General features: G+C 33.7%; 1 protein-coding gene across 1 annotated transcript; it reads right to left on the reverse strand.

Moving 5' to 3' along the window:
• Positions 1-25659: 25659 nt before the first annotated feature.
• PP2A-4 (protein phosphatase 2A-4) lies at positions 25660-43087 on the reverse strand. The gene is made up of 12 exons (XM_089821870.1): positions 42858-43087; positions 36572-36628; positions 34641-34724; positions 32463-32534; positions 31762-31833; positions 31524-31564; positions 28883-28949; positions 28267-28458; positions 27066-27155; positions 26850-26901; positions 26472-26527; positions 25660-26315 (listed from the first exon to the last, which is right to left on the reverse strand). Exons 1-12 carry the CDS (start codon positions 42951-42953, stop codon positions 26250-26252), a joined length of 945 nt encoding a protein of 314 aa, XP_089677996.1. The 5' UTR covers positions 42954-43087; the 3' UTR covers positions 25660-26249.
• Between the last annotated feature and the right edge of the window lie 8482 nt (positions 43088-51569).

The following is a 51569-nucleotide window of genomic DNA, read 5'->3' on the forward strand; positions in this document are numbered from 1 at the left end:
GAGATCAGATTTAGACATTGAAGAGAGAATATCTATAATAAGCTTCATAGAGAAAAAAAGGATCAAGTACTGAGACATTCTAACTAGTGTATCAGGTAAATCTCTTAACATAGTAGTTTTAACAGACCTTGTTAAATTTCCTAACAGAGTGCTTACTTCATTATAAGTTTAAAATCTTTTAATCAAGGTAGACTTAACAGTCTTGTAATACTTTTAATTGAGAAGGCCCCTCATAGGGTAAATCATCAGAAGTGATCAAATTGTAGCTCTAATAGGAAAAGTTTTTTGTTGCAGCAATAAAGATTTGTGGGTGTCATCCCCACCCCAATTTTACCTTCGCCTTGGAGGGTTTCTGGGTTATCAAAATCTTTGTGTTGTGTGTTTCTATTTTGATGGATGACATGCATAGTTAGATTTATTTCAGTTTTACAATTCATGATTATATGGTATGAGATCTAAGATATGAGATAAATTATGAGTGAATTCAGTTAATCTATTTTTTGTTTAAGGAGCTAAATTTTTTAAGATTGTGATTCACCCCCACCCACCTCCCTCTCAGTTTCTTGTTTCCCAATAAGACATACAACAAAAAGAACCATTCACCTTAATAAATTATTGGAGACAAAAGCGTTGGAGTACAAACAAGAAGTAAGTTAAGAGACAGTACTTGTTTGATAGTTGATTTTGAACCAAGAATGTAATTAAGGCTACATTGGAAAATGAGAATAGGATAAATGCTATGAATGAAGAAAATTATTAGATTGAAAAGAACAATACATGGATGTTAGTACCAAGACATGTAGACAAGACTGTGATAGGAACAAAATAGATTTTCAAAAATAAGATGAATGAAAATGGAGAAGTGGCAAGAAACAAGGTAAGACTAGTTTGCAAAGGTTATGCTCAAGGAGAAGGAATAGACTATGGTGAGAATTTTGCACCTATAGCTGATTAGAAGGTGTAAGAACAATGGTGGCCTATGCTACCTACAAGAAATTCAAGGTTTATCAAATGGATGTCAAATCTACATTTTTGAATGGATTGCTTAAAGAAGAAGTCTATATTGAACAACCAAAAGGATTCTTTGAACCTAATCATAGGAACATGGTTTGCAAGTTGAACAAGGAATTGTATGGACTGAAACAAGCACTAAGAGAATGGTATTAAAGGTTACTTTCTTATTTAGTAAAGATTGGATTCACTAGAACAAGTAAAAATTGTAATCTTTATTTGGAATGTGAATATGATGATATGATGTTGATTGTTGGAATATTTGTGGATGACATTACATTTGGATGAAATGACATGCTATGTAAGATATTTTCTAATCAAATGAATAAGGAATTTGAGATGTCAATGTTTGGTGAGATCAAATTTTTCATTGGTTTACAAGTCCATCAAACAAGGAAACATATATATGTGACTCAATCTAAGTATGTGAAGAAAATATTGAAGACATTTGGAATAGATGACTCTAACCCATTTGATACACCTATGGTGATTGGAGTGAAATTATCAAAGGAAGATACTACTATAGAGATAAATAAAAAACAATATAGATCAATGATTGGTAAATTATAGTATGTTGTGCATAGTAGACCAAATATTACACATGTTGGAATTTTTGAAAGGTTTTCATTTACTTCTAAGGAAACACACATGACTTTTGTGAAGAGGATATTTAGATATCTAAAAGGAACTAAATATTTTGGCATGTGGTGTAAGAAAGATGATGACTTTAACCTCAAAGTCTACATAGATGTTGATTGGGTTGGTAATGTTGACAATAGATTGAAAAGATCATTATTTAGGGAGACTGTTGAAACTAAAATGAAAGAGGAAGATTATTGAAGAAGACTATGTGTTTCAATCATTATTTTGTCACTAATGTCAAATCTGTTATTTTCTGGTAAGACAATTGCTTATAAGATTCAAGCACTATCACTTATTTGATTGATGAAGAAGATTTGATCAAAATATGTAACAATAGCACCTAGAGGAAAGGTTGAGTTATGATTATGTAATGAAGTACAAGAACTAGTTAAGACATTGATGACATGATGTATTGGTAATCTACTTGAGGTTACAAAGACTGGTTACACTAAGAGAGTTTAGAAAAACTAGTTACACAAAGTTTGTCTGTCAAGCTTGACCGAGTGGATAGTAGGTGTTCAGAAAAGTCAGTGCAAGCCAAGCAGAAAATTAGTTGGAACCAAGTAAATGCTTACTCTAATGTATGTTGAGCAAAAAAGTGGATGCCGAGTAAAGTTTAGTTGATGCCAAGCAGCAATAAACTTTAGTTCATGCCAAGTAATTTCACAGTGGATGTTGAGCAACATAGTATGTGTTGAGCATCAGAAGCTTGATAATGCTGAGCTATTGCATTATTTAAAAGATTGTGGATTCGATGAATCTGAGCTGACAAGTTTATTTTCTTAGATTGTGTGAACCAAGTGGAAGATAAGGTTGATGGGCTGATGGCACAGAATTTGAGGTAAACCATTTTTAGGCAAATTCAAAGTGGATTCTAGGAGAAGTTTCTAGAAGAGATATGAGATATGGGGTAGATACATTGTATCCTACCTAATCCATCCAAACCCTAAATTGGATGATGGAGAATGAGCAAAAAAATATCTTAATTTCCTATTTATAGGAATGACTGGTCATGAAGAAAGGTTTTCATATGCAAGAACCTAAGGGAGACAAGGAGTCAAGGGTTTTTCTTCTTCAAGTGACATAAGAGAAGAGTCTGCAATGGCATGTTAAGCAAGAAGGCTTAAGGAGATGAATTCTTGAAAGGTGAACAAGCTATCAGAGCTGCAAAGTATGAATGCCAAGAAGAATTGAGGACTGAACAGATATCTATAATCTACAAATGAAGTTGTAAGTTATATCAAATCAAAGCCTTACTACTACTCTCTAACAATTGTATTAGTCTAGGGTAAATCCTTTGGATTAAGGTTGACCTAACAATCATTTGTAAATTCTTTAATCGGGTGACATTCCAAGTGAATGGTCTAAAGTCCTCTAAAAAGTCTCACTCCTAATAGGGTGATTGAAATCCTTTAACAGGGTCACATTTAACAATGTGTATTGTAACCTTTAACAGGGTTGGTCTTTCACAGGGCATCACTTCAGAAGAGTGAAAATAGTAGCATGTTACTGGTGGTTTTTCCCAAATTGGGTTTCTACATGAATTATTGTGTCAACTATGTTGGTGAATCTGTTATGTTTCATGCTTTATATTTCTGTAAGTTGATTTGATAGTAACCTACAAGCTTTAATTGATTGCATAATCTTATGGATGCATGCATGAGTATAAATGTTTTATGGGTTCACTAAGCTGTAAAAAAAATTATTTATACATCTGGACTTTGGATAACTGATTCACTCACCCGCCCCCTCCCTTCAATTATTGTAAAGTATTCCAACAATTGGTATCAGAGCCATCTACTTAAGAGGACTAGTTTAAAGGTACTAGAAGCACAAAGATCAAGATGACAAAAAGAGAAGTATTCAAGCTCAATAGAGATTACTTTCCTGAATGGAAAAGTTTGATAAAACTACACCTTGGAGGACTTGGAGATCATACAAAATCTACCATTTCTATGGAGCATGTTGATCCTATTGGTGCTCCAACTACTAAGGATATGAAGAAGAAGAAAGAACACAACCAAGCAATGTTGGAGATTGCCTATGCCCTAAGTCATGCCAAATTTTATGATATCAAAGGTCTTGATAGTGCAAAGAAAATGGAGGATGCCCTAACTACTATCTATGGAGGAGGTGCAAATGTTTTAAGAGCCAAAGATGAAATTCTTAGAGGTAAGTTTGATGATATGATAATGGAAGAAGGTGAGAATATTTCTCAATATGTTGAAAGGATAAAAGAAGTTGTCAATGCAATAAGAGGAGCTACTAGTAATATAGATGATGATATTGTACTAAGAAAAGTTTTAAGGATATTATTACCTATATATGCTATTAGAGTTTCTACAATTCAAGAACTAAGATGTATTCCAGGGAATAAGCTATCACTTGAAGGTCTACTAGGTAGACTCGCTACTTTTGAGTTATCTAACTTTGATAATTACAAACCTAAAAAGATTGAATCGTCTTTCAAAGATAAGGTATGACTAAAGGAACCTAATGAGAAGAAGAAGAAAAAAAAGTATGTGTCTAGTGACAGTGATACAAATGAGGAGAATGTTGAACAACTTGAAGCACTACTAGCAAGAAGATTCCACAAAGGTAAGGGCAAGTTCAAAGGTAAGTTACCATCATTGTTTCAATTGTAATGAGGTTGGTCATATTTCTGCTAGATGTCCAGAAAAGAAGAACTACAGAGGTGGTGACAAGCACAAAGGTAGAAGAGATGAAGATAGCAAAGACTAAAAAGACAAAGGCAAGAAGTCTTGCTACATTGTTGAAGAGTAAACCAAGGATGAATCTTATGAACATGATGATGAGGTGGTGTATGTTGCAATGAAGGAAAAATTTGATGAAGATGAGGCATCTGCACTTGTGACTTGTGTGAACAAGAATGATAGATGGATCATTGACAATGGATGTTCACATCACATGACTAGAGACAAAAGTAAGTTCATTACCCTGAATTGTTATGATGGAAATAGTGTAAGATTTGGTAATGATGCACCATGTTTGATAAAAGGAAAAGGTTCTATCAAACTCACAGATAAGATTTTATGTGACAATACTTACTATGTTGAAGGACTTAACTATAATTTGTTGAGTGTGTCATAACTAAATAATTGGGATGTAAGATTGAGTTTGAAAATAAGATTGCTAAGATATATGACACAAATGGGAAATTGATTGGAAAAGGTGATCAAACTAGAAGTAATCTATTCTATCTTGACATAGAGGATGCTACTTGTCTTGTTGTAAAATTTGATGATGTATGGCTATGGCACAAGAGGTTATATCATGTTAACTTTGATAACTTGGTTAGTATCAGTAACATGAAGAAAGTTATAGGTTTTCCTAAGTTGAAGAAGCCTAATAATGTAATGTGCAAACAATGTTAGTTAGGCAAAATGACAAAGTCAAGTTTTAAGAGTAAAAATTATACCTCTAAAGGAATACTAGAGATTGTTCATACTAACTTGTGTGGACCAATTGATGTGCAAAGCTACAAAGGAGATAAATACATTATGTTACTTGTTGATGACTATTCTAGGATGATGACAATTATGTTTCTGAAATAGAAATTTGATGCTTTCCAAATGTTTAAGTGGTACTTAGCAAGAGTTGAAAAGGAAACAAGTAAAAATTTGAAGTGTTTGAGATATGACAGAGGAGGATAATTTACATCAAATGAGTTTGAGATGTTTTGTAATGACAGAGGAATTAAAAGATAGACATCTGCCCCTAGAACACCTCCACAAAATGGAATAGCTGAAAGGAGGAATGGATCTATAATGGGTTGTGCTAAAACACTCATGATGGAGAAGAATGTTGCTTTGAAATACTACAAAGAAGCTATAAGTACAACAAGGTTTATAAGTGTTTAAATACTAACACTAACAAAATTGTAGAACGTGCAAATGTGAACTTTGATGAATATACAGAATTTTATGAGGCTGAACCTATGAAAGAACTAGAAGAATACAAATCATTTGTATACTTTTATGAAGGTATGCCTACTGAAGAAGATGTTGTAAATCAAGCTACAAATCAATAGCAAGTTTAGTGAATGTCGAGTCACACCCTATGAATGTCGAGTTGCATTCAAAAATTGAGCTACATTCATATGTCGAGTTACAAAATGAAGTGGATGCACATTCTGATTCTAAAATTAGTGAACATGAAAGATATACTGAGCTACCTAAAAAAGATAGACACAGTGATTCTGAAGTTGAAAGACAAAATGAAGAAACAAGATTTGAACCAATATTGTCTAAGTATGTTAAAAGACATCATCCTGCTACTCAAATCATTGGAGATAAAGATGTTAGACCAATGACAAGACACAAATTGAGAAGTGATACATGTTTGCTAAGCATGAAGGAACCCAAATCAGTGGGAGATGCTTTAGAAGATGGCGACTGGCATAAAGCCATGGAAGAAGAGATTGAAAAAATAGAGAAGAACAAAACATGGAGTCTAGTTCCTAGACCAAAAGACAAAAATGTGATTGGTACCAAGTGGGTATTTAGAAAAAAGCTAGATGAAAATGGTGAAGTCACAAGGAACAAAGGAAGATTAGTTTGCAAAGGATATGCACAAGAACATAGAATTAACTATGGAGAAACATTTGCCCCTATTGCTAGATTGGAAGGAGTAAGAACTTTACTTGCTTATTTTGCATACAAAGGTTTCAAAGTCTACCAAATTGATGTTAAATCTACATTTCTAAATGGTATATTAGAGGAAGAAGTTTACATAGAATAGCCAAAAGATTTTGTTGATGTTAACAATAAGAATGTGGTATGTAGACTACACAAGGCTCTATATGGTTTGAAACAAGCACCAAGAGCATGGTATGAGAGACTTCATAATTATCTTGTGAAGATTGGATTTGAAAATACTAATGATAATTAGCAATCTATACATGAAGACAGAAAAAGGAAAAGGTATTTTGTTATCTAAAATTTTGGTTGATGATATCATATTTGGAGGTCAAGATGCTTTATGTAAGGATTTTGCAAATTAGATGAAGCAAGAATTTGAAATGTCCATGTTTGGAGAGATCAAATTTCTTGTGGATTTGCTAGTATATCGAATGAAATATGGTATATACATCACTCAATTAAAATATGTCAAGGAAATATTGAAAACTTTTGGATTAGAGGATTCCAAACCAATAAGTACACCTATGGTGATAGGACACAACTTGTTAAAGAATGATGATTCAGCTAAGGTGAATCAAACATTGTACAGGTCTATGATTGGCAAACTACAATATGTAGTACATAGAAGACTTGATATTGCATTATCTATAGGGATAGTTGCAAGATTCTCTGGTAATCCTAGAGAGATTCATTTAATGGCTATGAAGAGAATAATGAGATATCTGAAAGGAACATAAGAGTTTGGTCTATACTATAAGAAGAATGAAAATTTTGAATTGAGATCCTACACTAATGTTGATTGGGCTGAAAACATTGACGACAGAAAGAGCACCAATGGAGAAGCATTTTTCTTAGGAAAGAGACTAGTTGCATGGACTAGCAAGAAATAAACTTTCACTTCACAATCTACTGCTAAAGCTGAATATGTTGCTACCGCTGTAAAATGCACAAACATTGTATGGATCAAATAGCTACTCAAAGGTATGAAGGAAGAGATCACAGAACCAGTGATACTTTATTGTGATAATACTAGTGTTATCAATATATCAAAGAATCTAGTGATGCACACAAAGACAAAGCACATTGAAATCAAGTATTATTACTTGAGAGAGTTAGTTCAAGATAAAGAGGTGAAGATGGAATATCTGAACACAAAGGAACAAATTTTTGATACATTCACAAAAGCATTACCTAAGGATGCTCATGAGTATCTAAGAGGTAAATTAGGGGTGATACCCCTATCAAGGGCTATCTAAGTAACAAGAGGAGTGTCATGCATCAAACAAGCTAATGTTCATATGTTACACATTGATGTAGAGGATCTTACTTTAGGAGCTGCCTAAAGTAATCAGAGAGTTGATACTTTAAATTATTCACAAGCAAGGTGACAAAGGGAGAAAACTAAAGAAACTAAAAAGTTTATATCTATCATGTTAAAGATGACAAGTCTTTGTATTGTTGTCAAAGAGGGAGATAATTTGTTGATCAAGCTAGTATAAATGTTGAGGAAGAGTTTATTGATCCTTAGAGGGAGATAATTTCTGAAGGAGACAGTTGTTGATCAGGAGAGCACAGAAAGAGAAATCCTAATATTTACCTAGTCAAAGGGAGATATAGTAAGAGGGAGCTATAAGAAAGGTTTTGTAACCTAATTAGAAGATGGAAGTTGCTAATAGAGGGAGAGATTTCAATACAAGGAATTAGTTTTCTTTTTGGTATTGTCTTACTGTTTTAACCTATTTAGTTTGATTGAACAAAGGTGTTTACCATTTGGTTGATTTGGTTGATCAGTTTGGTTTTCCATCAATGCCAAAGAGAGAGATTGTTAAGAATAGATTGAAAAGATCATTTTTGAGAGAGATTTTGAAACTAGATTGAAAGAGGGATATTATTGAAGAAAACTATGTCTTTCAATCATTGTTTTGTCACTGATGTCAAATCTTCTATTTGCTAGTGAGACAACTACTTATGAGATTCAAGTAGTATCACTTATTTGATTGATGAAGAGGATTTGATAAAAAGATGTAACAATAGCACCTAGAGGAAAGGTTGAGTTATGATTATGTAATGAAGTACAAGAATCAGTTAAGACAATGATGACATGATGTATTGGTAATCTACTTAAGGTTACAAAGGATGGTTACGCTAAGAAATTTTAGAAGAACAAGTTACACAAAGTTTGTCTGCCAAGCTTGACCTAGTAGATAGTAGGTGCCGAGAAAAGTCAATGCAAGCTGAGCAAAAAATTAGTTGGAGCAGAGTAAATGTTTATTCTAGTGTATGCCGAGAAAAATAGTGGATGCCAAGTAAAGTTTAGTTGATGCTAAGCACCAGTAAACTTTAGTTTGTGCCGAGTAATTTCATAGTGGAAGTCGAGAAATGCAGTATGTGTCGAGCATCAGAAGCTTGATAATGCCAAGCTATTGCATTATTTAAAAGATCGTGGATTCGATGAATCTGAGCCAAAAAGTTTATTTACTTGGATTGTGTAAACCAAGTGGAAGATAAGGTTGATGAGCTGGTGGCACAGAATTTGAGGTAAACTATTTTTAGGTGAGCTCAAAGTAGATTCTAGGATAAGTTTCTCGAAAAAATATGAGATATGGGGTAGATACATTGTATCCTACCTAATCCATCCAAACCCTAAATTGGACGATGGAGAATGAGTGGCAAAATATCTTCATTTCTTATTTATAGGAATGACTGGTCATGAAGCAAGGTTGTCATGTGTGAGAACCTAAGGGAGACAAGGAGTCAAGGGTTTTGCTTCTTCAAGTGACCTAAGAGAAGAGTCTACAATGGCACGTTAAGAAAGAAGGCTTAAGGAGATGAATGCTTGAAGGGTGAACAAGCTATCAGAGCTGCAAAGTATGAAAGCAAAGCAGAATTGAGGATTGAACAGATATCTGTAATTTGCAAATGAAGTTGTAAGTTCTATCATATCAAAGCCTTACTGTTACTCTCTAACAATTGTATCAGTCTAGGGTAAATATTTTGGATTAAGGTTGACCTAACAATCATTTGTAAATCCTTTAACCGAGTAACATTCCAAGTGAATGGTCTAAAGTCCTCTAACAAGGCTCACTCCTAACAGGGTCACATTTAACAGTGTGCATTGTAACCTTTAACAAGGTTGGCCTTTCATAGGGCATCACTTTAGAAGAGTGAAAAGAGTAGCATGTTATTGGTGATTTTTTCCAAATTGGGTTTTCACATAAATCATTGTGTCAAGTGTGTTGGTGAATCTGTTATGTTCCATGCTTTATATTTCTGCAAGTTGATTTGATAGTAACCTACAAGCTTTAAATGATTGCATAATCTTATGGATGCATGCATGAGTATAAATTTTTTATGGGTTCACTAAGCTGTGAAAAGTTACATTTATACATTTGGTCCTTGGATAATTGATTACACCCCCACCCCCCAGTTATTGTAAAGTATTCCAACAAGTAATGTGGATGGTGGAAAAAGAACAAGCAATGGAGCTTTCTTTTTAGGAGAAATATTGATTACATTGATAAGCAAGAAATTGGGATGCATTTCACAATCTAATGCCAAAGTTGAGTATGTTGTTGCTAAAATCAATTGTTCAAATATTGTGTGGATTAAGAAATTGTTGGAAGGTATGCAAAAAGAGATAAACGATCATGTTACTATTTATTGTAACAACACTAGTGCAATAAATATATCAAATAATCCAGAAATGCATGCAAAAACATAGCATATATCAATCAAGTATCTTTACTTGAGGGAGCAAGTACAAGAGAAACAAGTTAGGCTTGAATATGTAAAGTCTAAAGAACAAATTGCATACATGTTTACTAATCCATTGCCTAAGGATGCTTTGGAATACCTAAGCAGTAAGTTGGGGATGTTGCATCAATTCATGGATGAATAGATATCTTTATGGAGCTTATGCAAGGAGCTCACTCTTTAGGAGTTTCCTAAATTTTGTGAAGATGTCTATGATGAAATTGATATAAATAGTAGATGCAAGGTACAAGGATAACTACTAGATTTTATATATTTCACATTAGAACTTATAGTTACATTTGGCATTGTTGTCAAAAGGAAGATGAGAATTAGTAAAGGGGGGGAGAATGAATTAGAAGAGAACTAGTAAATGGAGAACCAGTAAGGGAGAATATCAGTGAGAAAGATTAAGCCCAATGGGGAGTAAATGATTAAGAGGAAGAAAATATGTAAGAAACAGTAAGTAATGTTGAAGATGATGTAAGAATGAATGATGTTATTGTTGAATAGAAGAAGATCATATTTGAAAGGGGAGAAATGTTGAAGGTGTTTTTTTTTGTTGAAGATACAAATCGAGTACACCTAATGATGAAATTTGAAAACTGAATAGTTGTATTGTTTTCAATGCATACATTTGATCATCTTATGTAATGTTTTGGAATGTAAAGTCATATGCTATGTGTTTCCATCAATGCCAAAGGGGAAGATTGTTAGCCCCAATTGATGATATAACTAAGAATACTATGAATGTATGTAAAAGAGTCATAGCAGTTGTTATGTTTTCATTGATGTCAAGTCTTAATTGATTAGACATTATGCTAATTTAGTTGAGTGCCATATCATTTGACTAATGAAGAGGATTTAAAGAAAGTATGTTGATGACAGAGTTGATAAGTATGGTATTCAATGGGCACTTGAATGAGTTGGACCGTGATAATGTAATGTTGGTTTGATTGTTTTACAATCGTGTAATATTGAAAATGAGCTATACAAGATATGTTGAGTGACAAGGTGAAAGAAGATAGTGTTCATTGAGTGACTACAGTTATCATCGAGCAGTTGACAAAGCAAGGTTATAAGTTCAGTGTTAACATAATAAGTTTAGTATTGACTGAGTGATGTTTTACCTAAGTTAAATATAATGTTCATCAAGTAACAACGAGAAGAACAAGCTTAGTATTGATCGAGTGATGTTTTAAAGAGTGAAATCTTGTGTTCCTAGGTAACTTGGAAGTTTCACTAACTTGTCATTTTTCAAGGTGTGGGTAACTAATATTTTCTTGCAGGAACTACGTGTGCGGGCTCAGCTATATCCTTTTTCAAATATGCTTATGTTTTCTTACTTTAGCTTGCATATGCATGTAGTGTCATATACCGCTAAATTGGGGGATAAATGTAATTCTTAAATTGGAAGAACTTCAATTTATAGCCTTCTAGCTCCTCTCTAGTTTGTTTTCATGTTATGGTTGCACTTTGAGCACATGCTTTCCCCCTTTTCTCCTCTTTCTCCTAGGTGAAATTGAGGTGGGACCTAATAAGTCCTCCTTGATTCCCATTTTTCTAATGTAGGAGCATCTTGCATCACAAAATAAAATGAGGCTTAATTTTAAAAAAATTAAAATTATTAAAAACAAAATTGTGGAGGAGAGAGAAAGTGACAAAAATTAGAGAAATAATAATAATGGAGAAAAAAAGGGGAAAGGGCATTACATTTACCAAGATGGCATTTTAGAAGTTAGTGGAAATTTTCTTATTTCATGTATTTAATGTTTGTTGTCAAGCCGACTTGTGGCTTGAAGGTGTATTCAATGAGAGTGTTTATTTAATGTCTTTTATGCTAGGCGAGCTTGTGGCTTGGTTTAGTATAAGTACAAGGTCTTGTGGAGTCTAGAGTCATTATTTATTCAACGTGGGATCCAGCATGCAAGAAGTCAGCTACAGAGGAGTAGTTGAGAAGAGCGAAATTGAGTAGAGCTAGTAGTTGCGGCTTGGGAAATAAGAAGTTTTCTTGGTGGCTTGCGAGAACAAGTTTAGATTCTTCTTGGGGTTTCTATCAATTTATGGATTTGAGCTAGCTAGGGTTTGAATCTTACGATATTTTGCAGAGCAGTTGTTGTATTTGCTTACATATTTGAATCTAACCCAGAAGGTCTTACAAACGGGCATGTTGGATGAATATATTATGATTATATTATGAGAATTGGAGTTATTATGGATCTAAATATCTGTGTTATTGTGTATATTTCGTTATGTGGGTATTTGCTAGGGGCTAGGACATCTCCTTTTGAAATTTTCTTACCTTGCACTACATCAAGTGGTATTAGAGCTAGTTTTCCTAAGCATGTTGACAAATCACCGAAGTTGAGACAGTTTGCACCAGGACTATGGTTGTGTGAATATTTGATATGATTGGTGATTGTTAAGAGTGTAGATTTGTTACAGAGGGTTTGCGAATATCTTGGAAGATGCCTCTCAGAAGATTAGACCCTGAGATTATTGCAGATCTTCATGATGTGGTGGAGAAGAAGATTTCAAATATGTCTACTCAGTTGGAAGCTAGTTTGACTAATCAAATTAAGGAAGGGATAGTTGAGTTTTGTAGAGATTTTTGGAGGTGGAGTCTACGGATCGAAAGAGACCAGTCTGGCTAGTTAAGAAGATTGTGTAGAGGAGAAGACACTTTGTTGTTGAGGAAGAGGTAAAGGATGACTTCACTAAAAATGAAGGGGACATTTTTTTCATGATCAGTTAGATGGATTTGACATGAAAATTGCAAAGCATCTTATAGTGGATGATGAGATTATTGATTATGATTCACATATGGATGTTTCTACTAATGTGGAGTTGGATGTTGCTGGTGTGGAGTCACTAGTTGTTAATGTGGTTGAGGATCTACATGATACTATGGATCTGTATGTTCTTGACCTACTTGTGGTTGACATAGCTGAGGATTTACATGTTTCTCTTATTATGGATTTGAGCTTACATGTTGTTGATTTGGTTCGGGGGTTACCTTATGTTGCTGACATGGATTTCATGTTTCAGGATAATGTTGTTGGTGGTTGTGATCAGTTGAAGAGATTTTTGGTGAAGAATTATGTTCAATTTGTTCCTAGGAGTTAGCTTGTTGATTTAGTTGTTGAGATTCATTTGATTCTGATGTTTGAGTGGATGAAGCATAGATGGTTGATTTTCAAATTTGTTCTTCTTTCTGGGGTGGATTGGAAACCTTTGGTAAAGATGAAGTTGTATGCAAATATTTCTTTTGGCATCAAAGTATGGGACATACTTTTCTATCTATCTAGGGAGTCTGATGCAGGAGCATCTTGCATGAAAAAACAAAATGGGGCATAATTTAAATTTTTAGAAAATAATAATATTTTTTAAAATTTGTGGAGGAGACAAAAAGTAACAAAAACTAGAGAAATAATAATAATGGAAGAAAAAATGGAAAAAGGCATTTCATTTACCATGATCGCATTTTAGAAGTTAACAAAAAGTTCCTTATTTCATGTATTTAATGTTTGTTGCCAAGTCAACTTATGGCTTGGTGGTGTATTTAATAAGAGTGTTTATTTAATGTCTTTTATGATAGGCCGACTTGTGTCTTGAACTAGTATAAGTAGAGGGTCTTGTGGAGTCTAGAGTCATTATTCATTCGACATGGGATCTAGCATGGAGGAAGTTAGCTAGAGAGTAGCTGAGACGAGAAAAATTGGGCAGAGCTAGTAGTTGCGGCTTGGGAAACAAGAAATTTGCTTGGTGGCTTGCAAGCACAAGTTTAGATTTTTCTTGGGGTTTCTACCAGTTTGTGGATCTAGGCTAGCTAGGGTTTGAATCTTGTGAGATCTTGCAAAATGGTTTTTGTATTTACTTATGTATTTGGTTGTAACCCAGAAGTCCTTACAGACAAGCATGTTGGATATAAATATTATGATTATATTATGAGAATGGTGTTATTATAGATCTAAATCTTTGTGTTATTGTGTATATTATGTTGTGTAGTTATGTGTTGGGAGCTAGGACATCTGCTTTTGGGATTCTCCTACCTTGTACTGCATCATTTTCTCACACATTGGCCAAGGTTGGATCTAATTTTTAAGAACCCTCCTCCCTCTAGGCCTCATAACCAGATCTACTTTCATATTACCGTATTTTGATGCACAATACACCCAGAACCCCTGTAGTCCCCTAAGTTGGAATAATAAAACCTAGGAATCTAGCCTCCTAGAGAAGAGGTCAACCTTGACCTCTTCTTAGAAGAGATTGGCCTCAGGTTGACTTATTCTTAGAGGGTCTTGTGATTTTAGGCTCGGACCTATTTTACTATTCTAATTAATTTCCACTCATTAGAGTCAACTCCTCGGGTTCATTTCAAAAATTCGCTATAAAAGGACATCAAATCCCTCATTTTCACGTGAAGGAAGTGAGAGGCAAGCATGTGTGGAGACCCCAATTTGACATAGGAAAATTGCAAGGTCAAAGCAAAGGGTTAGTTTCTTGTTCCCTATTGCAAATCAAGGTTTCTCATTCTACATCAAGCATTCAAGCACAATATATCACCATGAAGATGTAAAGGGATTATGAAAATGGTTAGAGTACTTTAGCCTTGGGGGATTGGTATGATTTCTATACTATATTCAAATATGATTCATTGCACCTTCATACTTTTTACATACATTTATACACATGCACAATTACATGCTAGAGTTTCACTTAGAGAGTAGATTCTTAGCATTCTTAGCGCTTTTACATTCTAGATCTATAATCTAGGATACACAAAAGCTAGATACACACACAATTTTTTTTCTAAGGGCTATTCATGGAGGTGGAAATGAAAAAAGTAGGGGGTTGAGTAAGGCAAACGCCTTTACAACCACCCACACACACTAGATCTATAACAAGGTTATAGGATATCAAATTTGTTGTTTCAGGTCTAAAAATGTGATGCAATGCAAGGCAGGAGAATCCCCAAAGGAGATGTCCTAGCCCCTAGTAAATAACCACACAGAAGAATATAAATAATAACACAAGATCTTATACCAATTCACAACTCTTTATTCATAAAAACAACTGATTGCAGTCAATGTGCCTGATCATAAGGCCTTCCGAGTTACGGCCAAATACAATAGAAATTGCAATAACAATTATGCAAGATCCAACTCAAATCCTAGCTAGCCTAGATCTGTAACACAACAGCAATCTGGTAAAAACCTCCAAGATCTCAACTTGTGCTCACAAGCCACCAAGCAACCTCTTTGTTTCTAAACCGCAGCCACTAGCTCTTCTCCAAATTCACTATCTGAGCTACTCCTCTATTAAGGATGTGAAATCCTCCCAAATGATCCACACTAATCCACACTTATCATCTATTTTAGTTATTTCTACATCAACACAAGCTCCTTATATAGCTAGCTAATCCATAAGTCGGCTAGTCAAGCATTTAATTACATTATAAGTCCACATTGGAAGAGTAAACCAAAACTATAACAACTATGAACAAAAATCAATAAAAATTTATATTTAGGTCCACACATAACCCTATAACATGTCTCTATCTTAACAAGATCCCATTTCATCGTACAAAATCGTGCAAGATGAAAAACTCCACATGTTTTTGTGAAAACTGCTTTAAAATTGATACCCAAGAAAATTTGTGATATCTCACAACCTCGATTGAATTGAGACCTACACTCTTAACTCAAGATATTATTTTAGTTCCTCTTTAAGACCCCAAGTTCCCAAAGGTTGGTCCCTTAAGGATAATTTTATATGCATCATGAAAGTCACGCACAAAAATCAGACGCGTAAACTGACAAAAATTGATACCCCAAAAGATGGCGATATCTCCCAACTCATAATGAATTAGGACTTGCACCTTTGACATAAGGTAGTAATATAGGCCCTCTTCAATCCCTAAAATAAGAATCCTCTCATTCATTAAGGATAATTAGTTACACCCCCTGCAAGTAGCTTGTGGAAACTAGAAAATACAGCTCCAACCACAAGGTAAAACAACTCTAACTTCAACACGATAACTCCAATCTCTATGCACTCATGAGGAAAGGTTCCCCAATGTGTCTCCAACACATCTCTAACCATTAAATCATAACTCCACCAAAATCCAAGCTCGATGCTCCTGCATCAAAATGACTCCTTGGGATATTTATGGAGAAGTTGGGTTCACCTACCTACTATGCTCCGGGAAGATGATGACTCAATGGAAATCCTTCCAAAAAAATAGTTTCTAAATTTTTATGGGGTTTTCATTTTATTCAGGAATCAACAATCAGATTTTCATAAACAAGTTCACATCTACCATTTTTTGAGCAAAACATCACTCTTCCAAACACATTTGAAAGCAAGTCCTTCATCCTTTATTTTATCTTTAAGTATTTGCCCATTATCATCTCTATATTGGGTTGTTTGTGTACATTTGAGATCTCTAGTTATCAGAGTAAACTTTAAGAAACCCCCCTCCAGAAAAGATATAAATTATCGGCGTATCTTGCATTATTTTGAAAAACCAAACTATTTTTATTGACGAATCTCTCAATTTTTTATTTTAAATATTATTTACATTGGCGATTATTTTGGAATCATAATTTTTGAGTAAAAAATAATTGGCGAATCTCAATAATAATAGGAAGTTCACTAATCATCATGGAATATTACGAATCAAAATTGAACATGTTTTATCTCATGAAAATTATGAGGATAACTACATTATATTTTAAATCAATAGTGTAAACTAAATATTGGTAATATATCCCTAAAGTAACTAATAATTATGATAATTATTGGTAAATTAATTTTAATTTCTTTGCTAATAAATAATATTTAGGTGAATCAAATCTAATCATGTATCGAATATTGTGGCAAATCTTTGAATTTAAATTTTTAATAAAATAAATTATTGAGCAATTTTAAATATTTTAAAACTAAATTTAATAAAAATGTGGCGATTTAGGTTGCATTAAATCTTAAATTATTAGCCAAATTACTAGCGAAAAAATTCTAAAATTTGCAAAATTACGAATATTCACCACTAAAAAACACCCTACCAGTTATCTTGCATATCCTATTTAGCTCATTATTACTTCTAATTGATCACATTAGATTGCATCAAAGAGGCCTTGCTAGTGTACTTCCTTGATATAGTATTGGTTTATTATTAGCATCCCTCATCACACTTGGGTTTTTGCTAATCTAACGTAAGTCTTATTGAGAGATATGCTTAGAAGCCCCTCTTTCTCTTGCATTGAATGGCTTAGGGAGAAAGTGTTAAACTTGTTACATCTACATTGCATTATTACCATTCATGTTAGTATTTTTTAGTATTTATTACAAAAAAATGAATTTGTATGTTAGATTTTTTACTCTTATTGTAAAAAAGTAAAAAAGAAAATTGTTTCTTCCATGGAATTATTTTTTTCATATATTTATATTGTGAAAATATTAAAAAATAGATTTATGTGTATTTAGTTTTTTTATATATTTATATTTTAGAAATGTGAAAAAGGCTTTCTCATATATTTTTATTGTACAAATGTTCAAAAAATATAGGTTTTAATTTATTTATTTATTTCATATAATTTTATTGTATAAATATTTTAAAATGGTGTTTCTAGGTATATAGATGTAATGTTTACTACGGGTTTTTTTTAATGTAAAAATTGCATGTCTGTACACAATGAAATATTTTGAAAAGATTTAAAACCTAAACTACAAACCTTAAATTGGAAACATTGAATCATAACACTAAATTAATAACTCACAATTGAAAACCTAAACAAAACTTGTTCAATAAAACTTTAGATTCAAAAAATTTTGAATATAAAAACTATAAACCAATTATTGGCAATAAATTACCAGTATAGAAACTTAACACTTGAAATTAAATTCCTTTATATGTCAATTGCACACCAATTAAACAAATAAAATAGGAATAGGAGCCAAACTAAACGAACCATTAGATCTACGATAAAAAAAAAAGTTTATATACCAAAGGGTCTATGACAATTTACAATTGTACAATTTGTAATTATCATTTGTTAGGACCTATTATGTACTTGAGGTTCTTTAAGACCCATTATGTATCCTAGGATACATGTTAGTACTCCTTAATCAACAATTATGACCCCTTAGAACCCATTAATTTATCCACCACTTACTACCCATTTAGGTCCCATAATGTATTTTAGGATCCTCGCTTAGCACCCACAAAATATATCCTAGGACCATTAATCACTTTTGAGTACCCATTAGTACATGTTAATATGCATAAGGACTCGTGTTAGGACCACTTATTACCCATATTGTATCATAAGGGATCATAGGAGTCTTCAGACTCATTTATGGATCCTATGACCCCTTAGGACCCTTTATTATACATTAAAACCCATGAGGACCCACCATGTATCAAAAGGGGTTCTAATGGATCATGGGACCATTTAGGACCCTACATAACTCCTTATAATGCATTAGACCCCTTAGGACTCAATATTGTACCCGAAGATCCCTTAGTATGCAAAGTAGGGCCCGTTATGACTATTATGTGTCATAAAGGATCCTTAGCAAATGTACTCCTTTGAGGCTCACTAACTAGTCCTACAACCCCTTACAATGCATTAAGACCTCTTATGACCCTTTGTGTATGATAAGGGGTCCTAAGTGAATGTAGGACCCATTAATGGGTTATAGGACAATTTAGCACCCCTTATGACCCAGTACGTATCATAAGGAGTTCTAAGGGGTCATAAGAGTCATTAATGATCCCTTAACGACTTGTAAGAGGACAATTTAGCACCCCTTATGATGTTTAGCACTCTTTATAAACTATTAAAATGCCCTGAGACCATTTACAACCTCTTGTAACTCATTAATGGGTCTTATGGCCCTTGAGAACCCCTTAGTATCCCTTAATACCCATTGGGAACCCTTAGTACCCATCACAACCCCTTAGAACACATTAACCATTGTAGGACACATTAATAGGTTCTAAAGAGTTATAAACTATGATCTTAATGTATCATAAGGGGACATAGTAGGTCTTAAGTAGTCCTAGGAGACTTGAAGACTCATTAAGACACATTACGACATATTAAGACCCATTAGGAAACATTAGTACATGTTAGGATGGATTCGGACCCTTTAGAATGCATTAATCGTCATATACATAGTAATGGGCCCTAATATATCATTGAGGGGTCATAATGAATTTTAAGTTGTATTGGGACCCCTTAAGACCTTTATGATACATTAGTGCCATTATTTTTTCCGAAGACCCCTTAGTGTACAAATAGGACCCCTTTAAGACCAATAATGTATTTCAAGGGTCCTTAATGGTCTTACAAATATTAATGGATCCAAAGTGGTTTGAATATATGATAAGGGGTTATAATGGGTCCTAAGTGGTCTTAGGACCCATTAGAACCCCTTACAACTCATTATGATACATAATCAATCTTAATGGATTGTATTACATAATAAGTGTTCTTAAGGATACCAATCAAGAACTAATTGGTTATAAGTGGTCATAAGACCCCTTAGTACATATCAAGGCACATTATGATGTAATGTGTGATAAAGGTCCTAAGGGGTCCTAAAACTCATTAGGACCCATCAAGACACATTAAGACCCATTAGGACGCATAAGACCCAATATGATGCATTAAGACATGTTTGAACACATTAGGTCGCGTTAGGATCCATTAAACTCATTAGGGCCCTTATAATTCATAATGGGTCCTAACACACAATAGGTGTTGTAAGGGGTACTAATCGGATCCTAATTAGTATTAAGCGGTCTAGTGACCCATTAGGACCAAATAATATCCATTAGGGCACATTAGAACCTATCACAATAAATTAAGACTCATTAGAACACATTAGGTCCCATTAGAACATTATGTCCCCTTCGGACCGCATAGAATGCATTACCTATTATATGACACCTTTGTGATACATAAATGGGCTAACTTATCATAAGGAGTCATAATGGGTCCTAACTAGTTTTAAGACCCATTAGTACCAATTACTGCCTATTAGGACCCATTAGAACACATTATGACAAACTAAGACCAATTAGAACACATTAGGTCCCATTAGAATATTGTAGGACCCCATATAACACATTACCTACTATACGACACCCTTATGATACATAAGTGGTCCTAGTGTATCATAAGGGATCATAATCAATCCTAAGTGGTCCTAAAACTAATTAGGACCCCTTGCAACCTATTAAGACCCCTATAATATCTAATGGGTCCGAATGTAACCTAATGCATAATAAGTTCCTAAGGAGTCCTAATGGTCCTAAGTGATCTTAGGGCCAGTTAAGACCCATTAGTACAAATTGACACTCGTTACAACAAATTAAGAGTCAATCTCATTATGACAAATTAAAACTCATTAGGACACATTATGTCCCATTACAATACCCTAGGACCTCTTAGGACCTCATAGAACACATTTCCTATTGCATGACATTGTTGTGATATATAAGTGGTCTTAACAGATCAATGATTAGAGCACAATTTGGGATGATGTAGAGGATGTTGGCACAAGTAGAAATGGGAAAATACCAAAATCTAATTAAAGACTTTTCGTAAAGTGCTTTGTTTGAACCTTTTGGCATTGAAGGTAGATCTCTTGGAGATCATTTGAACAAAGCTAATAGTTGTATAAATTTTATAATTTTAGTAATTTTTTAGCCAATAGGCTATTTGTGGGAACTTTGTTCCCGAAAATTAATTTTTTGATGGAAAATTTGCAAGTTGGTTGGGAAAGTTGTCAATTTAGCCAGAAATTTGAAAATCCTTCCCATTAATTATTTACCGGTCAGTTTTTATCTTCCTACACTTTTAACTCTTGTTTTGATATTTATTAGTTGTTATCTCCACTTTTAACTATTGGTTTTCTTTATCTATTTATTAGTTGTGATCTCCACATTAGCTCATGTTGTGATCTATTCATTTAACTTTTGATTTTTTAAATTGATTTAGATTTTAGTTTTTAAATTATTTTAATTAAATTTTTTTATTAGTTGAATTTTTTCTTTAAATATTATTTTTTAGTTTCTATAATTTATTCAATCAATAGAATATTTGTTTTTGATTAGGTAAAACGGGTTTTGAAGGGTGCTTGAAACCCTGTTCAAGACTAAAGATTTTCAATGAGCGCATAGACCAAAGGTACAACAAACAAACGCAGAACTGGTCACCCCCCTAACTAAGGGTAACCAAGGTGACAAAAAAGCCTATCACCAACCATAAGAAAAGATCCAGCAAGGAGGTAGGGCCAAATACATCACAATTTGCCCTTTGAATTAGAGCCTCCCCTACATGATTGAAGATTCATTTCTAAAGGAGTAGATGGCCTAGTTTTCTTTCTTTGTATCGCAGTCCAACCATCCTCCACCTTGGCTACCTCAGTAGTCCAATCCCCTAAAGAAACAAAACGCCCAGGGGGATCCAAAAAAAAAAAAAACTCCCTAGAAGAGCCCGAAGCCAACTAGCTGCCCACTAAACCAGGAGGAAAGTCCAGTACAGGGGCAGGGGTAGGAAGGGGAACAAGGTCCTCGCCCCCAACAGGACTAGGAGGAACATCCAAAACCGAGGCAGGAGAGGGAGTAGGAAGTACAAACTCTGCCTCCACCGAAGAAACATCAACAGAGGAAGCATCTGCATACAAGGGTGGAACAGAGGAGGACTCTAATGCAGCAAGAGAGCCTACCAGGATAGCAAGCGAGGTAGCCACCTAAGAGTTCAGAGAAGAGTCACCATCTCCAACGGAAGGGGCTTTGAGAACAGTGTAGTGATCATCCAAAGCATTCTTCCACCAAGAAGGAGACTTTTTTGGTCTAGATTTTTCAAAAGAGCAACGAGCAGCAAGGTGACCAGTCTTGTGGCACTTCTTACAACGGAAAGGGATTCCTTCATAATCAAGACACTGGACCCAAGATCCAATCGGAGAAGCCAAGCAAATCATCATTGGGAGACCCTTGAAGATGTCAACCTCAACTAAGATCCGAGCATAAGTGGTGCAATACACATTGGAAGAAGCAGAATTCACAAGCAAGAAATCCCCAAGGACCTCCCCCACCGCCTCCAAAATAGAATCCACCCAAAGGTGAAGGGTCAATAGAATATTTGTTAGACATATTTTTTTTTGTATTTCTCTTATTAATTTTTCATAATAGATTTTTTTATAAGTTTTTTAAATGATTGTTTTTTCATATTTGAAAATTTAATTTAAATAAATAATATGTATTAATCTATTTAAAAGATTTTAGTAAATATTATGTTATTTAACTTAAAAATTATTAATAATCTAATTTGTTCACATAATATTATATTTTAAATATCCACTTTTAACTATTGCTTTTCTTTCCTTATTTATTTAAAAAGTAATTACTTGTGATCTCCACATTAGATTATGTTGTGATTTCTCTTTATTAAACTTTTAATTTTTTAAATTGATTTAGGTTTTAGTTTTTAAATTACTTTAAATTATTATTTTTTATTAGTTTAGTTTTTTCTTTAAATATTATTTTTTCAGTTTCTATAATCTATTTAGTCAATAGAATATTTGTTAGAATGTCGTTATTTTTTCATATTATTTTTTTGTATTTCTCTTATTAATTTTTCGTAATAAATTTTTTGATGGTTTTTTTTTAATGATTTTTTTTCATATTTGATAAATTTAATTTAATTGTAGAATTATGAAATTATTGAACACGTTTCTTAAGCAATATTCAAATTTTCTAAATATTGCTAATTTTATATCTATGTTTTAATCTTCAACTTTTTTATTTTTGTATTTTCATATTAAAAAAATTATATTTACATTATTTAATGTTCATTCTACATTTTTCTCTTAAATCTCATATCAAATCGGCACACTTGTTACATGTACAAAAGCATGCGACTGCTAGTTAGAATTTATTTTGTAATTATTTAATGTGGACTTTTCAATTTCATTTGCAAAAGATACTGGTGACCCTTGGGATCGACCACACTATGTATAAACTCCAATTTCAAATTCAATGGATCACTTTTTGGCTTGCAAAAATTTGTTGCAAAATTTTATTATTTTCAATTCAATCACAACACTGCAAGTTTCATACCAATATTGTAGTCTGCAATCTTAATTTAGATCAGTGGTATCAAACTTCATTCACTCAGGTATGCTCTATTATACGCAATCAACTTACCAAAGGTTGGGATTGGGCACAAGAGATCCCTCATGTGATCTTCCTTTGAGATGCACACGATCGCAGAGGACAAAACAACAAAGTAACGGAATGAAAGATTCCTTCAAAACACCAGTGGAATAGGCATTAAATAAGCAATATGAATAAAAGATGGAGCAGTTTTCACAAATGCTTGAAAAAGGAGTCACAGACTAACCCAATGAATCCAACATTTGCCTCGCAAAACCCATTTATAGTGCAGGTAAATTTTGATATCACAATTTTTCAAGGGAAGATGCAAACGTTGTTGATGACCACTTTGTCCGAATTGGAGATGGATTTGTGTTAATAATTTCTCAAATTTTGAAAAAATCACTTTTGCCTTGCTTAAAGTTGGGAATAATGTGAAGTTGTCATGGGAAGCTCATGCGAAATCTAAAGAAGCCCAAGATGGACATGCAGTTTTTGTATTATTTAACTGTAGACTACAAATAACAATTGAATGTGGTGTAACTTCTCTTGATGTGTGTGATATTTTTGTTAGAACGACCATTTATGTATCAATGACATGATTATATGAGTTTCAAACATTAGTGTGACACTCAAATTGGGTAGCCAAAAGTACCAAATACCAAAGATCGCATTGTACATCCTTGGTTAGTGCAAAACAATGTAGAAGACTAACAGCCCAAAATGGTACATTTGTGTTATTAACAATATGTCCCAAGAAACCCAAAAAAACACTCATTCTATTCACATAAGACCTTGAAAATATGATAATGGAAATGCGTTATTCTACTCCCGCAAGACCTTGAAAATATGATAATGAAATGCGTTATGTTGTGTTTGGTGTTTACTTTGATTTGCTTATGATTTTACTGTTTCATGAAAAAATTGATTGCAAAGTGAAAGTAAACAATCTTTTGAATAACTGTAGTTAGATTTTAGGTGGCTAAATGGACTATAGAAAATCCCATTTCTAAGAGAAATATATTAACCATTCTTTTAAATAACTGAAACTATTACGCGGATAGCTAAATCATCTATAGATATATCCAATTCTAAGAGAAACGTGTTTTTTATAAACTTAAATATTTGAATTAGATTCGTTATATCTCTTCAATAAATTTTAAACCGAATCAACTGATCAATTTTACATTGATAAAAAAGAAAGACGCGAAAAAAAAACCATTACGAATACATGACAAGAACCAAAATAATTTGCACATGTTTTTTGTAAACAGTTTCGGCAAAAGCAAAAAACATTAAGTGCATGTTGAACCGGAATGCATTGATTAACGAAGTCACATCACTCAAATGACATTCTATTTCATTAGTTCCCGTCTGAGTAATCAATTATGTCTACGTGGTATCATGTCTAATCCGGCTAACCACTGGCTGTATCATCTCACAATTTTATGCAACGCATAACCTAAATCCATAACGTCTAAATGGGAATAATAAGAATGAAACACATTGAATATTTGCTCCCACAAATGCTATGTAAAATAAACCATATTGGTCTTTGTGTCAATTATGCACCAACAATCACGGGAAGTAAGGAACGCATACCAAAGCAACTCCAATGATAAGTTACACAACATAAACGACAAATTTGAAAAGGACTCTATAGCTTAATGATACTTACTGGTTGTCATTATAATTATCGTGAAATTGTCATAATAATTATCGTGAAAAGATGTAATCTGATACTTCTGATAACAAATATATTTTACAACTAACTCCCATGGTCAAGAAGGGCGTAATAGAAAAATCCTCGTCTATAAATCCTCGTCTATAAAACCAATTCGGCATATTCCATCTTGTGAAGGAGTAAAAATATAATTTTGACCTCGTTCAACATTGTTACTAATTATGAGAAACAAACGTTGACCAGCTACCCAACATTTCGATAAATAAAAACAATGATCCCTCACAATATTTCGTGTTCTTATAAAAAATGAAACTCAACGATGAGAAAATCCAATAATAAGTTGAAAAATACAATGATAACCCTTGAGAAAATCCAATAATAAGTTGAAAAATACAATGATACCACTCTACCAAGGATTTCAGCACATCGAGCTTGCTGTCAACTAGTATTTGGAGCTTAGCTTAAATTTTTTCTTGCATCGTTTGAATAAATTGTTCACTTCCCCAGTTTATTACCTAGAAAAAGCGTGTGACTGGGACAAACATGTTCTCCATTTTGTTCATCTGGCTCAAAATGGCCAAAAAATATACTTTAATACATGTGTTTGCGTAGCAGATATAAAATACAAACATTGAGATAATAGATTGACATAATTGATAAAGCACAAACACAAATATGCAGTTTTGCATTTTTTATCATTTTGATCCTTATAATTTTCTTTGCAAAATGACCTTGTGTAATAAATGGTAAAAGAGCTCAACCGCCTTAGTGTGTTTATAATATTCTTCAATGTTCATCACAATGAAAGGTAGAGCCTACCAAGATACACATTTTCAGAACTAAATATAATCTGAATCCTATGAATTGGTTAGAAGCACCATGAGATTGCAGCTGCGCATTAGTGCAGCAAACAAGCAATTGCCCCAAGCTACTGATTAATGAGATGGGAATGGGCAAGGCACTCAATCAGCAGCAATGCCCAATACAAGTTTACTAGTGCTGAATTAAATATTTTTTTTTGGAAATAAACTGCCTCTCCCTAGACAAAGCACATCTTAATTTGATACACTTGGCAGTGCATATGCACCCCCTACAAATAAAGTTTCAAACTAAAATAACAAAGACCCTTACAAGAAATACCTGATCATTTTACATGCTTCTTCCATTCAATTTGTGAAGCATACTTTGAAGATAATGCAGTCCACTAGAAACGCGGAAAAGCTTCGATATCAACAACACTTGCATGTTCATAAAAGAGCAGATTCGTAGACCAAGCAGCAGCCAAAAGTTTGCTGGCAGAAAAACATGTAGGAACATCCAAGAGAGTGAATCACAAGAAGTAATCTGGTGTCCTTCGTGTCACATCTGGCTCTCCACGTCTTGGAGCTGGCTCGAACTGGAAGATTAACACAGTATTTTTCATCAACAAAAATACTAATGCTAAAGATACATGCTAGGTTCCATTCCCCATTCAATTATCTTGTTAGATTCCAACAAAAACACCAAAACAATCTTCACTGGATATTCAAGATACATATATGAAATTGCCAACCTGAATAAACGTGTGTCCTTTATAATCATCGACTTCCAGAATAGATGCCATATTGCCTGCACAGGTGATTTCAGAATGTCATATATGATTGAATCACGCTAATAAATGTGTCTATATATAAAAATAATTTACAAACAAATATAAACAGTGAAGTGCGCTGTGCTATTAATTTATGGAATATAATGATAAAATAAATACATGAAATGCAATAATATATTTATTAATGATTATCAGCTAATGGAATAAAGCAACAGAATATGTGCATTACACAATCCTGCTCCAAGAAATAAATACCCCACAATAACTCAGTGTGTTTATGTTCTATAAAAGATCAGAAGAAATAAACACTGCAGAAATCATGTATGTTTACAAGCTTACCACACCGATAGCAGTAGTTAGGTGCGCTAAAAATTGTGACGACTTTCTGTTCCTGTAAGAGATGTTAGCAAAGAATATAAATCGTCATTCCAATTGATTATCTAATTGTAGAAGCAAGTTACGAAATGCAAATATGCATATATACATAATACATGTGTTGATAACAAACAATTGATTCATTAAATTTGATGAGCAAAAGTTAACAAATGTTCTTACATGACCCCAGTTGTAGCCTTCCATGACTAGCTGATGTGCCCTAGCTATTAGTTTTAAGTTGTTTGTGTGGTTAAATTGTTCAGAAATATCCTGCACATCACAAAAATGAAAATTTCATAAGTGCTATTCTCCAATAGTTCAAAGGATCAAAGTTATAGCTAAGACTAAAGAAGACTCCAAAGAATATTTATTGTTAAATCGGTTTAGATTTGGCTCAACTCTCGTGCTTTCTTCCATTTGAAAAGGAGACAGTTTAAAGAAGAAAATGGATGTGTCATAATAAATCATGCCCCAAGTACAAAAGCTATATTTTTCATAGCTGAAAAGAAACAGAGATACAATAAACATCCCTTAACCAATTGCCAGAAGAAAAAAGAAAAAGAAATGGTATAAGCCAAAAAAATTCCAAAACAAACACTGAATTCTGTTCTCTATTAAACAAAGCATTGAAATAGAAAGCTCGGATAAATCATCCATGACAGGTCTGTGCAGCTATTGAATAAAATAATTCCCTAAAGCATGATTCTGGTCCCAGCTCTCTCTGAATAATATATAAGGCAATCTTCACAAAACCTGTTATCATTTCTTGTCTACATGGGACTGAGAAAGTAGTGTACATGCCCTGTGAGGACAATTATCTAAAAATATAGCCAAACATAAAAACAAAAATGTCGTGTAGGCAATTGTTCCCTCTAATGGTTCACTTCAATATGCAACAGCGAACTTGTGTATCACCGGGGCTAAAAATGAAGCCTGACAATTTGTTAACAGCTAGTCCATGTAAAGATAAGTCCCCTCCACTATAATGCCTCGATGAGGATTCCATCACCTTCCCATATACAACTAAATTTAAGTTAATAGAGATGTTTGATTGCTCCTCTTGTTTCTCCAGAATAGGGATTTAATCTCCTTGTACACTACACCACCTCCGAAATGAATCCAAGAATGGAACAGGGAGAAGCATGCATGTCATCCAATTCACACTAGCATACCAACTCTGTTCCCCATGCTTTTGCTTGGTGTTGCAATTATTCATGTTAAAAAGCACAAGCGAAGTTACTCCAAATATAATCTTTTAAATGCATCTCTAAATAAACAATCCAAATAGGCTGTGCAGCGGAAATGCATGTCGGACAAAGCATAAAACCAATAAAATAAAGTGATTAGTAAATTTTCACTCTGTTGAGAACAGAAAACTTACTTGTCCAAATGTATATCCAGCACCACGCGGAGAAATACCCCATCCACATCTGTCATCGGGATCAGACCATAAAAGATCACACATAGGACCTTCATGAGGTACTTCTTGAACACGATCGAAATTCCTTATGTTATCGAGGGTATCAATGGAAGGTGACAATCCACCATGCAGACAGAAAATTTCTGATTCCACCTATAGCATGAAAAAAAAGTGATTAAAAGCATTTTCATTTTCAAATGCAATAGATTTGTTACAGGTCAGACAAACTGGAAGCTCTTGGACTACCTTCCGTACTTTTACCCATAAGAATGTCAAATAATTTTTATAGCAACAAAGGAGTTTGAACTTGTTTTAGAAGAGATGCAAACATTTATATGAGATGATGAATACCAATGTAGGGTTTTATAAGAATCTTTTCCAAAACATTTGAATTTTAGTAAATTATTCAAAGTTAATTGTGTTCTACAAATATTTACTGGGATTTCTGTATTTAGACTTCTGAATAAATGTTAAAATCAAAATTAGAGTTGGATGAAGAACTTGCTAAACTTATAATTTAAAGAAAAAGTGGCTACCAGATTGCCAGAACTCTCAAAGCATTTCAAATCCTACTTACCAGTGCTGTCAATGGGAAGTAGTCAAAAAGATCTGTAAATATCTTCCATACATTTGCATTTCCATACCTGGTACAAAATGACAAAAACATCAGGGCAACACAAGCTTTGCGAGGCAGAATCAAAAAATTATTAAAGAATAAAGCTTCAGCAGTTTCTATGCAATTTGCCATTGTCAATCATCATTCATGACTTTCTGAATGACATAAAATTGCTTTTAACCCTTTATACATTAATGAAAACAGCCAATTAAACAAGGAAAGATGCAAAAGAATTGCTATTCACAAGATGAGCTTTGACACATAAGTTCAGAATGGTAATCATATAGCTATTTATTACTAATTCCAACTTTCAGAAATTTGTGTGCCCAGAAATAAAATACCGTAATAGGCATAACTCATGAACTTTCCAGTCCATAATGGCACTTCAAATTTGGAAAAGTAGTCCAAATTCGTAACAGTGGCTAATGAGATTTTTCTTCCCTATAAAGTCTACCTTGGTAAAAAAAAACTCACCACATGCAGTTGCAATGCATTACTCTGAATTAAGTTACATGTCATAAGTAGTGACAAAGGCATATTAATGTATTGTTGTGATGTGGAGCCTAATCAGACTCGAGGTTAATTTTTCTCACTTTATCCGACGCAATTTCCCCCCAGATTTTACTACGGGGTTTTGGAAGCATTGGAGGCAGTGCCCCTTGCAGGGTCCTGGGGCAGAGCTCAACTAACTTTATTACTGTAAAAGGCGTTGGCTGCTATTTGTCTATTGGACGACTTATTCTGGCCCTAATCTTGTAAGGGGCAAAGAGCTTGTTAAAAATGGCTTGGGGATAAGGATTTCATAATGAATAATGAGATTGTAGCTTCTTGCCGCAGTATTGAGATGTTACAATTTGTAATCAAGTAGTAAACACTGGATAATAAGAATACTAGACTCGCTATTTGGTGGACGTAGCCCAAGGATTGGGTGAACCACGTTAAATCTTTGTGTCTTATGTTCTCTTCTATTCGATTTATTATTTTCTGATAATGGTTATATTTGCAAGTAATTGTTATTTCTGTGTCATTAATACTAACAAGTATTGACAAGTGAATAAATCTATCGAGAAACAACATAATATAAGTTTTTTGACTATACTTCATCGTTCAAGAAAGGCACATAAAGCTCTCTATGAAACTTAAAATTGGCCATACAATCTGGGCAGTGTCTGGTATTCAACCTTACAATATCCCTCGGCATTCAAGGAACTCTACACAAATCTTTTAGATTTCAAATTTGTATAGATGAAAGGAATTCTACCAGCCTCATCATGCAGGTTCAACCTTCCAAAAGCAATTATGGTTGTCATTATCACCCTGATTTAGCTATAAACCAGCTCATTATGGAAAACTCTTCAATTTTACATAAATTTTCACTTGTTTTTCGTCGAAAGTATGTGACAAAATTTTCAAAATAATCTATCAACTGTAGAAAGGCACAGAATTTAGTAATTTAAAGATACTTCTGGGGAAAAATTTCTCTGAATTCCAATTAACTTATTAAGGCAACACAACATTGACTGACCACCAAGTATTTGACCAGAAATCTATCAGAGCTTAGTTATTTGCAGAGTTCTGCAACAGTCACAGAGAGCACAACTAAAAATGGCATATATCTGGGACCAAAACCAGCACTAAGAATTACTTGCATTTGGATTGCTTATACATCAGTATTTTCCAGTACAAGCATCAATACATATCCAGCTGTTACCCTGACTTTTGGGATAGAATAGAACGAGTCTACCTAGGAAAAAATTCAGCATAAGAGGATAAATAATGGACCAAGTGATGATAGTCACAGGAATGCCAAATTCAAAAATTCAAAAACAATATATAGCAAAATGGGAATGGACATATAGCATTTCTCAAGCAATAAATTGAAAACGGGTGGAAAGAATTGATGCATTTGGCAGAATTCATTTGTAAAACAAACCAGAATAAGCCTTCCCAAAGTTTGTACCTAATTATCAATTCCATGGAAACAAAACAAATATATTGAGGCTCAAAACTCATTTCCACAAGCAATCTGCCATAGAATCCATGTACTACAGTAACCTGTGAAAACAAACAAAAATGTTCCCCATACCATCATTGTGTGATGAATGGCCACATATGCCCAACAGTTGAGAGGCCATCTCAAGTGCAGCCAAAAGGTTTTTTTTATATGTACACTGTGATAATAATCATTATCTATAAGAATAACACAGAATCTTCTATAATTTATGTGCAATAAAAAGTATGGAGAAATGTTGTAACTGGGAATAAACATAGTGATTCTAGACTGTACTGTCTGCACTACATATGAGATAATTTCGACATCAAAATAAAACCAGTGGATTTTGTTCTCAATAAACTTACAAAAAATACTACAGTATTAAAAATATAAAGGAATCTGAAGCAAATTAAGAAAGCAGAAATAACAATTATAAATGTACTAGTTTTGGAGCAACAAATTGACCACCAGTAGAAAGAAAAACTGATGCATTTGGTAGAAAGAATTTATTATAATGCAAGCAATTCACAATAAGCCTTCCCAGAATTTGTACTTAATTATCAATTCCTAGGAAACAAAACAAAAAACATAATTAGGCACAAAACTCACTTCCGCAAGCACTCGTCATAGAATCCATATACTTGTGTAATCTGTGAACAGTAAAAACAAACAATACAAGATGCCAGTTTAGCTACTTTTTAAAAGGTAATTTAAAAAAATACTGATTGTGTTGTAATTTATCCACCAGGCTCAAAAGAGCAAGCTCCACCAATAATAATGTTATTCCCAACCATAATATGAAAAATTGTTACCAAAGTGTTTAGCCTTTTCCATTTATAACACACACCTGGCGACTCTCATGGTTTCCTCTTAAAATAGTGATTCGTTGAGGATAACGGACCTTCAACGCTACTAGAAGCTGCAAAATAAAGTTACCAATGAATTAGAGGACATCACAACCCAAAAATGAGCTCTTAATTTCATAGTTGCAAAACTGTCCCATCACTTGCAACATTCAAGAGCACATGTAACAACAAAATGACAACTATACTCTAAAATTTATTTGCAACTAAACCTTGGGCAAGACCTGGATGTCTTTTAAAACACAAAAGCAGAACCGCCCAGAAAGCACTTGGGTTACGACAAGTTCTCGCAGGAAATGAGCACTAGATCAGATCTTACATTAGCATAAAAAAAATAAAACTGTCATCTTCTCTTTGCAAATAAGGTCAGTGACCTATTCAAAAAAGTAAAGTTGAAAAGCAGTCTTGTACTCTGTATAGAGAGTTCAAATGATAGTATTATAAACAATATTTCTTTAGAGAGTAAAAAACATCCCAAATATTTCTGAAATATTACTCACAGTATAGAACAACTCACTCCCAGACACAGCAATACATGTTATATTCACAAAAATGAAATTAGTTTTAGCAGTGGCATATAATGAACATTTCGCTTCCATCTAAACTAAACTTAAACAAATCATTAAAAATCGTCGTAATAGAAAATTAAAATAACATAAGCAATATCACTTAATGCTCTACTTACAGTGACAGTTTCAACCGAATAGTATCCACGATCAACATAATCACCCATGAACAAGTAATTGGTGTCTGGACACTACAAACAGAAAAATTTGAAATGAATTAAGAGTTAAGGTGTATATAATATTAAAGGTACAACATAACATGCTTGAAACTGATCCAAGAAAAGAATAAAACAGACAAAACAAACTAAACAATTACTTTAGAATTATTCAGAAAGGAAAAAATGAAAGTCAGCACAAGAATTACAAAAAAGAAAAATTTCAAATTCATGAAATCAGAGGATACAGGACATAATTGTAATTCTGTACTACTAGAAATGCACTTTTTTGATAAAATGAAATCGAGTGAGAATTTTATACATTCCCAAGATCCTTCGACTTCTAGCAAGTGCCAAGTGATAGATTCACCATCTTGACACATACTGATAACCATTCCATTATCAAAAAGACAACATATATAGCCCTTAAAAAGCAAAACCTGAATAGTCCTTATTCTGTAGATAATTTATCCTTCATTCCACCAACAAGACACAAATTGCTTTCTTCACAGAAATTAATCTAGGGATGTGAGAGTGATGGGTGCAAACGTTTTGCTTTTGTTTTTTGTTTTTTTGCATTCCAAGTGGTGGGAAATACTGTCCACACACTAGAGAGGACTGATTGCTTTGTTATGGGCATGCTAATGATGATTCATTCCAGCTATAAAGCAAACAAGGCTACTCTCAGTGACTGAAAACATCTACAAGCTCCCAAGGGGGAATGGGAAAGAACCATGGCTCCCCTTTGGTCAAACTACACCTTTTGATTAGGGCTGATTGCATTCCTTTATTGTCCTACCCTGCATAGGGCTGATTAATTTGTTACAGGCATGCTAATGTGGACTTAAACAAGCTATAAAGCAAACAATGCCAAGGTTATCGGTAATTGAAAACCATGGCTCCCCCATGAAACAATCACATGCGATCAATCTCCACTTTCTGAAACTATTTATGGATAGCTGTCTCTGCTCTTTGCATTCCTTCATGAAGCAGTTAACTTCTCCAAGTCTATCACCTCAATGTCTTAATGATGCAAAGGTTCATTCTACTTCCAATCTAATGGTTCATTGTATATTTCCTCATAGACCAATCACATAAAGAGACAGTAAACTAGAAAGATAGTTAATTTATCTTCTCAATCTTTGCTGGAGAAGCCAAATCCTTTGCCCCAATCACTGCAAGACTATATCCATGTTCCCAGTCTAGCAGAGTGCTTGGAGCAGGCCCGGACAGAGATAGGGCCAATTTAGTTTAGTTGATTTTGTTGTGAAAGCTCCTATATTGTTAGAGGCAGAGAGTAACAGACAATTCTATGATATAGTTGACAGCCCATAGTTACACCACCCTGGGGGACGGCAGAACGGGGGGACAAGTTTCTGGGACAGGGGGACAGAGGTCCTTAATTTGGGGACAGTGGCGGGGGACAGGAGGGAATGTGTATATATATGCATATGGTACTTTAAATGCTAGTTATCAAAAGATGTATTACAATATAAGATATAAAGACATAAAAGAGTAAATACTTGAACATTGGATTGAATTGGAACATCAAACATTGAACATAAGTAGTCAAATCAGCAAATAGTCAACATCAGGACGTCCCCATCCTTGACAGAGGTGGCAGAATCTGGTGGCACCGTTGGGAACAGAGTCCCCATGTCTCCGGGGTGTGGGGCAAAAGGGGAGGACGTGTCCCCGTGTTACTCTGTGACAGCCTCTATGCCATATAATGTATGTGTGGCTACCACCCAGGTAAATTAATTATAAACCAATTAAATTTAACAATTTAGAGTTATATTATCCAGATGAGCAGTATATCAACAGTGGACACCATACTGCACATTTTCTATACTATCCTATAACAAATTTGCAAAAGAGGTGAGCACATACAAGAAAAGACTAATTTTATATCCACACAATATTGATTGGAAATTTTGAAACAATCACTATACATATATATATATATATATAGAATTTTTAAGTTAGCATAATTGATTCAGAATCTTGGTTATCCATCAGAAAACTGACACAATAAATTCTTCTGCACTGCTTGAAGTTGGATAATAATTCATGTTTTTGTATTCACTTGCAATCATGTATCCAAAGAACAATAGGAAGCAAAAATTAGAAAATTGAAGCTACCTTTCCCCCAATTCGGAATAGCTCTGCAAGATCATGAAATTGCCCATGAATATCGCCACATATTGTAACTGGACACTTGACAGGCTGTAAAGAACACAATCATCACATAAATTAAATTCTCTAGCTGGGCCCATTCGAGCAGCAGACAAATTGATATTAAGTAACATAGACATGATCATACCATCCCCAAGCAAAATATCTTAAATTAAATTATCACCTTTCTATCCATTGCACTAGAATTGTAACACTAACCGTGAAAGCTATCATGGCCCCATAAAAATATAGATTTATACAACATAGACGATTAAAGCATTGTGTTTAGTCTGCTTGAAAATAATTGCTTAATTATTTTGAAGTTTGCATAATAATGTGAATGATATCTAAGGTTATTTACTGGTGGAAACTGAAGACTGCATATTAAATAAATTTACATGACTACGAAAAGGCAAGTTTACAGAAAACAAGTCAGAGCCAATGAGATAAACAATTTAAATTGTGCTCTCCACAACCTCTCTGAATCAAGCATGCTATCTTTTCAATTATCTAACCTTAAACAAGACCAGCAGATAGCTTCAGAAGAAATTAGTTACATGGTTGGCTGATAAACAAGATTCCATAACACAAAGTATAAATGAGATAGAAAATTGCATTGTATAGTTCCAGAATTGATTGTGTACATGGTTGACTGACATTCAAGATCCATTGCACAGACAGAACAAAAATGAAAATAAAATATTTGCATTGTCATAGAAAAATGTATCGTGTTTCATTTTACACAATGCTTTCGAGCAGGTTCACAGATTATTACAAAATTACCAATTATGTGGATAAAAGATCAACCATAAAGAAGAGCCAACTCAAAAAGCTTAAAATCAACTATTTTCTGTATATAACCTCAAATAGTATTTGTTATTACAAGAAGCTACAGATTTGAATATTTTTTCTCTCCTAGCAGAAATCCTATAAATCATCAATTTCATTAGCTTTCTAACAGTAAAATATGTTCCTATTTACTAACTTACAGAATAACTTTAGCACTAATATTATCACAGTACAGGTGTTTAAAAGAGCATCATGATTCTGCAAATTTATAACCATTGCCATATTTTCAAATTTGTTTATGCGCATTACACACCTCATCATTTTACAACCCCATTAAGATTATGACATGCCAACTGACTTCCTCATGCAATCACTTTGAAAGTAATAAGATACATTGTATAAGGAACACTTCCCAACTTACAAAAGATGTTAGTCCATGAACAAGCATTTTAAGATATCTCACTGCATATGAAGACAACTGATGAAAGGACTACTGTGTCTATTGCATCTTGTTAGCAAGATGGACTACACAATAATTGAATTTAAAATATTCCAACATGGCCTTCAACTTAAGAAGGCAAAGAAGAAGACTTTTGAGGTTCCACTTTTATACCAGATACCCATCTTCTACTAAATTTTGAAATCGAATTCATGTTTGCAACAATAAATGCTATAACATATTTTCAAAGTTCAATAGTCAAAGAAAAGCGTCATCATATTAGAACTCAAATCCCAGGAGTACTTGAGCAATTCCAGAAATCAACATTTTCACATGAGAATTTACTTCATGAAATTCCAAAGTTGTTTTATTAACATGCCCTGAAAATCAACGAATGAATCAAGAAGAAAACTAAGCCAATACTGAGGTTCATAGCGAATCCACATTCAAAAATCTAACTTACATCAATAACAGAAAATCCAAATATAGACATTACCTATTCTAACTTGTAACCTGATAGACCAAAATAAATAAATTGCCGCTTTTATTTAATAATTTAACAAGTTTAACAAAAATTTATATCATTGAAAGAAAATAACACCTACAACTATAAATAACAAGACAGAAAAAAATATTTCACATGTTATTGAGTAAATGAAACAAGACACACCTGCACATTACTTTCTTCCATTAAAATCTCTTTGGCTTTGTCACATAACCCTCGAACCTGTAACCATGAGAAAAACATTCTAAAAATACATTTTGTTTGTGATCAAATTACATATATTTTTTCAAATTTCTGTAAAAGTGCATACCATACTAAAAGTTGTGAAACTTGAGGGGCGCATAAATGGTAAAGCATCATTATGGCTTGAGAAGTTATGTTGAGCACATTGTTCAGCACATTCTCATGCCACATCTAAACAGTTTTCTTCTCATGATTTTAAATAAGACTCACTATTGGATTTTACCCCATCCACACAAGATGACTATTTAGGCCACATAAAAGTTTCATAATGCTCGATAGCAAATCTACAACAACTAACATGCAAAATATATCATCCATAACTTTATCAAAAGGAAAGTCCAACAGATTCCCAAACAAATGCCATTCAAGACCCATTTCTTTCAGCCTTGACATCCAGCAAAGTAATATCTAGCCAAATTAATGATCTAGTCTGTAAATGTTTCAAAGATGCGACTTTTGGAAGACTGAGTATCTTCTAAACCACAAGAAAAATTCTATTTTTAACAATGCCAGAGATGGCCAGTAAAACATTGGCTACATAAGTGACCTCAGATATTTTTTAATGCATAAATCATAGTAAAATGCAAATAAAAAGACACTTCAAGTTTTCTTCCAATATTTTGAAACTTCAAGAAAACAAAATTGGTCTTATTGACATTCGCACTCTTAAATAGAGTTTACAGACGTTATAAAAAGCATAAACTAAAAAGCAAAGTAGTCTAAATAAAGAAAATGTCTAAGAATAGATAAGATTAAGAAAACTAATAAAAGCCAAAATAACCATTAACTAAGGTTATAGCACGATGAGCTAAATATAGCAAGAACTTAGGATACTAAAAATATTGTAATATATTTCAGCATAGTTAAAATAAAACGCACTTAAGTTTCTAATCCAAAGCATTTGCATTTGTTGTCATTGGATGCACACTCCCTTATTTCTCAATACAGACTGTCATTCATAAATGCTAATTTCTTAGGTTCATAAATCTAGAAACCCAGTTTTCCATTTGTGGAAATTGTATGGACAATCCAGATTGCGGAAACTAAGTTACATGTTTACAAATAAATCCCAAAGAAATAAATCTCCCTCAATGAAATATTTAATAAAATGTTTTTCTTCTATAAAATACAGCAAGTAAATCTGTCAGTAGTAAAAATAGAGTGAGTTTGGGGGATATTCCAAGAACGAAGGTGGATGTTTACATAGTCTCCTACAAGTGCATACCAGTAGGGTAAAGCCTATAATTAATAGAGTTATTGGGATTAGATGCCATCGACCTTGAAATTCACTACTGTTCATATTTGTAATTTGTATTGATTATGAGCCCATATGAGATGACTCGTGAGTGTCCCATCTTGTGATTTGTGTTAGACAGATTGTAAGTAGCACTTGAAGTTGTGCAGGTTGCTTGATGAGACTTTGACAGTTGTTATGTGTGAAGAAATATTACTTTGGGTAAAGAGCGTGAAAAAAGGGAGTTAGGTGTAAATCGTCAAACCAAGGAAGTTTTTTTGCACAATACACGAGATCATCTTGACAAAGCTAGATTTAGTCCAAGATATTGTGCTGATTTGAGCAGCCAAAAAAAAAAGTATTTAACAATTCCTCAATTAGGTGTCGATTATCAAACCAAGGAAGTTTCTTTGGCCGGCAAATGAGATCCTCTTCAAAAAGGTGAATTTAGTCCAAGATATTGTGCTGATTTGGGCAGCAAAAATGGTGTTGGAACACATCCTCAATTTCTAGTTTTGGACTCATCTATAAATCAGATGTGTGAATTGGTAGTATGAGAATTGAGAGCCGTGAATGGAAGAGAGGAACATGTAGTGTTATGCTGCTGGATTTCTGCCACAGTTTGTCCTCTTATTGCTCACAATTATATCTTAGCAGAATAGCCGTGGATGTATGGCCAGATTGCTATTGAGGTGTTCACACAGCGAAGAGCAGCTGTATGAGGCAGGATTGTGGGAAAATTAACTCCATAAAGCCAGTTGGTTCAAGGTCTCTTTCCTAATACTCCTGATAAAGCACTGTAACATTGTGGATGCTATTGGGTGCTACAGTGAGTGTGCTAGGGAGGTTGGGATTCACACAGCAGCAGCTTCCCAGGATATATCTCTGGGTCATGTTTTTCTCTGTTGTTGAGGTTTTGATCTGGTCCCCTTGACATTGCTTCTCTTGTGGGATTGATGCAGGAACTGTTTAGCTTTCATTTTTTGCTTGTTTTCTTCCACTGGCATTAGAGTTCTGGTTTTTCATTTTTCAGTTCTTCATACAAATGATGTTTCTGGGAACAGTTTCTTTCAGAAATAGTTGTTCAGTTTGAGAAACTGATTGTCAATTACTTGCGACTGTTTGTGGTCTGATTTCCTATTCTTGGACATCAGAGCTTAGCTCTATTATACAGCCCTAGCCCCTAAGCCAAAAGCAACAACATCTTTTGAAGATTACAAACCAACACTCAATTTCAGCTTCAAGAAAGTTCCAGTGCTACAGTAGCTTGCTTAGTACTTGAGGACAAACCCGTCAGGTGTGAACCTGGTCCTCTTGGGGAAGAAAACCTTCGGGATTCATTCAGGAGTCAAAAGTGTTGCAGAATGACAAAAGGCAGGACTGATAAGTGATTCAGAAAAATAGCCGAATAGCACAGAAATTCCAGCAATAGAAAGGTGAATCAGTTTGCATACCACAACGTGGCATGGACATTTCAGAGTTCAGATCTGTATGTTAGGCAATCCCAATGAATTGAATTAGATTAGTTTCTCTCTTTGAATATATGTGTTTCATAAACAAATATAAAAAATCACTGCTACACCTTTTTTGGGTTTGGTTTCGGAACGTATTTAGATTAAGATATCTGAAAGAAACAATCCTGACAGAGCCAGGAAATAGGGCATTCGATCAAGACATTTCAGGGTTAATATGAACAAGCAATGTTGACTATTAATTAGGTGAGAAACCCTCCAGCAAACAGATGGATTCAAGAAAAATTTTAAAATATAAATATAATCCATAATCCTGTCAACCTAGATAAGCTAGTGAAAACTTCTTTCTCCTTGATTGTGATTTTTTTTAGTAATTAGTAGTTAAAATTTTAGAAAATTTAAAAAGCACAACTAAAAAAGCTAGGATACTGATTCGTATGGAAATGCAGAGGCTCCCCATTGGATGCGGAAGGATGCAGGATGCTTCTGGAAGCCCTGCAGATGCGTGTCGCAAGCGGCTGGCTTCTAACATATATTAGTATATTTGATATTTCTTGCATTTCTTTGCATATATTTTTTTTATTTTTTATTTTTAAATTATTTTTTATTGATTTTTTTTAATTTAAAAAATTAAAATTAAAATTAAAATATATATATATATATATATATATACATTTCCTCCCACGTCCGCATCCAAAAAAAACAAAAATCCCCGCATCCCGTATCCGCTTCCGGAATCCGCTTCAGAATCCACATCCGAATCAGTAACTTGGTAAAAAAGACATGCCATGGTAGCTTGCATTCTATGGTTGATTTCCAGCTTTGATGTTGCCAAAGAAACCATAAAATTATTAAATGATAAGAATCTAATATAAAGCTAAAAGAAAAAGAAGAAAATGCAAAAACACAAAAGCACATCATTTCATATAGTGTCATATCATATGGAAGCGCTCAGCACTATCTTGTTTAGGTTACAAGATCACAAACACAGTCAAATGTGTTTTGAGTGCAGATTTAAAATACTCAGTATCTTTTTACCCATCATCAATTATCAAAAATCTACTCTTTAACTTTTTTATACAAACATAAACTACTGATTAATTATCCCTGTTTAAATTTTTCTCCTTCTACATAACCATGTGTGCATAAATCTTGAACTATTTTTAATTCCAACAAAAAGGCTAATCAATTCCTTAACTACAATACTACATGGAAACAACTTATACCAAAGTCTTCATTGCATTACTTTCTAAAAACTTAGCTTTTGTTTCTGACAACCCTTTTTGACAGCTTCCTTAAAAAACCAAATTTTAATTGGAAGAAAGAGAGAGTTTAATAGGTTGCACATCAAAGTATTGTTGACGCAAGCTACACTATAAAATATGTGGAAAATACAGAAACAGCCTTGACCATGGTCAAAAACCATTTCTAAAAATTCACATAAGAATGTACCATAATATTCCCATTTCATATAACATTGACATTTGGTGAGTAAAAGTAGGTCTGTGGTGCAATGACTATGGTTGCGAAAGTCTCCTGTTTGTTTATTTTAAATTCTACTGTTGTATTAACCAGACCATTTGATGGTTACAGCAATGTTGCATATATAACCTGATTAGGCAAACTGGACTTATTAAGGATGAGGAGCAAAACCAAAGATTATGACCTAAAATAAAACTCCAGGGTATTCACCCATAAGATCTAGCATACAGTACAACAGTTGTAGCAAACACAATAACCACCTTGGACATGGTCACCGAGTACTACTAAGATTTTACCAACAGTAATAACTATAACGTTCCAAGTTTCCATTTCACCCATAAGTTCTAGCATACAGTACAACAGTAAAGGCAAACACAATAACCACCTTGGACATGGTCACCAAATACTACTAAGATTTTACCAACAGTAATAACTATAATGTTCCAAGTTTCCATTTGAAACCACTTTTACCAACATTCCAAACTGTGCAGTTCCAATTTGCCATTTGAAACCACATCTACATGTTACAACTAAATTGTACAGGAAAACAGGCATGGAAATTGCAACAACCATCTTGAGTCTTGACCATGGTTACAAAATTTAAAATACTGTTAAACGTTCAAAAATTTAAATAATGCTCCATATTTCATTTTCTCCAGTTAATGTAAAGAGTTAATACAACAATTATCTCTTTCGACAACTTCCTAAATCTTGCAATGCTGTTCACCATCTCCTCAGCCAAAACATGCAGAAACATTTCTACAGTGTGCTCAATACCGTTCAACACAATCCAACAAAAAGCAAGGAGGAAATTCTCAAAAGGCCACATCTTCCCGTCCCAATTACCCATGGTAGAAACCATAAAAGCAGAGTCCAAATCAATATGCCATGTGGCAAACAAGGTGACGTTCCACAGGTCAATTTGAATTTGATGTGCCAGAAGTCTCTCACAGTTGCTGTGATCCTATTAATTTGCGATTAGTGAACAAAGTCATATTCCAAAAATCCTCTACTCCCTGCCTTACCCAAAATTCAAGCTTTTCTTTTCTACTGACAAAATCCCAACTTTTCCTGTCGACTGCTGATTTTCTTTGTTTTATAGGTTCTTTCAGACAGCTTTCTTTCTCATTTATAAATATTGTTGAATTCGTCGCTTGCAGTATCCAGTGTGTTCCTAAACAAACTTAACTACCGGCCATCTCTTTCCACGCATACAAGAACGAACAGAGAGAAAATTGGATGATACTGTCCCAACCAAACCATACAACCATGTATATCAAATTTTATAGGTCACTACTGCAAGCTGTGTTATACTCTAATATTTCCCTATGTTCCACAACTTCTATTTTCCACAATCAGTAGATAGCAATGGCGATTTAGCCCTAACAAAAGTTGGTTAAAACGGTTGTCAAAGGCAAGTACTTCAATGTTCGACCTCAAGTTTTACTTAGACAAAAACCAATCCCGCTTTACAGTAGATCGAACTCTTAGACATAACACCAAATCCCTAAATGCTCAGCACCGACGACTTGTCACACTAGAAAAATACACGTTACCAAATTCGAACCAAGTTTAGCAATTAGCCAAAACAAAAAGACGCTACTTTGCAGATCAAACCCTTAAACGCTACACTGAGAACAAAGAACCGTCGAGAAGCAATAAACCGCAATCCACGTTTACCTTTACAGAATATAACCGGCCAAAAGAAAAACCGAAATACTAAACAGCTTAACTACCAACGGATCGGGTTCGAACACTCAATTTTTTTCAACCAGATCGTCAGAGGCTCAAAACCAACGCTGGATCTGCATCCTACAAACACAGTCTACGGCCCAAAGACAACGCATTTACACGAATAACACAAAAAACATCAAAAACCCTACTCAACTTCCCAAAAAGCTCTTCCACTGCCTTCGATCTTGAGTCCGGTTAAAATTACAAAACAGAAATGTAATCCAAGTACGGCGGAAACTGTCAAGGGAAAAAACTTAACGAAATCAGGTCAAAAGAGTTAACTGACCTCTTGCTCGGATAAGGGCTTGCACTGCATGAGCTGCTCAATGTGTAGGTCGAGCTGACCGAAGCCGCCATTAGACGAAACCGGCTCCACGCTCATTTTGTCCTGTAAATTCAAATACTAAGCCCTTGCCTTGTGCCCTCTCCGAGAGTCGATCCCCTCTTCTCCTGCTTCCCGTTGTGGTCCGTTCTCCCACTGCAGCTTTGCCAAAAAAATTAATATATGTGGTACGTATTCTATTTGCTCTCTCTCCTCTGCTTTTACTTCCTTTTTAGTTTTAGCTGTATTATTATTTTTCTTTTTTCTTTTTTAATTTCCCTATTTCTTTGTTTTATAAACGTCATTAAATACAATGTGTGTTGGAGTTAACGGCAGGTCAGGGACTCCCTCCGGTTACCGGGGAAGGGTCGAGAAGTTTAGAGGATGCCACGTGTGTGCCACGTCGGTAGACTACGTGGCGAGTGTGGATTGATTGGGCGGGAGCATCTAAGGGCTTTGTCTTTCATGTGCGAGACAATGCCTACGAGGCAATCGTCACTTTAGCGATATAGGTAATTGATGGATTCGGCTACAAGCCAATGTGGAAATTTTTTTTTTTTTTTATTCTATTTTATTTTTGGGTGACAAGTTGTGCCAAATAATTTTTCCTGCTGGCTGACAAGTTGTTTGGCTTCGGCCCAAAGACTAAAAAAACAGTTTTGGCATGGAAAAAGATTGGTGCTATGGGTTTTGTGGGAACCGTTAGAAGCGAGATGAGACCTCGCCTCAAAAATCGTTGATAAGGGTGGTATTTTAGAATTCAAGAGAAAAACGTCTAGTCTAATAATTAGATATAGTTTTTTAAATAAAGTTGTATGAATTTGTTATCCATTTTTTAATCAATGATATATCATTAAGTAGAGGATTAGCATGTTACCTTTTTGTTGCCTTCACCTATTCCAATTGAATAGAAGATCTTTTCCATGTAAATGAAGAGATTTGAAGAGAATATTTTATCTTCTTTTATATTTTTAAACATGTCATTTAGTCATTTTGTTGCATCTCATAAATTTAATTTTTTTCTATATATATTTAAACTTGTAGTTTATTTTAAGAATGGGTGCAATTTTTGTTTTTCATTTGATTGTCATAAAGATTGCATTAGATAATTTATGCATCACTAACAAAAGATAGGTTGGATATTTATTGGGTTTCCTCTATAGTATAAATTAGATCCAAAATTGATCACGTCACTACATTTTTCATGATATTCCCAACCATTTAGTCGCCTCTTTTTCCAAGCATCCAATTAAGAAAAGAGTTTCGTATTGAAAAATTGAGAGATGACTTTGTACACTTTTAGACGATAGAGATTGATTCAAAATAATGAATGAAAATTTACACAATATTATCAAGACTTTTTTTGAATTGTAGAAAATTTGTACCATCAAATTTAAATAGTTGGAAAAAGTTTCTGAGGAAGTATAAGATTTTATGAAACAAGATAATGTGAATCAATATAAATTATATTTGAGAGCTGTAATGAAATTGAATAAGAATTGTGTATTATTGAAGGATTTTTTCTATTATTATCTTTTAAATGATATGAAGTCATTTTCTAGTTAGTTTTGACATTGTATATAATTGTGAAATTCCGCTATAATTGAATGGATTATTATTAAGATTTGAATTTGATTATTGTGAAGTGTAAATGTAAAATTTATTTAACGGTATTTTTATATGATATTTTGGATGTATGGTATTTTTATGTATTTTAATTATTTCAATATGTTTGATATTTCAAGACTTAATTTATAACTTTAAAATGTAATATTGTTTTGCTTAAAATATTTGTAACTTATTGTTTAAGTCAAGATCATAATTATTATTCTTATTCTAATTTTGGCCTTGATTATGGTAGAGAATATGTCCCTAGTTATAAACAATTGAATTATAATGTTCCAAGGCAAGATTGGGTTGTTACTTTTTATGTGTGCATGTAAAACTAGCATATACAACTTTGGATCATACCAAGTTAAGTCATTTAGTAGTATATGAGGTCTTTAATATGTTGATTTGGATACATTAAGATTGAAGGTGATTGAGTTTTGTTGAAGAGACGTGTGGTTAATCAATATCAAGATCTAATTGAGTGGAATTTACAGTATGTGCCCTCGCTTAGGCTCAATACATTAAAAAAAAAAATGTAGACCTCTAAAGATTTCAACCTATTTGCAAAAACACCTTAAGTTGGTCAACAATAAGAGAAAAGTTAGAAGTAAAACCACATATAATACCTTAGAACTTGTAGCCTTCTAAAGATTTCAACCTATTTGTGAAAAAACTTAAGTTGGTCAACAATAAGAGAAAAGTTAGGAGTAAAACCACGTATAATAGCTTAGAACTTGTAGACCTCTAAATATACCAACCTATCTATTTAACACATTAAGAAGGTTAACAATGATGGAGAAGTTTGGAGTGGAACCACTTACTAACTTCCTCAATCCCATGTCAATATTCAATCATGTTCACTATAACTTCAATTAATACAAGACAAGGAAAACATGAGTGTTTTGTATAGGCACCTACAAATGTATGAATGCTTAAAAGTTTGGTTTAAATGTGGTTGTAATTTTCAAAATGTTAGAATTGTGATTATGGTGTTTATATTGGAAGAAGTCTTGTTTATTTGTTTGGAACAATTTTAAGACCTAATATATAATTCAAACATGAAATGTTATTTTTACTTGAAATCATTGTAACTCAATTCCCATCAGTTTATTTATTTGAGATAAAATCACAACTATGATTCTAATATTAGACATGATTACTGGTATGATATTATCTCCAACTTCAATTTTTTGAATTCTAACATATAGGACCTAGGATTACCTTTAGTGTGCACAAAAAACTAACACCTATAAATATTTATGCCATATCAAGTCAATGAGTGTTAAATGAAGTGCTAAGTTCAACATTGACTTAGATGCAATGAAGGTGAATGGTTGGTAGGATTTTATTATTGAGATAAGATTAGCTACTTATGATCATGAGATTGCTTAGTGGAGATTAAATATGGTGTCACTTAGGATCAAAGAGCAGTCACTAAAATTTTAAACCTCTAAATTTTCTAACATATGTAACACATTGAATTGATCAATAGTGAGTGAAAGGTTGGAGTGGGTATATTATTTAATTATGGCCATGTAACCTCCAATCTTCCAAGGCAAGGAAAATTTGACAATTATGCATAGGTGCCTACATATATATAGATGTTAAGAACTTCGGTTTGAATGTGCTTGTGGTATTCAAGATATGAGAAATGTGTCTATAGTGTTTATATTGTAAATACTTTTGTTTGTCTGGAATATTTAATTGAGAAAAATAAACTAATTTGAAGAAAAAAATTGATTTGTTTTATTTTAAAGAAATTAACTAATCTATACAATAGTTATGATTATTGCATGTTTAATTCTCATGATGTCATCAAAGATGGAGCAAAAGCTAGGTCAGAAGGGAGGTTATCACAAGGAGGGTTTCTGGGTTTTTAGGCAAGCCTATGATGGTAGAAGCTACGGCCATGGGCGTAGAGGTGGAAGACTGCCTTAATCTCCATCCAAAAGGGCTTGGGAGCCTCCAAAAATGAATTGAGATGGAAAGAAAGATGACCATCCCCCAAGGAAAGAATCAAGACACTAGTGGGGAGGTGTTAGGGTTTATAAGGGCGGAAGGAAGGAGGAAGCAGAGGCACGGAGAAAAAAATGGATACCAAAATGACAAGATATCCTAGGAAAAATGATTGCTTTGGAGCCAAGGAAATGTGAGAAGAGATCGGTGAATCTAAGAGTGGACTCGGAAGTATGGAAAGAGAATATCAAGAACCTAAGGGAGACAACCTTCATTATGAAATGAGAGAGATGATGGTCAACTTAACCATGAATCTGTAGGTGGGTAGACAAATACTTGGGTGGTATTCTGTTATTAAGTCTCTCACAAATGGGTTTGTCCTTGTCAAAGCTAGAGAAATATGAGAAAAGACATGGATAATGTATAATGGGTTGCTTATGATGAGAGGGATAGGCTTTTATATAAGGGATTGGGTGCCAAATTTAAACCCCAAACAAACCTTGGTAGAGGAGATCCCAATCTAGGTTAGATTATATAAATTACTACATGAATATTGGCATGAGGAGACTTTGGAACAAAAAGGAAATTGTTTGGGTGAGTTCATTTGTAAAGATGGAGGAATACACTAGAAGGGCTTCAGTTGTATGTAATAATATATATTGCATGAAAACCTCACCCACCCCCTTCACATGCGATTGAAATTTGAACTTCAGAAGGGTATTGGTGGCAAGAAATAAAAGTGGAGGAGATAGAAAATAAATGTGAAATATGCAAGAAATGGGGACATGGAAAGGATGAATGTACTTCTCAAGAAAAAGGGAAGGAGAAAAAGGAAAATCTATGGGAACCCCTCTTAGATAGAGCCACAGGCCACACCAGGGTTAGATCAATAGCATAAGTCATAGAGGGCTGAGGTGTAGAAATGATGCCTACAAATAAGGGTCTAGATAAAGAAGATGCAAGAGTAGAAGTTGGGATGATGATGGAAGGAGTTATTTCATTGGTAGAGGAGGAAGTTAATAAAGATAATACCATGGATTTCCCTCCTCTAGAAGATGTTAGATTTTTTGACAAGGATGAGACAAGTGAGGTTGGACTGGTGGAAAATGAGTTTAGAGCAGTTGAGGTGATAGAGGTTGCAAAAGCCCTATATCATCTGGGTTCGAGCACTAGTTCCCTAGTCAAAAAAGACAACAAAATGTCAAAAGTATATGTTCTGTGGAGACTTCTATAATGCAAAGAGGAGCGACAATATAGATGCAACATTTTGGCAACTGGTTGTTTTGTCCATGGAGAATCTTTTGGGGCCCATGAGAGGATTGAATTGAAAGAGAGGTAGTACCCAAAGACACTGAGGTCTCTTTAGCCTAAGGAGAAGCATATGAAAGTCCGAAATACAGAAGGGAGGCAGTACCTTTTGGGAATGACCAAGTAGAGGACCAACAAAAATTAGCTCTTGAATCTTCAAAAGAGGGGTTTATTCTTTCCCCAAGATCGTTGAAGAAGGAATTGGTTAACGAGTGCAAAAGTGTGTTGAAATCGTAGCATCTATGGGACATATATTATCAGACTATGACTCAAGATGTGTTTAACGGACTAATACATGAATGCATATATATACATGTAGATCTACATGTACACACACATATATGCAAACATGCATTCCTTTGATTGACTATCATATTAATTCAATCCAGTTTTGATCAATAATAATGTGTTAATAATATATTACATATCTCAGATTGTATGATGTCTGAATGTCCATAACGCCTGATCATGTTGATGTTCAGACTACCATTACCATCGACAAACATATGTAATTTGGGATCATTGATTGTGATCAATATTACATCTCTTGGTATCGTCAATCAAATCAAATGAATATGTTAGTATTTTATTGGTTAAAGACACAATTAGTCAAGGGTCATGCATTATATAGACATGACCCTATGAGCCCAAAGGGAATGTAGAGTCATGGCTATACAATTAGACACGACTCCTTCCAATATTATATATGTTGACAGAGAAGATTGATAGAAAAACATCAATGCAACACATATTATTACCTTCAGTCTGATATATCTATATTCACCTGTTGCAAATAATAAAGATCAATATCATTTACTTGAAGTTTCAGAACAACACTATTTGATTGAAGACACGGAATCAAAGACAACATTGAGATCAGAAAAAATAAAAAAATAAAAATAAAAAAAAATAAATATATATATATATATATATATATATATATATATATATATATATATATATATATATATATATATATATATATATACACACACACATTAGTATCTGAATGCATAGTAAATAAACTCTACCTCAGATCCAAGTTCCTTAAACGTGTTATCAAAGCCTCATTCGTAGAACAAACCTTTCAACTAACTATGATTTTTTTTGCTTCAAGATCACTAAAATACTTCTTTACTCAATCAAGTCAATCATGCTAAATAGTATTAGAGTTAAGATAGACTAGAAGGTGCCTCCAACTTCATTTCTTAGAAAATTTGAATCACAACAATACTCCAAAAACTTGAATTGGAGTCATTTATAGAGGAAAACAAGGAATTATCCAAAGATGAAATGGATTTGATAACTTGGAAAAGATAGAATAATAAGACCAAGAAAATTATCATTGATGGAGTTAAAGCTCATATTCTTCCACCAATAGCAAAATGTATAACCGCTTATGATTTGCTCAAAACTATTCAAGACACATTTGAGATAAACAATACAAATAGATTGCTTACATTAAAACAACAACTTCTAAACATCAAGGTGGACAAAGGAGATACAATCACCTCCTATTTCTCCAAAATCTCTAAATTAAGAGATCAACTCTCTACCATTGGAAACAATGTTGAAGATGTCGAATTATCCCTGATAGCTCTTAGAGGATTACCAATAGCATGAGAATCATTTATTTAGTGCATTAGTCATCCACCTATACCCAAATTTAATCTACTAAAAAATGAATGTACCCAAGAAGAGGCTCGAGGTATCATCTCTAACAAAGAGGAAGAGATTCAAGCATTGCATATAAATTCAAGCAAAAAAAGGGAAAATTCAAAAGGAAGAGAGGGAAGGAAACCTATAAAAAAAGAAACCTATCAAAAGTTCAATGTTAAAAATGTGACAAATTTAGACATACTTACATGTATTGTCCAGAAAGGAAGAAAAGTATTGTCAACATGGCCAAAGACAAGAATGAAAAATACTCATTATTCCACCTTGCCCAGTCTAGTGAGATAAACTCCAATAAAAAGACCTAGATAGTTGACAATGGAGATTCTAGACATATAACTGGATTTATAGATAAATTTTAGACTCTTGAAGAATATTCAACTGAAGAAGTGACAATAGGCAACAACTAAACTTACTCTGTGAAAGGAATTGGGACCTGTTTAGTACATCTAAGTACCAGAGTTAACTTATACCTAAAAGATGTCATATTTGTTCCTGGAATGAAAAGAAACCTTAACTTTGTATATGGTCTAGCAAATCAAGGATATCAAATTTCTTTTCAAGAAAATAAATTATTATGCTGGATGAAGAATTCAAACATTAAAAATGTTATTCCTATTGGAGTTAGAGAAGGAAGTTTATACAAAATTTGTAATTCCACAAATCTAGCACTAAATCATGAAACTGGAAAGACAAATGAAACTTGGCATAGGAGACTAGGACATTTAAACTTTAGAGCATTACCTTCTATAGAGAAAAATTGTAAAAGGTTTACCCAACCTTAAATTTGAACATGAAGTGATATGTAAAGGATGTGCATTAGGAAAGAACCTTGAAACTCCTTTCCATTCTAGTGAACATAAATCTAAGAGCATTCTTGAACTCATTCATACTAACCTATGTGGGCCCATGTCAATACCTTCGTTAGGAGGATTCTAATACTACATCATCTTTGTAGATGACTATTCTAGGAAAACCTAGATATGTTTTCTTAAATTAAAAGATTCAAATGAGGTCCTACTCAAATTTGAAGAATTCAAAGCTTTAGTTGAAAACCAAACTAGGAAGAAAATCAAAATTTTAAGATTTGATAATGCAGGAGAATATATCTCCGAGAACTTTAAATAATTATGTATATCTATTGGGATTAAGAGGGAGTATATTGTACCATGTAACCCTCAACAAAATGGAGTAGCAAAAAGAAAAAATAGAACTATCATCGAAGCAACTAAAGCAATGATGCACGATCAAAAACTACATACACCATTCTAGGTTGAAGCATCTAATATTGATGTATATATTCAAAATAGATGTCCTCATGCAATTCTAAAAAACATAACTCTTGAAGAAGTTTTCTCAGGAAACAAACCTGACCTAAGTCATCTTCGAATCTTTGGTTGTCCAATATATATCCATACTCCTAAGGAGAAAAGAACTATACTAGAGCCATCAGTGAATAAAAGCATATTTGTTGTCTATATTGATTCTTCTAAAGCCTATAGACTATATGTGCCATGATTAAGAATAATTGAAATCGATAGAGACATCAAGTTTGATGAAGATATTGCATTCAAAACTTCTCAATATATGGAAGAATCTAATGATGATTCCATTCCTAATAATGATGAAAGTTTTATGATTGAGAGGGAGAGTGGCATAGAAGATAGTGGACCCACTGCATCTAATTCCAAAGAAACTTCAAATCCACTTAACAAGAAAATACCCTTATGGGCGAGAAAAATGATTGAAGAAAACAACGTGGTACTTGATGAAGTACTTAGAGAAACCAAGAGGATAAGAAACCATTTATGTTATGTTAACCAAATAAATGAATCTACTAAGCCTGAACCTTTTGATGTTGAAGAAACTCTAAAATCTCAAGCTTGGAAAGATGCCATAATTGATGAATATCAATCTATTATTAAAAAACAATGTTTGGGAAATTGTGCCAAAACCCAAAGACAAATTTTTTATCTCCTCAAGATGCCTATTCAAAATCAATCAAGCACCTAATGACAATATTGAGAAATACAAAGCTAGATTTGTAGCACGAGGATTCTCACAAAAGGAAGGGATCAATTATAATGAAACTTTTGCTCTAGTTTCCTAGTATACATCCATCAGAAC

This window comes from Cupressus sempervirens, chromosome 1, assembly GCF_028749045.1.
Source record: "Cupressus sempervirens isolate cs-2001-9-10 chromosome 1, ASM2874904v1, whole genome shotgun sequence".
Taxonomy (NCBI): Eukaryota; Viridiplantae; Streptophyta; class Pinopsida; order Cupressales; family Cupressaceae; genus Cupressus; species Cupressus sempervirens.

Bases quoted from the DNA above. Each gene is read 5' to 3' on its own strand.
- PP2A-4 (XM_089821870.1), bottom strand. From the start codon at position 42,953: ATGAGCGTGGAGCCGGTTTCGTCTAATGGCGGCTTCGGTCAGCTCGAC. The intron at 32,535-34,640 runs GTAGCTTCAATT...TTCTGTTTGTAG, and splicing joins TATTCCGAATTGGGGGAAAG to TGTCCAGACACCAATTACTT. The intron at 26,316-26,471 runs GTTGGCAATTTC...TTAATCTTCCAG, and splicing joins AAGGACACACGTTTATTCAG to TTCGAGCCAGCTCCAAGACG.